The sequence below is a fragment of the Apium graveolens genome, chromosome 6 (genome assembly GCF_009905375.1).
Source record: "Apium graveolens cultivar Ventura chromosome 6, ASM990537v1, whole genome shotgun sequence".
NCBI classification, from domain to species: domain Eukaryota; kingdom Viridiplantae; phylum Streptophyta; class Magnoliopsida; order Apiales; family Apiaceae; genus Apium; species Apium graveolens.
This window is the reverse complement of record NC_133652.1, coordinates 301,281,685-301,353,773: the sequence shown is the minus strand read 5'-3', so window position 1 is coordinate 301,353,773 and position 72,089 is coordinate 301,281,685. Positions and strand designations below refer to the sequence as shown.

Here is a 72,089-nt window from a genome sequence, read left to right as displayed (position 1 = left end):
TGTTTCATGTGTCGGTTTTGAGGGGCTACAAATATCATCCATTACATGTAGTTCAGTATCCATTACATAAGATTAAAGAGGATCTTTCTTGTGAGGAGGAAGCTGAGGCTATCTTAGCTCGAGAGGAGCGAGTTTTGAGGAAGAACACCATTCCGTTTGTGAAAGTTTTGTGGAAAAATCATTCGGAAAGAGAGGCTACTTGGGAATTAGAAGAATCTATTCGTGAGAAATATCCGCATTTGTTCGATTCAGGTACGAGTTTTAGTTTCGTTCGATTCCGGGGACGGAATCCTTTTTAAGGGGGTATATATGTAATATCCGTATTTTTATTTTAATTATTATCTATTTAATATTTGTATTAGTTAGAAATAGATTAGAATTAGTAATAATAGTAATTTTTAATACAATTTGATTTGGAATAGAATTAGTAATTATATTATTAATTAGATTAGGGATAAGATTCTATTAATTGTGGGCGTGTGGGCCTATAAATATATATATATACAAGTTATGTCCTATTCTATGTCTTTTTAATTGGAGCCGCTCTTAGAGGCTAGGGTTTGAGAAGACAAGAAGATCTTAGAAGTTTATTCTTGTGTTATTCGATTGATCAAGGTACGAGAATCGATCTTTTCTTCTTCATAATCATATCATGTTCATCTTCTTATTTGTTTGTGCTGAAATTCGTATGTGATAAAATCAGCATCTCGTATCTGTTGTAAAATCCATAACTTATTCGTTTGTACACAGAATTCATTGATTCTTGATTTTCTGGAAAGCTTGTTTCGATACCTACAACTTCCATGTTTACATATTTTGTGGAATCAGCCTCTAACTATGTGCAAATATCCATTCTTTGTGACCCTTCAGATTTATGACGTGAACAGTTTTTCATACCTTCTAAAATTCGTTATAAATCGATCTTATGTCGGAAAATTACTCATGATATCAATCTGGAAAGCTTATGAAATTCTCTTTCATTATATGGTATACCCATTATATATTTAAATCTTTTAAATTGCCTAAATTGCCTTACAAATATTCTGGTCTGTTTATACTTATCAGCATAGTTGTTTCATGTTCAAAAATTCATATCTTCTTCATTATTCGTCATAAAATTATGATCTTTATAAATTATGAAACCTCTGAGAATTCTCTTTCATTGTCTAGTTATAGTCGAAGTGAGATCAGATTGTCTTTATTGTCTAAATTTGCCTTCTTTGTAATCTGTTCCTGAATAATTTCTGCTGTGATACCTGAACTTCAAAAATTCATAACTAATTCGTTATCAGTGCGTTTTTGATGAATCTTATCATTTTGGAATCCTTGTTAAATCTACTTTATTTCTCCAGTTGACCATTATTTCAAATCCTTAACTTATCTGCTGTTAAAATTCGAATTAGTATAAGTTGTTCACTTTCAATCGTATTTCAACAATCCGATTTAATGGTCCATCAGATGAGGTACGGATTTCGTCCCCTTTCTTTCAGTGCTACTCCTTTTATTATTAAATATATCTGATTCTTTCCCTTCATATATGTAATATCCGTATTTTTATTTTAATTATTATCTATTTAATATTTGTATTAGTTAGAAATAGATTAGAATTAGTAATAATAGTAATTTTTAATACAATTTGATTTGGAATAGAATTAGTAATTATATTATTAATTAGATTAGGGATAGGATTCTATTAATTGTGGGCGTGTGGGCCTATAAATATATATATATACAAGTTATGTCCTATTCTATGTCTTTTTAATTGGAGCCGCTCTTAGAGGCTAGGGTTTGAGAAGACAAGAAGATCTTAGAAGTTTATTCTTGTGTTATTCGATTGATCAAGGTACGAGAATCGATCTTTTCTTCTTCATAATCATATCATGTTCATCTTCTTATTTGTTTGTGCTGAAATTCGTATGTGATAAAATCAGCATCTCGTATCTGTTGTAAAATCCATAACTTATTCGTTTGTACACGGAATTCATTGATTCTTAATTTTCTGGAAAGCTTGTTTCGATACCTACAACTTCCATGTTTACATATTTTGTGGAATCAGCCTCTAACTATGTGCAAATATCCATTCTTTGTGACCCTTCAGATTTATGACGTGAACAGTTTTTCATACCTTCTAAAATTCGTTATAAATCGATCTTATGTCGGAAAATTACTCATGATATCAATCTGGAAAGCTTATGAAATTCTCTTTCATTATATGGTATACCCATTATATATTTAAATCTTTTAAATTGCCTAAATTGCCTTACAAATATTCTGGTCTGTTTATACTTATCAGCATAGTTGTTTCATGTTCAAAAATTCATATCTTCTTCATTATTCGTCATAAAATTATGATCTTTATAAATTATGAAACCTCTGAGAATTCTCTTTCATTGTCTAGTTATAGTCGAAGTGAGATCAGATTGTCTTTATTGTCTAAATTTGCCTTCTTTGTAATCTGTTCCTGAATAATTTCTGCTGTGATACCTGAACTTCAAAAATTCATAACTAATTCGTTATCAGTGCGTTTTTGATGAATCTTATCATTTTGGAATCCTTGTTAAATCTACTTTATTTCTCCAGTTGACCATTATTTCAAATCCTTAACTTATCTGCTGTTAAAATTCGAATTAGTATAAGTTGTTCACTTTCAATCGTATTTCAACAATCCGATTTAATGGTCCATCAGATGAGGTACGGATTTCGTCCCCTTTCTTTCAGTGCTACTCCTTTTATTATTAAATATATCTGATTCTTTCCCTTCATATTTTTATTCATTCCGTTCTTATTCGTTTGATCTCTGAAAATTATTTTAAATCTGTTCTGGAAGTTTTAAATATTTAATCTTGCGAGCTTTAAAATTTTGTTTGTTAAATATCTGTTTAGAATATTTGAAATATCTGCTGCAAGTGATTCTTAAAATTGTGAAAATTTTTTTATTTGAACCCTTAGAGTGAAATAGGGTATACCGAGTTAACCAGCTGTAGGGGTACTACAGCCATGTCATTGCGGCACCATTGGCATGACACTTCCATGGCAGTGTGATTGGTCATGGCGTATCCTTTTGATAGCTCAGGAGGAGAGCTTTGGCCATTGTGATATTTGTTTCAGGATACGTGGGTGCACCCAGAGTTTGATTTGTGATTTGATTCGACAGTGACGTTGTATATGCCGTACTCGTTAACTGGTTTGTTGCACACATTAGGTACCCTATGATGTGTGTATTTGTTATTTGTTTTGCTCTCGGTATGAAATATCTTAGCCCTCGTTGTTTCAGCCTGTTTTATTTAAACTTGCTGTTTTATATTAAACTGTCAAATGTTCATCTTGTTTTATGTTTTATAAATTTATTCCAATCCGTACTGGGCATTTGGCTCATGCCGTATTTTTCTTCTGGCAGGTACTTAGGGGGACTTTTGGGGTTGTGTGATGGAGAGCTACCCTTTATTTCGTTTTTAGGATTTCAGACTTCTATCATTATTTAGACTTAATTTCTTATTAGAGATTTCAGCATTTATATTTTTGGTTTAGATATTTTGAAGATTTAATATTATTTTTTTTGAGATTTTAGACTGTTTAATTATTGTTAGAAATATATTAGTGCTCTGTTTGCAGGTTTTGGATTTTAAGTAATATTTCCCTTCTATTTTAAGAAGGGGGTGTTACATACCCTCTTTTCTTCCTCGAAAACTTCCTTACGAACTACTACAACTTCTTCCTCGGCTTTATCCAATGTTCTCTTATGAGTACGCGAATGCGTATGCATACACCCTCGCTAGAGTACCTGAAACAATGCAAGCAAACAAATAAGTAACAATGTCCGAGTCAATGAACTTTAACGACCATTGATGGAAAGCACATAAACTATAAATTAACACTACAGTCCCCGGCAGCGGCGCCAAAAACTTGTTAGTCGCTAAACACGCGCTAATAATACACGCAAGTATACGAGTTCGCAAGTAGTATGGAATCTTTTCTAGTTCATTCCCACAGAGACTGTATTGGTTAACTAATTAATTCACGCACTTAAGCAACAATGTATGGTTATTATTCAATGCTAAGACGATAACAATTTGAGGTTGTTTATAACTAAGAATTAACTAACAATTATAACTAAGAGAATAAAATTGGTTAAATAAATATATAAGACAAACATGAGATTCTAACTTCATTAAATACTTCATTCAATAGCCTTATTGTTCTTAACCTTAGCATACAATGGTGATGACACTAATCAGACAACACGAAACTGATAAACGCCAACTTTCGTTGCACGAGTACCATACTACCAGACATCCACAAAAGAGATAGAAGCTGAATAGACACCAATTATATTGAGACCCTATATGTCTATAGAATTTGACAACATAACGGTTTAATGCGTAAGTTATCAATCGTGATTACATAGGACAAGTAAGATGGTTAAAATTACCTACGAATCATGCATAATAAAGACATGAACCTATGCTAGCATGGCAAGTTCTGAATCCTTAAATTCACTTTCGCTTCATTAATAATTAACAGGCTATCTTATAAGTTCGCGATGCTCATAAGACGAATACGCACAACCAATACTAGGATATCAATCAATCACCACATACTAAGGCATCAAAACAATTTAACTAAAGAAATTCATAAATAAATCCACTAGAACCCCATGATAACGATTAGCCCATAATCGGACTCATCATCAACGTGGGTTCTGATGAAAGCATGGTATAACAAACGTAGTCTTTATAACGAATAAATAAAACGAAGTACAAAACACGATTAAGGTTCACAAGTAAGAAAACGAGCATTGTAACACCCCCAAATCCGGGGTCGGGGATCCGGGTTGTCACGAGTTCCTTTTCCCTTAATAACACCCAATCTTAATAATTACTCAACTACTCTGTACTGTGACCCCACAATAAACACACACACCACACGTTATACTCTCAGAGATGAACATCCAAAAATAACCACAAGTCATTTTATTCCACCATTATCTGCTAATACACCTTAAAAGGGTTCTGAATAAATTTAAATTTTTTTGCCATTATTACAATTCATAAATATACATAAATCTGGTACATCAAAAGTTGAAGCCTAGTCTATTGGTAGTTCCCTACCTCAGCTACAGTGACTTCAATGCCTATAGGAAGCTGCGGAACGCTTCCTATCCGCTCGCGAATTGGGAGCTTGGTCCTGTTCATCTTGTCTATCTGATGTTGTGTGATGAAAGAAGAAAGCAAGGGTGAGCAGCAAGCCCACCAAAATAACATGTATAATGATTGACAATATATGAGCCTTCTCATAGTACTCATGAAAATCTTGGTCAAAAGAAATGAACCAAGTTGATATCTTAATGCGATGAAGTCACAAAATATTCAGTATATATCTATACATATATACTTTTCAAAATATTGGAAGTCCTCTTCCATGCATAATATACACAAAGTTCCAGTTTATAATTGTATAAAAAATATCGTTACAAGGTGATCTCATATATCTAACCTTGTCTCAACGTTTTTCTGAAAATCTTTGTCATTTATAAGGCCATCATTAACTAGATATAAGTTTAAAAGATGAAGTTACAAGATACCCCAATATACTTATATCTTTCCAAAATAATACTTGAACTACCACCGTTCAAGTTATAATCAGTTTCAAAAGTTCATCACATAGATGAGACTACAAGACAAGATTTGAATAGATTCAATCTTTGAATATCATTATAAATAGTGAAGTTACGAGATACTTCAATAAGTCCCGATATATACATATATTCATATATATCTCCCATACATTTCCTGAAAACCTCCGTCATGTAAAGTATGAACAGAGTTTGAACATCCAATAAATTTTGGAAAGGAAAAGAATTTTGGCATAAACCCGATATCTTGCTGATCAGGCAAAGATACCAATAAGTAACCTTTTCTACTAGTAGATGGATGAATCCCCCACCGGTCATCACCCTGGTCGTATTAGGACCTTATGCTGGACCGCCACCCGGCCTCTTACGCGTTGATGGACTGCCACCCAGCCACTTACACTTTGATAGACCGTACCCCGGCCTGTCGCTTATGCCGACTCAATTAGATGGGCTTACTTCCCGAACATTGGGCAAGTAATCAATTCATTCAACAAAACAGCAACCTTGTTGCGAATATAAAATACACCACAGAGCCGGATCCCTTAGATTTTTGAGCGAGTATTCAAGTCCCCTTAAAATGGAAGATCTTGAATTTGAAAACAAGTTTTGGGATCCGCTATACCTTTTTAAATTCATTTTGAAGACTCGAAAACATTTTTAAGAATGTTTGGAGTAATGCTGATTTAATAAAATAAATCAGTCTCAATATAAAAGAAATATCTGAATATTATTATTTAAATAATATTCCCATAAAGAATAATGGAGGTGGAAGTTGGAAAACTTATACTCGAATGAATAGCAAAGAATCAAAGATATACTTATACGAAAGTAATATCTTTATTTGAATAATCACAAATAAGTTTGATTATCGAACATTATTCTTTTATAAAATAAAGAATATTATTCAGTAATAAGTGGAGTCATAATACCTCGAATGAATATTATAAATAATATTCATTAAATAAAAATCAAGGAGTCATAAGCCCTCGAATGAATATTCGAAATCATATTCAATAATAAAATAAAGGAGTCATACCTCCCCAAATGAATATTCAAAATAATATTCGATAATAAAATAAAGGAGTCATAAGTCCTCAAAAGAATATTCAAGTAATATTCAAATGATAAAACAAACTGAGTCATAAGCCCTCGAATGAATATTCGAAATAGGATTCAATTAATAAATAAAAGTTATCGAATAAACCTTATTCGATTAATAGTTTGGAAAACTATAACCATATATATATATATAAGTATATATATATATATATATTTATATACATATATACAAAATCTACTCGGGATCCTCGACTCCCGGTTTAGAAATATGTTCACCTTTTATCCCCTATACTAAGGGTATACGCAACTACTTGCTTATTTCTAGCATAGGTATTATGCAACTATAAGCATTGAAATCCACGGATAGATAACCAGATTACGAAACAGACATGCATATATACCATATCAGCATGCTCCAATATATCGCAAAATTTGTTAATAACAATCATGCACTATCACAAGATAATGCATATACATATATTTACATCACAACAACAGTATAACGGGTAGAAAACTTGCCTGAGCGACTGGGGGTTACGAATGGCTCGGGACGAGTCTGGTAACCTATAAGCAACAAGTAAGTTGGAATTAAACCAAAGTCACTTGTAAATCTATACTTTAACTAACTTAGACTCTAACGCTTATTCTGCGCTTACTGATTCTCTTAAGTCACTCGAGTACCCTCGGCTCCACCATTTTTAATAGTTTAACCTTTACGAGTTTTAAGGCGATTCTTTCGCGAGTGTCTTATCAACTGCCTAACACACTCTACATAAATGTTTCATGCTCCAATTAGTCATTTAAGGTCCTTAACCAAGGTTTCAAAGTAAGGCGAGGGGTAAAGGTTCGTTCGCGAAACGCCGTTACATGAAACGGTCGTTTCTCCTAAACCGTGCATCGGAATCGAACGAACTACATATCAAAACGAAGCTCGTAACATGAGCTATCTAGATATGGAAATGGTCATAATCTATCAGGGGGTTCTCGGGTCCTAATGTTATGCACAAAAACAGTCTAAAGAAAATCGGACGTTACGACGGCTATGTTTACGTGATTTCCCAAATTTAAACCATGCAAAACCAACCACAATTCAGCCCCAAATCAATCATACAACCAACATCCATCCAAAACACACTCCAACAGCCCCATCAAATCAATGTCACCAATTCATACTTATTTCTCAATCATGAACTAAAAGCTTTACTTATGTTCTTTAACCAATTATCAAGATTTACAACTCCAACAATACCACAAAACCAACTAATCTCTACAACTCAACCAAACTTCAAACAATCAAGCATCATGCTTCACATATGCTATATCAATCATATTCAATCCTAATTACTCAAAACTAAAGCTAGGGTTTGTAGTTTATACCTTCCTTGGAGAGTGGAGAATCAAGAGAATGGCTTGGAATCACCCTTAAAGTCCTTATCCAAGCTTAATCTAAACAAAACTTCAAGAACACAAATTTTAGTTCTTGAAAAACACTATTCACCATCTTCTTTCATGATTTGTAGAAAAATATTGGCTTGGAATTAGAAGCTTAAACTTATAGGAAGTATGTAACTATCCATGGGGAAGCTTAGATAATTACCTTGCTAAATAGTAAGTGGTGGAGCTTGGATCTTCAAATTTTAAAAAAGAAGCCGAGAGCATGGAGAAGAAGAAGAGAGATTTTTGTGTTTTGCCTTGTTTTGCTTTTGGTTGGTTGATTTTTGTTGTTGGTTTTAGTAAATTACCTAGTTGCCCTTGATTTTGTGTGGTTAAAAAGTCACCACATTTCCTTCCCTCTTATGTCATGCTTGCATCACTTTGTGATGTCATCACCCCTCCTTTGTCCTCTTTCTATTGGTTGGATGACATCATCCCCACTAATCCCTTTGATTAGCTTTTAATTGTTTGCCTAATGACCGCTGATCTGTTATACGGTTCGCTTACCTTTCGTTTTCGTTTATCGTTCGAGGGATCATACCCGGGATCTTATTACTTAGGTTCCCTTAACCTTTCTCAATACATTATATTCCTTTTTATGATCCTCTACTATAATCCTTTAATTTAAATCTTTTTTATCCTGTTACCTTTTTCTCAATTATCTCCGTATCCAGTGGATTTCCGGGAAGAATCCAAGTGTTCGGAAATTGGATTCTGACGATCTTTACATACACTTATATACCACATAGAGTACTAATAATATCTCAGAATATCCATATCAGAACCCCTACATAGTGTGGCATGAAAAGTTTTCTCATTCAGCAAAAACACTATTCATAAGGGTTTCAAAAAAAATTTCCAAAAATTGGGGTTATTACAGTCTCCCCTCCTTAAAAGGATTCCGTCCCGGAATCAAATAGAAAACAAATGGGGATACTTTCTTAGCATTACACTTTCTAACTCTCGAGTAAATTTTCCCATATTGTGGTCCTGTCACCAAACTCTGCCTAATTTGATAATCCTTCCCCTAAGCACTTGTTCATTTTCACTCTATAACCCTTCCTGGTTGCTCCATATAGGTTACGTCTGGTTGTATGTCTATGCGCTCATACGCCCCTAATCATCTGGCATCCGAATTACACTTCCTTAACATTGATACGTGAAACACGTTATGACTTGCTACATGTCCTGGGGTAAGGCTAGCTCATATGCTAACTTCCCAATGCTTCTTAATATATCCAAGGATCCGACAAATTGTGGACTTAGCTTTCCTTTCTTTCCGAATCTCATCAATCCTTTCCAAGGGTTTCCAAGGGGATACCTTTAACAACACTAGGTCCCCTACTTCCTATTCTTTGTCCTTTCATGTCAAATCAACATACTTCTTATGTCCATCTTGGGTTACTACCAGCCGTCCTCTGATTAGATCTATTATATCCTTGATCCTTTGGACTACTGCGGGTCCGAGCATCTTGCGCTCTACAACTTCATCCTAACATAAGGGAGATCGACATTGTCTTCCCTCAAGGATCTCATAAGGCAATATCTCAATACTGACATATGATCTATTGTTGTAAGAAAACTCAATCCGCGTTATGTGATCATTCCAATTTCTTTCAAGTCTATTGCACAGACTCTCATTATAGCTTCTAGCATTATAGCTTTTGCTTCTTAATACCCATTCTTTTCCAGTTCGTAATCGCTACTACCTTCCGTTCCTAATATTATACTGGTTATACTTTTGCTCGCTAGCGTTCTATAACCTCTTAATAACCACGTCAACCTTAGTATTACGAATATGTTTCCATTCCGAATACTACCACAACTTTACTACTCCTTTTTCAGCTGCTTCTATCTTTGGAAGCTTGATCAATCATATAGAAGTAAAGGAATTTGTTGAGAGATCACTATGATCATGAACACTTGTTATATCGCATAGTTAGTACAGAAGGTGGCCAGCCTTTAGTACTTAACAAGCAATTAAACAATAGATGGTATCCTATTAGGCTTCTATCACACAGATAGATAGTCATTCGGCAATACCTCCCCTTCTGGAAGGGTTATTCTTCTCAGCTTATATGAAATAAAAAGAAGAGAAAAGAACGAATTGAAGAGAATTGTATATATATAAAAATATACTGCCACAAAATATCTGGCTTGGAACCTACCTCTGAACTATAGAGGTTTGTCATAGGAGAACAAAACATATATGTATTTATATCAACATCACATATTATAGCATCGTATTTCACATGCCTAAATATTTTTGCCATTCCGTCCATCATTCTATGGACCCACACTCTTCCTCGAGCTTATACACAATCACCTTTGAAACTCCCTCGACATCGAAAATCGAATCTGGGATCTCATTCTATATATCCCGTTACTAGGATTCTATGCTCGCACCGCAACCTTCCTCATATAGTAATACGACTCTCTTTTCATAAGAGGGAAATAAATATTCAATAGGTAGATACTCTACTTAATTAGTCTATCAATGATAACTTATACACTACCACGACCCGATTAGTGGTACTCAATCTCAACAACCATTCAAGTACAACTCTCACGGTTGTAATCAGCTCATTACTCGCAAAATCATTGCTGCATTACTATGGTCCACCACTGACCTACTGTCGCCATTCACGTTCCATGAAATCTTAATATCTAACCATACGGAGTCCATACCTGTCGTATCAAATTCTTCTAAGGAGTTAACACAATCACCAATCATAATTCATGAAGAACAATCCAAACTCTGACATACTTTCATGACATGAAGTAGATAAAATTGCAGAAGAGTTTCAGTCAAAGCAACGATAGCAGGTTAATACCATTCTTAATCGTATGCCTTCAATTGAAGACTTAACTCAAAGGTTCGTTTAGTCCTTTTTGAAATATGGTCCTGGATTATTCTCAAGATAGGACCTTCTAAGATAGATAGCCCATTCATGGCGATTACATGAATTAAACCTTTACCAACTACTATTACGGTTGGTTATTGCACAGTCATCAGAAGGAATGTCAATCTTCCAAACCATAATACAACCTTTACGGCTTCAACCATCATCACTGTATTCCTTTGGCACAAGCGCCTATAATTATCCTCTTACCTTTAAAGTGTCAGCCACCTCTTTGGCCTTTCCTGATAGTAAAATTTCCCTATAGTCAATGTCATTTAACCACCTTCAACTAAATTTTCTACCTCATTTCAATCACAGCTTATGTGAAGATGTTTTCCTTAAAATCTGATAAGTAAAAAAAAATCACCATTTTTCCATAAGTTATTGCCTCAGTCTTTAGAGGTTAATCACTGTCATGACTGACTCTCAATCATAATTAGAACATCTTTTATCTTAAGTCCTAATTGCCCTGGACAATTTCGACCATTACTGGTTCGATCCATACTTTCTCGTGGTTTAACACGTGCCCCACTTGGCATCATTATAATTACGTCATATTTCCTTTATCAACATTTCTATTCTTGAGAATTTTGAATATTACCCTTTTTCCTTGTAAAACCTCTAAGGTTATCCTCCAATCGTTCCTCCTGTATTTCCTAGATACAGGGCATATCAAAATACCATTTACTAATACTAGAACCATTGTCCATATACTTCTAAAAATTTCTCCACTGATCCTTAAAGGTTGTTGTTACCTTAACCCCTTTTCAAATCATACTATCAAAACTCATACTGTCCCTATTAAGGGTGACGTGCCAACCTTTATGCATTCCCCTAGGATTCATTTTAAGTTACCGATGTTCTATCCTTAATTCCACCTTTAAAAGGTACCTGCATCTTTCGATGGATAAATCAAGTCATATATCCCTGATAAGGGTGTCTTATTCAATCATTCCCACCTCGATTGTACATGTCTAATTTCACAATAACATCTGTATTCAAAATGGGGTCAATCAATATGGCCTCCAAAAGATAACAACGGTTATCCGCTTGTCTTGCCTAATTTGGTAGCGATAACAAGGATGTTCTGGAAGATATTGGTCGTGTTCAACGTGAACTTCTTCTTAATAATTCTTCATTTACTTTTGTTGTTTATCTCATCGGTCATCTCAATGTTGAGATATCTCTCATACCTGGTGTCTCCCTTCCTGGGTATCAAGCCACCGGTCTTACACTTCACATTCTTGAAGGTCACTTCCTTCATCCAATTTTCCTAATTTCTTACTTCCTTGTCTACTCAGTCTATCCGCATCTCAATATTTATCCTTCGAACTATCTCAAGGTTTCCTCAAATTCCTCCCAACTTACAGGGGGTAAACTATATGTATCTCTTATGCCTTCAACCATCAACTTTAACTCATGGTGAATCACCCTCATCCTGACGAATGCATACTTTTCTATGTCTATTGCTACGAGTCTTTAGGGTTTCCTCATACCCAACTCCCTTATCATACCTCAAACTCTATTGCCCTTGTATTCCTTTCCACTTCAGTTTCTTTTTATTTTCCTTTCTCTTATCATTATTTCATGAACCAACACAACATAAGCATTGATTTCAAACATCCCGTCATTCTGGATTCGTGTCCTTAGAACGAATCTTGACAACTTTTACAACTTAGCTTCATATTTCATCATACTCGTCCGCCTTTGTTCTGGCTCTAAAGCTTTTACACTCTCTCCATAACCTTGGGAATTACTTTCCCGAAAACAATTGGCTGAACTTTAATCAGTTTATTATAATCTCTTGCTCCGTGCCTTCCTTGGCCTTTCACCAGCGGGTAGTCTCTCTCTTAGGAGGGTAAGTGACAAAACAGTCTTTTGTGATTCGTCAATCATTTAGAATCTCAAATGATTCCTATATTTCCATTAGCCAGGCTCTTGCCTCGACTGGGTCAACCTGTTCCTTGGAACTCTGAGAGCTTAGCGATTTAAAGGTCATGAAAGAATTTCCTACCGCATTGTTTCCTCAAGGTGGTGGTTGGGGATAATAGTTTAAGTTCTTTTTAGACAGGTCCATGAATTGCCGTATAGGAGTACCGTCTCAGGTCTCCTTTTCTTACTCGACTTTCCGTTTCCTTAGTATGAAATGTTTCATCCTTCTCCCATACTTGGGGTTATCTTATACGTTAAAATCCTCATTTTCCACTACATTATGTTATGGGTTCCTTCTATCTTGATGGCGTTCTCCCTGACTATCACATTCAGGGTTTGCCCTTAATCTTATTCCTTGAACTATGACTTTCATCTAAGATCTCATCTTTAAGCTCTTGAACATTTGGAATCCAAATTCTATAGGAATACCTCATTATTCCCTTATCATCTTTCTCGGTATTAATCTCATATCTATTTGTTGGCTCTCTGCCTTCATTCATCACTTTTTCTGTCACAATATGCTCTTTTCCAATAATTCGGTCTCTATTGCAATCTCAAACAGCTTTTCGGTACCGGCTCCGGTTACCTTCACTACTATTTCCATTTTCTCAAAATCTCTTATCAACTCTCCCAAAGACATTATCATCTTGAGTCTCTCCTTTTTACAAAGGGCATCAGCCACCAAATTGGCTTTCTCCGAATGATAAGGAATCTCCCACTCATAATTCTTGATTAGCTCTAACCGCCTCCTCTGGCGTATGTTGAGCTCTTTCTACAGGAAAATGTACTAGAGTACTTGTGACTTAGGTAAATCTCGCACTTCTCTTCATACAAATATTTCCTCCAATCTTTAGGGCAAAACTATTGCCACAAGCCCAAGCTCATGGGTGGGGATATCGAATTTTATATTCCCTTAATTGTCTTGACGCAGACGCGATTATCTTGCTGTGCTATATAAGAAGCACCCTAATTCCTTATGCGAAGCGTCACTTACAAATCACAAAATCTCCTTTTTCCATCCGGCAACGCCAACATAGGGGCCGTCACCAACCTTTGCTTCAGTTCTTAAAAGCTGTTCTCGCATTTCTCTATCTATTCGATCTTCTCAGTCTTATGAGTAAGCCGCGTTAAAGGGGCTACTATATTTACAAACTTGAACGAACCTCCGGTAGTGACCGACCAATCCTACCTCTGATAGTCGACCTAACCATGGTCATCAATTCATCAGTGGTCCTTTTTTCATTCTTGTCAGGATCCTCCATGGGATCCTCCTCAGCAACTATCCCTTCTAGGACAACATCCTCAACCGCTATATCCTCAATATGAACATCATCCGATCCCGCGTTAGGACGCTCTATCGGATCCACAATCTGATCTCTAATAAGTAATAAACATCATCGCATTGTTGCTCCTCAACCTCAAGGTTCGGAATCCCGCTACCATATACGATAACGAACTACGCTACTATCACGATATTTATAAGGGTTCCCATAAGGGTTTTAACTGTCAGTACTACGTTAGGTAGCCCGACTATGAACTTGGCAAGAGTTCTTATTATCTTAGTGAACTTATTATCTTAACGTCACATCATCTCTGAGGTTTATAACGCTTGGCTCTGATACCACTTCTGTAACACCCCCAAATCCGGGGTCGGGGATCCGGGTTGTCACGAGTTCCTTTTCCCTTAATAACACCCAATCTTAATAATTACTCAACTACTCTGTACTGTGACCCCACAATAAACACACACACCACACGTTATAGTCTCAGAGATGAACATCCAAAAATAACCACAAGTCATTTTATTCCACCATTATCTGCTAATACACCTTAAAAGGGTTCTGAATAAATTTACATTTCTTTGCCATTATTATAATTCATAAATATACATAAATCTGGTACATCAAAAGTTGAAGCCTAGTCTATTGGTAGTTCCCTACCTCAGCTACAGTGACTTCAATGCCTATAGGAAGCTGCGGAACGCTTCCTATCCGCTCGCGAATTGGGAGCTTGGTCCTGTTCATCTTGTCTATCTGATGTTGTGTGATGAAAGAAGAAAGCAAGGGTGAGCAGCAAGCCCACCAAAATAACATGTATAATGATTAACAATATATGAGCCTTCTCATAGTACTCATGAAAATCTTGGTCAAAAGAAATGAACCAAGTTGATATCTTAATGCGATGAAGTCGCAAAATATTCAGTATATATCTATACATATATACTTTTCAAAATATTGGAAGTCCTCTTCCATGCATAATATACACAAAGTTCCAGTTTATAATTGTATAAAAAATATCGTTGCAAGGTGATCTCATATATCTAACCTTGTCTCAACGTTTTTCTGAAAATCTTTGTCATTTATAAGGCCATCATTAACTAGATATAAGTTTAAAAGATGAAGTTACAAGATACCCCAATATACTTATATCTTTCCAAAATAATACTTGAACTACCACCGTTCAAGTTATAATCAGTTTCAAAAGTTCATCACATAGATGAGACTACAAGACAAGATTTGAATAGATTCAATCTTTGAATATCATTATAAATAGTGAAGTTACGAGATACTTCAATAAGTCCCGATATATACATATATTCATATATATCTCCCATACATTTCCTGAAAACCTCCGTCATGTAAAGTATGAACAGAGTTTGAACATCCAATAAATTTTGGAAAGGAAAAGAATTTTGGCATAAACCCGATATCTTGCTGATCAGGCAAAGATACCAATAAGTAACCTTTTCTACTAGTAGATGGATGAATCCCCCACCGGTCATCACCCTGGTCGTATTAGGACCTTATGCTGGACCGCCACCCGGCCTCTTACGCGTTGATGGACTGCCACCCAGCCACTTACACTTTGATAGACCGTACCCCGGCCTGTCGCTTATGCCGACTCAATTAGATGGGCTTACTTCCCGAACATTGGGCAAGTAATCAATTCATTCAACAAAACAGCAACCTTGTTACGAATATAAAATACACCACAGAGCCGGATCCCTTAGATTTTTGAGCGAGTATTCAAGTCCCCTTAAAATGGAAGATCTTGAATTTGAAAACAAGTTTTGGGATCCGCTATACCTTTTTAAATTCATTTTGAAGACTCGAAAACATTTTTAAGAATGTTTGGAGTAATGCTGATTTAATAAAATAAATCAGTCTCAATATAAAAGAAATATCTGAATATTATTATTTAAATAATATTCCCATAAAGAATAATGGAGGTGGAAGTTGGAAAACTTATACTCGAATGAATAGCAAATAATCAAAGATATACTTATACGAAAGTAATATCTTTATTTGAATAATCACAAATAAGTTTGATTATCGAACATTATTCTTTTATAAAATAAAGAATATTATTCAGTAATAAGTGGAGTCATAATACCTCGAATGAATATTATAAATAATATTCATTAAAAAAAAATCAAGGAGTCATAAGCCCTCGAATGATTATTCGAAATCATATTCAATAATAAAATAAAGGAGTCATACCTCCCCAAATGAATATTCAAAATAATATTCGATAATAAAATAAAGGAGTCATAAGTCCTCAAAAGAATATTCAAGTAATATTCAAATGATAAAACAAACTGAGTCATAAGCCCTCGAATGAATATTCGAAATAGGATTCAATTAATAAATAAAAGTTATCGAATAAACCTTATTCAATTAATAGTTTGGAAAACTATAACCATATATATATATATAAGTATATATATATATATTTATATACATATATACAAAATCTACTCGGGATCCTCGACTCCCGGTTTAGAAATATGTTCACCTTTTATCCCCTATACTAAGGGTATACGCAACTACTTGCTTATTTCTAGCATAGGTATTATGCAACTATAAGCATTGAAATCCACAGATAGATAACCAGATTACGAAACAGACATGCATATATACCATATCAGCATGCTCCAATATATCGCAAAATTTGTTAATAACAATCATGCACTATCACAAGATAATGCATATACATATATTTACATCACAACAACAGTATAACGGGTAGAAAACTTGCCTGAACGACTGGGGGTTACGAATGGCTCGGGACGAGTCTGGTAACCTATAAGCAACAAGTAAGTTGGAATTAAACCAAAGTCACTTGTAAATCTATACTTTAACTAACTTAGACTCTAACGCTTATTCTGCGCTTACTGATTCTCTTAAGTCACTCGAGTACCCTCGGCTCCACCATTTTTAATAGTTTAACCTTTACGAGTTTTAAGGCGATTCTTTCGCGAGTGTCTTATCAACTGCCTAACACACTCTACATAAATGTTTCATGCTCCAATTAGTCATTTAAGGGCCTTAACCAAGGTTTCAAATTAAGGCGAGGGGTAAAGGTTCGTTCGCGAAACGCCGTTACATGAAACGGTCGTTTCTCCTAAACCGTGCATCGGAATCGAACGAACTACATATCAAAACGAAGCTCGTAACATGAGCTATCTAGACATGGCAATGGTCATAATCTAGCAGGGGGTTCTCGGGTCCTAATGTTATGCACAAAAATAGTCTAAAGAAAATCGGACGTTACGACGGCTATGTTTACGTGATTTCCCAAATTTAAACCATGCAAAACCAACCACAATTTAACCCCAAATCAATCATACAACCAACATCCATCCAAAACACACTCCAACAGCCCCATCAAATCAATGTCACCAATTCATACTTATTTCTCAATTATGAACTAAAAGCTTTACTTATGTTCTTTAACCAATTATCAAGATTTACAACTCCAACAATACCACAAAACCAACTAATCTCTACAACTCAACCAAACTTCAAACAATCAAGCATCATGCTTCACATATGCTATATCAATCATATTCAATCCTAATTACTCAAAACTAAAGCTAGGGTTTGTAGTTTATACCTTCCTTGGAGAGTGGAGAATCAAGAGAATGGCTTGGAATCACCCTTAAAGTCCTTATCCAAGCTTAATCTAAACAAAACTTCAAGAACACAAATTTTAGTTCTTGAAAAATACTATTCACCATCTTCTTTCATGATTTATAGAAAAAGATTGGCTTGGAATTAGAAGCTTAAACTTATAGGAAGTATGTAACTATCCATGGGGAAGCTTAGATAATTACCTTGCTAAATAGTAAGTGGTGGAGCTTGGATCTTCAAATTTTAAGAAAGAAGCCGAGAGCATGGAGAAGAAGAAGAGAGATTTTTGTGTTTTTCCTTGTTTTGCTTTTGGTTGGTTGATTTTTGTTGTTGGTTTTAGTAAATTACCTAGTTGCCCTTGATTTTGTGTGGTTAAAAAGTCACCACATTTCCTTCCCTCTTATGTCATGCTTGCATCACTTTGTGATGTCATCACCCCTCCTTTGTCCTCTTTCTATTGGTTGGATGACATCATCCCCACTAATCCCTTTGATTAGCTTTTAATTGTTTGCCTAATGACCGCTGATCTGTTATACGGTTCGCTTAACTTTCGTTTTCGTTTATCGTTTGAGGGATCATACCCGGGATCTTATTACTTAGGTTCCCTTAACCTTTCTCAATACATTATATTCCTTTTTATGATCCTCTACTATAATCCTTTAATTTAAATACTTTTTATCCTGTTACCTTTTTCTCAATTCTCTCAGTATCCAGTGGATTTCCGGGAAGAATCCAAGTGTTCGGAAATTGGATTCTGACGATCTTTACATACACTTATATACCACATAGAGTACTAATAATATCTCAGAATATCCATATCAGAACCCCTACATAGTGTGGCATGAAAAGTTTTCTCATTCAGCAAAAACACTATTCATAAGGGTTTCAAAAAAAATTTCCAAAAATTGGGGTTATTACAAGCATCCAAATACAACTTAAAACAAAGGTTCACAAGTAAAAACAAGGTATTCTCCGTCTTCGTTGAATCGTGTTAAACGGTCTTCTTATGTCTCTCCTTGATATGTCTCTGGCTTGATATAGCTTGATTATTTTTATTAAAAATGACCTAGAGATGTTTATATAGCAGTCCCATGCAGTGTAGAATTCTTTCTCTCAGAAACCAAGTAGAAACAGGAATCTGTCATCCCGACACGGCGCGGTCGCGCGCTTGATCAGCGCGGGCACGCTGGCTTTCTGTACTTCAAGCGCGGCCGCACGCTTGATCAGCGCGGCCGCGCTGGGCTTCTGCCATAATTTATTTTCTTCATTTTTCTTGCAGCTTCGAGCCGGTTTTCAACGAGCTTTTATTCCAACACCACATTGACACCAAATTAGCACCAAAACAATGCTAATTCACCTGATTACCTAGATAATGCCTGAAATGCAAAAATACTCGAAAACACGTTAAAACACTCAACAACTTGAGTACAAACGCATCAATTCAAAGCTTATTAGAGCGTTTTAAAGGGTCATAAATGCTACTCAACACCACACACTCTATGGGGCAAGTTGCCTTTGTTCTTCCGGGTCAGGCTTTCATATCCTTTCAACCAAAACAGGTTTCAACCTATCTTCCAGCGTAACTTGCGCAACACTCTTTTTGTTTCCTGCCGGAATGTGCTTTCTGTTGCTGCATCCGGCTAGTGATTCTGAGAAATACTAGGAGTTATAGGTCTAGTTTTGTCGGGCGATTAAATCCGTCTCCGATTTACTCACTAAAGTCTTCCGACCTAAGCTTTCGATTGGGGCTAGCTACGTGACCGCACTCTATTCTTTCGTGTAATCCCTTGCCAGACCCAGCGAATAAAAGCAAGAAAGGGCTTGCCTTTCAACAAGCTTACTTCTCGGAGGCAGGATTTGAACCTACAATCCTCAGATCATGAGTCTGATGAGTTAACCATTCCTCTACTCCGATGGACAAGTTATACGAATAGAATCAGAGAGGAAAAGAGCTTGAGAATTTATTTCTTTCTTGTGATATTTTCTTTTTGCACCTTAGCCTGCATTAGCTACACTTGCTGTAGGGCTACAATAGCTACTTTAGGGCTCTAGAGGCATTGAGTGAATGTGAATCAACCGTAAAACTGCTCTTGCGGAAGGCCATTTGTGTACCTAATTAGGAAATGTCGTTGTAGCACTCTTTACCAGGAAACCAACCAAGTACCGCATTCGTGGAATCGAATCTCGTAGTAAGTATGCATATCAAAGGTATACCATCGATAAAAGAAATAGCGTATAGAATGCAATGATTTTAGGTAGTTTCCTCCCTTAGTACTTGCATTATGCTAGTTTACCGCGTATATGATGTTGTCTACGGATCATCTAGGTCTTTGATCCACTTAAAAGGTTCTGAAAGAGACTCGACTGGAAGGAGAGTAGAGTTCTACTCACTTGCTTTTAGGAATAGCACTTCTTCGCCCAATACTACTTCTGAGAACCATTCTTCAACTAGTTATGGCAATGATAGCTCTAACCATTCTTCAACTAGCTCTGGTGATAATGATAGTTGCTCTAGCAACAACAATGATACAAGTGCACGGGAAAGCAATGGCAACAACTATGATACAAAGACTTCTTATAATGCACCTTATAGCACTTCTTCGCCTACCTCTAGCTCTGGAACCAAGACTACTTCTGATAACGATAGCTGCTCTAGCTCTGGCAATGAGAGCTCTAGTGGCAACAACACTTCTTCTACTACTTCTGATGCCCGAGAATGGGTGCAAGAACGGATCAAAGACCTAGATGATCCATGACTGAGATAAATATTGTTGAGTCTGAGGTCCATGGCAATGGCAAAGCTTGAGAAACGAGAAGCTACTAGAAGAGCTCACTATTTACAAGAAGTTGTCCGCCTCCAGAGAAGAGAGGACAACTTTTTTCTCAAGATACACAAGTTTCTCAGTCAAGAAAGTAGGGAACATATCTTCATTCTTTACATGTAGTCTGCGTTTTGAAGCATTCTTTCCCATTCATAGGCGTTAGGGGTTCTTTCTTCCTTAGACCCACCATCTATCTGCTTAGCCCCCTCGGTGAAAGAAAGGGAAATAATTCTGAATATTAGCTCTTCTGGAGCACTCTCTTAGCTTAGCTATCTACTAGGGAATCTTATCTAAAACCTACGATAATTGACTTCTCTCTTTTCCTTGAGATGCTTCCCGTGCGCTTCAAGGGTTCTCGAGTCCGGGAAAGAGGAAGGACAGAGAGGATACCATCTCCATCTAAGAAGGACAGGGAGGAGACCGCCTCTAAGACGAATCTCCTAGATGAGAAAACTACCCGAGGGCTCGAAGTGAATGAAGAATGATTGAGATGATAGCATAGCTAGGATGAACTTGAAAAGATCACAACGCATTCTTTCAAAGAGAAGAAGCAATTCTAGCAAAGAGAAGAAAGAAGCCATTCATTCGTAAACCTACAACTTACTTACTACTATCTTCTTATAAGACAGACTGGGAGACATAAGGGAGGCTCTATTCAACCATTCTTAAAAAGACTAGCTGCCATATAAGAAGAAAGAAGAGACTGCCTATTGCTTTGAAAGCGGCTTGGAAGGAAGGGAAGGAAAGACTCCATAACCAAAAGGCAAAGGCATTGGTCCTACCAAGCGTCCTACTAGGAATCTAGGAAGATAGAATAGCCTTCTATCTCATTCATTTCCTTTCTTCTATCTCACTCATTTCATTTCTTCTATCTCATTCATTTCCTTTATAGTTATAGGGGGTGGGTAACATTAATGTCTAAACATAGGATATCCGCTAAAGAAAGTTGTCATTGAGGGACCCTGCTTTGAGACTCTATTACCTATAAGATATGAGGAAGTTCATGGAAAAGGAAAACAGAGTCCTTAGGTACAGGATCAGAGGAGTCAAAGAGGAGATGCCCTACCGGGAATGTGGCGGGCTAGAATTATCATATAAAAAGCTAAGCTATGTCGTTCACCGGATCAAAAGATGGGCCTATTCGACGCTTGAACTCTCGTTGATGATGAATATGGTGATTTTAAGCCTTCTAGTTAGTGGAGTCTGTTACACCAGTTTGACTAATCATTACATGATATATAGACGGACTAGGGACGGCCTTTAACTGAATAAGAAGAAGAGGGAATGATATTGGCTCGCCCATGGAGTGGTAAGGAAAAGATAGGATGCCAGTGACTACTACGGAACGAGTTGGTGGAGTGTAGTTTACTTTACTTTAGCCTTTGGTGGAAAGTCACTCGACTGACGTTCAAGCTTCATTGCTACGGCTTTTGTTGATGCATATAAAAGAGTGATTACCTGGTCGAGTATCTTGCCATACCCCCGAAAGACTAACTAGCTACAGCTACTGCATATATTGATTGTATACCTTCCCGGGTGACTCACTTGCTTAGAGCTTCCAAGCATAGTATACCTTCCCGAGTGACTCACTTGCTTAGAGCTTCCAAGCATAGCTCAGATTTTGAAAAGTGATTTGCTGAAGCTTAATTTACAGCTCTTCTTTAACTCTTCTTTATTCTCAATCGGCGAAGCCTCACTCTTCTTATTAGTCTTGTTATCTCTATTCTTTCTTCTCTTATGCACCTTTTCTTACTTGCCTACGATCTTATAGAAAGAGTAGATAAACTATATAGAGTTGCTAGCTAGATTCTAGAACACTTTCTTACTTGCCTACGGTTTTGATAGAAAAGAAGAAGAAAGAATAAGATTTATTAATATGCATGGCTGCCTATAGAACATGTTGCCTCCGACCTATGTCTCACGACTGCAAATAGAACCTGTAGCTTCATGCCCCAAACGGCTACTAATAGAATAGGGTTGTGCCTACGCCTCTACCTACGCACGATGCCACCTGTGCCTATGCCTTTGCGTCTGATGCCACGAAATCTGTTGTAAAGTCAGTCTTACTAGGAACGGCACACATGCTCTATGTTAGATTGAATTGAATACCGATAACATGAGAAAAGAATTGCCCAGAGTTTATCACGTTCAAGCTATCAAGCTAGTCGAAGTTCCAGCTAGTCGAATCCTACTGCCCTTATGGGAGCAGATTCGATAACAGGATTCTTGCAAAGAGAAAGCGCTGGCCGATTTGCTCTTTCTTCCTCTACCGACATAGAAAAGAAAACTAGGATCTGAAGTCATGTCTCCTTCAATGCTCGGTTCATTAACTAGCCCTGCCTATACCTTAACCTTAACCTTAACCTAAGAGCCTTTTGTGTACATGTTCAGCCGCCCAATCAGCATTTCCACCTCTCCAACTCTAGAAAGCTATATCTCAACTTAACCCACTATCAAACTCATCCGCTTATACATTCTTGGTGTCATACTCACTCGTAAATTCTTGGTGTCATAATTTTTCTATTTTCAGGTGTGATCGGTCTAATCCTTGGAATAATTAGTTCTCTTTGAAATAATTAGGATTTTCTCTTTGAACTCGTCTTGGAATGGGCATTATGGCAAAGAACAAGAAGAAGACAAAATGAGAAATTTGTCCAATAGTCACAAATGGTGCCTCCACAGGTTGACATCTGATCCAACCTAGTAGTAAGCGATCCGCCAAAAACAACAAATATATTATATGGTAAATCGGGCAAAATTTTGCACTACGTACATACATACTTTGATTTAAAAAGGGTAAAGCCAACGACATATAAAATCTGGTTCTATTGCGGCTACACCTCCAGCTTTGTCAGGTATACTATGAAGAATGGCATGGATCGGTAGGAAATACCATTCCGGCATAATATGAGGCGGGGTGGGCATCGGATTAGCAGGTATATAATTGTCGGGATGCCCCAAAACATTAGGAGCATAAAAAATGAAAATGGAAGAAAAGATAGCAAAAACTACCCAACCTACTAGATCCTTTACATATTAATAAGGGTAAGAAGCAATTTTATCCGTATATGAATTTATACATAATGGATTATTTGATCCATATTGATGCAATGCGCCCAGATGAAGAATACTGGCGCCAACTAAAAGAAAGGGGAGTAAATAATGAAGACTAAAAAAATGATTTAAGGTGGCATTGCCCACGGAGAAATCGCCCCAAAGCCAAGTAACTATGGTATCTCCTACTAGAGGTATGGCGCTAGCTAAGCTTGTAATTACTGTAGCTCCCCAAAAGCTCATCTGACCCCAAGGTGGTACGTATCCTATAAAAGCTGTCACAATCATTAATAGGAAGATTACAACTCCGCTACACCGAACAAATTCCCTAGGACTGCTATAACTCCCATAATATAGACTACGAAATATATGAAAGTGAACCACAATGAGAAACATACTTGCCCCATTAGCATGCATATAACGGAGAAACCAGCCCCCTTGAACATCTCTCATAATGTGTTCTACGCTGTTGAAAGCTAGATCCACATGAGGTGTGTAATGCATAGCTAAAAAAATGCCAGTCACTATCTGAATGACTAAACAAATACCAACTAACGGACCGAACCCCACCCAATAATTAAGATTGCTCGAGGTTGGATAATTTATCAAATATTGATTAAGTATGGAGAATATAGGTTGTTTAAGAAGAGAGAATCGTTGGTTCCTTATAGTCATTTCATTATCTTTTCTATTGTGTATCCTGACAACTCTTAAAGTAAAGAAAGCACACCGCTTGCTTATTCCGCTTAAGCGGCCCGATGCGCTTTTCCTTATAATATAATTAAGAATAGAATTAATTGGAAGAGAGTAAGTGAGGCCTTTTCTCACAAACTAATGGGATGGGAATAAGGCTTTTTTCATTCAACGCAGTTACAACCTTAAGGCAACTTGTTCTACTTGTTCTATTACGATATTTCGAGTATTAATCTAAGGTAAGCCATAAAGGGGGCGTAGCGATTGCTTACTTAGTGCTTGTGCTAAGGAAATCGACACACATGAATGAATTTCATTCAATACTTCCCATTTTGTATTTATAGTAGGCTCGACCAGTCATCGAGACCCCATCTTAGCAGGTCCATCCCTTTTCTTAAGCCCAGTCACACAGACCTATACTTAGCAATTTGTAAGAAGATCCGAACGAAGACAATTAAATCAAGCGGCGAAGCGAGCTAAAAAGGGTGCCCTGAGTCGAGGCTCCTCCCTTTCATCTGGAAATCGAATTCTTGGTAGATCGAGTGGCAAAACATATATGTAAAGATGTACTTCCTATGGACTATGGGGAAGCGAGAAAAATGTTCTAAGCATATAGCTTAAAATTAGTTTGAATATGGGACACCAAGAGTTCAGGCAGGTGTCTAGTCTTTTTTATCTCCCAAAGGAAATCCCATGCATTAAGATAACAGGTTGGATCATCATAAAACACAGGAAATGGGTGCTCAATCAATGGAATGTTTGCTTTTAGATCTCTTCAAGTGCTTATATAAGAAAATCTCAGGTTGAGGTTGAAACTAGGGATCAACCTGTGGACATGTTGCGCTTTCACGGGTCACAAGCAAGCCGGTAAGCGGATAGATTGGATGTGGATGGATACCTAGTTTGTCCCTCAAAACTGCTCTTGCTTCCTTCTGTTGTGCGTCTGGAGTCCCATTCTTGCGATAAAATGCTCTATTTTAGCCGATTTGGTAAAAGACTTTTTAGATTCATCAATTGCACTCCTGTGAGATGAGAACTTGTCAAATTGTATGTGTAGTTCTATGTGGCAATCTGGTTGAACTTTCGTACTCTATGCCTACTACTTGTAACTTGTAAGGGAACATAGCAGACCTGAACTCGTCTGTACGGATCCTCTTCTTCTAGGAGGAGTGGTGATTGAACCATTTCTTCGCGCTACCCACTCTTCTCTTTCATAAAGGTATATGAATCTGACTTCATAGGTAGAGGGGGCCTATTTGGATCGTAAAGTCTAGTTAAGGCTTACTCTTTAGGCATATTACAAAGAAAAGTGTTCTAAGGCACCAAGGAAGTATTCAATGTCCGCCCCCTCGGCCCTGACGTATCTAAGACATAGTTCGTGGCATACGATCGAAGAAAGCTTGGCGGAAAGCTCGGACACCAACCTCAAAAGGCGGTGTTGACCCTGTTACAGTACAGGGGAGATCTGTTTAGCCAAAACGAGAAGATCTTCTATAGTCTAGTTAGGGGGTGGATTTTTTTTATTCCTCAATGGGTGCTGCTTTTGACTGCTATCTCGTATCGATCTAGTATTGCGGCTTACGCTAGATTGACTCCTTGAATACGAATAAACGTGAGAGCCAACCCCCATTTTGTCTATATAAAACCTAACCTTAAATTTGATCTTGAGTTGGTTCAAAGTTGAGGACTCAGAGCAAATTAACTCCAGGTTTGGTTCCGCAGCTTCTATAAAGTAAGATCTTCACAATTTGGTTGACTCTATTCATAAGATATAGGAACACACAAGCACAGGCGGGAGGTCTTTCAGAGCCTTCTGACAAGGGATTGGCTAAGATTTGATATTTGCTTTTGTCTCTCCCATTTCTGTGACCAAAATCACTTTGACTTATTCGACTAGACAGGGAAGGTCTGTCCCTTCTCCACTGGAAGTAGATGATCACGTAGGGCGAATGAATCAAAGAAAGAGAAACTTCTCCATCCCCGAAAGCGGAGTGACTTCTTGAATCTTTGAATAGAGAGCCCCATTAACCAGATAAGCTGGAGGAGACAAGCTACCTCACAGAAAGGATGACCAAGCTCAAAAATACTAGGAGGTTTTTGGTTCTGGGGTTGGAGATTAAGTAAAATCCAAGTTGGATTAGCTTGGATAGGGATTTCGAACTCTAATCAAGGCAAGGCATAATGCCAATCCGAGAATCCTTTATCAAAAGCCTTTTTTTGGGCATAACAAGCCCTGCCAACCGTTGACTGGCATCTCAATAGACTCTAGCGAGGAACCCGATTTGGCTTCAATTGAGCCAAGTTTTCGATTTCAATTAGGCTAGCAAGCCTAAGACGTCGTCATGCCTTTTTCTTAGTGCTCATAGGACCTTCCCACAGGGATATCGCTATGTAAGTTCCTGCCCATTCACCAGTTGATCTGATTCACGAGTTAAAGTTAATACGATGGACGAGTGGATAAGGAGAAGTTCGGGACAGATCCAGGAAAAACATGGAGAGAGCAGAGGACATACATATTTGTTTGTATCACCATAAAATGCACCTAGGAAAGACGATAGTCGACTGAATGAACGAGAAAGGGCACTCTCATTTGCCCAGTCGATAGAAAGAGAGCAGGGCTATCTAGTAGGCTCTTTGGCGAATGCACGGCTTGCTAAAGACTAGGGGCATCGAATTGCATGTGTTAAGCATATAGTTGAAGTAGCATGATGTAAGCTTCTTAGCGCTTATGCGACTACCTATAAGCTTCACCCTCCTTCTAAGAGAAGAAAGTAAGCAAGACTTTATATGCTACGACCTTTATTCAACATCAGAGACTTTTATGTTATTAACATTTACTCCAACTCATTAATGCCATTTTTCATACCATGCAAGGAATTTCGACTGAGAATGACACCTTATTCGCTCTGCTACAACGAACGAAATAACAGACCATTGAGGGCGGCTCAAACCATCCAAATTTGCTTTTGCCCGGGCCCACTTTCTTTTTTATTGCCTTATTGATGCAAAGTGGTGGAAACAGGTAATGAGACTGGGAAGTCAGTGCATTTAGAGTTCACTTCTTTCTTGTGCTTTGTTGCCGGTCGAGAAAGGTGCCAGTGGAACTACTATCTATGATTTACCCTTCATTGCTTGTCTTGACTTGAAAGAAAGTATCTTGAAGAAAGATTCCCGAGATGGTAGAGTCTTCTGCTCTCTTTCTACACCTCTCATTATTAGACCTCGAATTAGACTCAGGTGACTCAGACTTAGACTAAATTCCCAGGACATTTCTATTTAAAAGAAAAAAGAAAATGGAATGCAACTCTTACCAGCTGGTTCAACGGTGAGACGTGAAAACACCCGATCCCATTCCGACCTCGATATGTGAAATCGTCTTGCGCCATATGTACTAAGATTGTTCGGAGACATGGTCCAAGCCCGATGAAGAAATGAAGCCAACATTGACTGACTTTCATGGTTAAGATTCGACAAAAAAGAAAGAACAAAGATTAAGTTAGTGTTAAGTGAGTGAAAGATAGCTTTATGACGAGAGGAGGGGAAGAGTCTATCAAATTGTGACTCTAAAATAAATAAAAGAAAAAAGCGTGACGAGAATTCTAGAATTAGATAAAGAATTTTATTATTAGATACATACATTATGTTAGAAGGTGCAAAATCAATAGGTGCCAGAGCTGCTACAATTGCTTTGGCGGGAGCTGCTATTGCAATTGGAAACGTTTTCAGTTCTTTGATTCATTCTGTAGCACGCAATCCATCATCGGCAAAATAATTATTTGGTTATGCCATTTTAGGCTTTGCGCTGACAGAGGCTATTGCATTGTTTGCTATAATGATGGCTTTTCAGATCTTATCTGTATTCCAAATTAAAAATAGAGTCTATATATCGAATATTGTAAGCTTATAGATTGATAGAACTACATAGGGTCCGAGACCATTTTGCCTTTTTGTGTTGAAAAATTATAAAAGCGCCATCCTTGCACAATTATTTTTAAAAATAAGAAGAATTTGGTTATCGAATATGAATCGAACATCTTCCTCCTACTCACAAATTTCATGTAACCGCCATCATGCTACATAACTTTTTGAGTGAAAATTAAAAAAATTATTAGATAAGCCACTCCATCTCCTTTTATCAAATTCTATTTTTTTAAATTTAACTTTTGAGTAAATAAAATGTTGGTTTATATAATTTATGTGACTCCGTTTTTTTAGTTTTTGTAGTTTTATTCTAAAATTTCAAAAACCACTTTGTTATTTAACCAAAAAATGTATTGAAATTGTGTTGGTACCAAGAATCGAACCCGTGACTAAATTTCATTTTAAAACCATTGTGCTATATAAATTTTGATTCTATTAGAAAATTATATTTTCTCATTTTAAATTTTAACTTTTTAGTAAATAAAATGATAGTTTATACAATTATATATCTGCAATTAAAAATTGTAATTAGACGCACACGTGCGCGCGCACACATATATCAATTATTTATCAATTATGTTGTAATTGTTATGATATATATATATATATATACACATCATAAAATTAAATATTTTTATTAATGTGAGAGGGTTTATTATATAAGTTTTCACCACTTAAGTTATCTATATGTATGAAAAGAAAAAAAAAGACAATACAATGATCACCTTTATATCATCTCAATTTTATTGCATATTTATTTATTTAAATTTTTTATGAAATGTAATTAAATTTATAAAGACATATATTCATTATTACGTAATTGATGTATGAATCTAAAATAAAATTAAAATAATCATTTATCACATTCAAAAATTATTTTTTTATAGGCACAATTTCGTTCGAAATAATATTTTGATATAAATACAGGCCCGTGACGGCTTGTAAGCTAGTTAATAATAAAAAAGAAAAAATTATCATGAGTTTCCCGCCAAATTGAACGTGGGAAATATTACCGCCATTTATCATCAAATAAATAAAGACACGAGGGAGAAAGCAGAAAGTCAGAAACAAAGAACCAACAAAACGACATCGTTGAATGTGTGTATTTCTAGGGTTCCTGAAGGGCGAAAAGATTGAATGATTGATTAATCACTTTACAAGCACAAATCTCATTAAACCCTGGTAAATTGTTTTTTCATTTCGTTTATTTGGCGTTTACGAACCAATGCTGTGATAGAATTAGGGTTTTGTATGAACCCTAATACTTGTTTTGTGTTGTTTACGATTATTTTGTTATCGAGTTGCGTTGTTAAGTGCTTTGAATAGTTTGTTACATGACCGTTGAGTTTGTTAGAAATATTGTTGGATAAGTAGTTGTTATCGAGTTGGGTGATAACTGTTTTATGACTGTTGAGTTTGTTAGGAATATTGTTGGATAAGTAGCTGTTATCGAGTTGCGGTGATTACTGTTGAGTTTGTTAGGAATGCTGTTTGTAAAATACTTGTATCTGCGGTGATAACTGTTTTAAATGTGGAATATTGTTGGATAAGTAGTTGTTATTGAGTTGCGGTGATTACTGTTTTATGGCCGTTGAGTTTGTTAGGAATGCTGTTTGTAAAATACTTGTTATCGAGTTGATAACTGTTTCTAAATGTGGAATATTGTTGGATAAGTAGTTGTTATTGAGTTGCGGTGATAATTGTTTCATGACTGTTGAGTTTTTTAGGAATGCTGTTGGTAAAATACTTGTTATCTGCGGTGATAATTGTTTCTGAATGTGGAATATTGTTGGATAAGTAGTTGTTATTGAGTTGCGGTGATAATTGTTTCATGACTGTTGAGTTTTTTAGGAATGCTGTTGGTAGAATACTTGTTATCGAGTTGCGGTAATAAGTGTTTCTGCCTGTGATTTTGTAAGGAATATTGTTGGGGAAGTAGGTGTTTATATTTTTTAGGCGTCAGATAAAGATGAGGAAAAGGTAATGAGCATTTTTGTCGAAATAAAGCATCAGATCCGGTAATAAATGTACTAACACTACTCATAATGTAACCCTTGTTAATTGGGTTTCAGATTTGTAATGGCGATGTTTCGAATATTGATTACATTACATGTTTTGCCATTTCCATATCCAATAACCAAACACTATGGCTTGACTAGTGTTAGTTATTTTATTGGTAGGTTGTTAATTGCTATGTCATTTGAAATGAATGCAGTATGGTAGCTTTGTTAATTAACCAAGAAAGCACGAATTTACTTTTTGAAAACAATAGAATTTGTAGAGTGCAGTAATAGCTTTGTTCGTATGATGTCGATTCATTCTACAATTCAGTATATTTTGACATTGAAATATTGAGTATCTGAACTTAATGAACTTAACTGTTCAGAGTTAGAACTATTAATTTTATTTCTAAAATCTGTCGATGTTGGTGTGGTGTTGCCTGCGCATTCAATTTACATGCTGAAAAAACCTAGAGAAGAGAAGGAATAAGAAGTGTGAGTTTTTTTGAATGTGGCTAGATTATTTAATAGAACATATGGGCTTAAAATATTGTCGTGCTATTTGGTTCAGTTGGCGTTTGTCGTATGTGGCAGGGGAATTTAATAGAATTAACAGCCGAGAAGAAACAATAGACGGTATTCATGAATCCTCATCAGTTTACCTGTATTTATTAAACACATTTGACTCTGTTAATAGCCGTTTGGTATAAATTGATATGGAAAAAGAGAGAATGAGTGAGTTTACTTTCAGAAATCACTGACAGAGTACAAGTACCGGCAGAGGACCAAGAAACCACTTGACTCCATTCCCCTCTGCGTCTTTTGTTTTTTCGGCTCCCTTCTGCCTCATTTAGTCATTTTCCATTATATTTATCCCAACAAATACTTGCTCCCATTTTCTTTCTCCCTTTTGCTCCACCCTTTGCAGGGGAAAGAACAATATCACAAACTGATTATTATTTGTTCTGTCTCGTGGTTTACAGGTGACTATTATATGTTATAGATAAATTAAAATGGTTGAACAGAGAAACAGCAATGTAGCTCCAGGTGCTTATAGCATCAATGCAGATAACTTCAAGACTCGGTTGAAAATATTGTATTCTCACTGGACAGAAAACTGTAATGATCTATGGGGTTCTTCTGAAGTTATTACTGTAGCAACTCCTCCACAATCAGAAGACCTGCGCTATCTTAAGTCGTCATCCCTAAATATCTGGTTGGTTGGGTACGAGTTCCCAGATACTATTATGGTATTCATGAAAAAGCAGATACATTTTTTGTGTAGTCCAAAGAAGGCTTCTCTACTCGGAGGTTTAAAAGGACCTGCTAAGGAGGCTCTTGATGTTGATATCATAGTGCATGTGAAAAGCAAAAATGATGATGGAACTGCACTAATGGATGCTGTATTCCGTGCAGTACGCGCTCAGTCGAGAGTGGATGCTCCAGTTGTTGGGCATATAGCAAGAGAGACTCCTGAGGGAAATCTTTTGGAGAAGTGGGCTGAGAAACTAAAGAATGAAAAATTCATGCTTTCTGACATATCAAATGGTTTTTCTGACCTATTTGCTGTGAAGGACGGTGCCGAGATTATGAATGTGAAGAAATCTGCTTATTGGAGTTCATCAGTTATGAAGCTTTTTGTGGTCCCAAAGATGGAAAAAATCATTGATGAGGAGAAAAAAGTTTCTCACTCTTCACTTATGGAAGAGACAGAGAAGGTGATTGCTGAACCTGCAAAAATCAAGGTGAAGCTGAAGGCTGAAAATGTTGATATCTGCTACCCTCCAATTTTTCAGAGTGGTGGGCAATTTGATTTAAAACCGAGTGCATCAAGCACTGATCAGAGCCTCTACTATGATTCTACCAGTGTCATATTGTGCGCAATTGGGACTCGTTACAGTAACTACTGCTCGAATGTTGCACGTACTTTTCTTATAGATGCTAATGCAATGCAGACCAAGGCCTATGAAGTCCTTCTAAAAGCTCAAGAAGCCGCGATTAGTGCTTTGAGGCCCGGTAACAAGGCCAGTGTCGCCTACCAAGCAGCTCTTTCCATAGTTGAGAAAAATTCTCCCGAACTGGTTGCCAACTTGACCAAATCTGCTGGAACAGGAATTGGCCTTGAATTTCGTGAGTCAGCACTCGCTTTAAATGGAAAGAATGACAGGGTGCTTAAAACAGGCATGGTTTTTAATGTTACAATTGGTTTCCAGAATTTGCTAACCAACACCAAAGATCCGAAGACCCAAAAAGTCTCCATGTTGCTTGCTGATACAGTTGTAATTACTGAAAATGGTCCAGAAGTAGTGACTTCTACTAGCAGCAAAGCTGTTAAAGATGTTGCATACACCTTCAAAGAAAGCGAAGAAGAGGAGGAGCTGGAAGAGATAGAAGCAACTGCTGGTGATCCAAATGCTCTTAAGACAACACTCAGGTCGGTTAATCATGAGATGTCAAAGGAAGAGATAAGAAGAAATCATCAAGCAGAACTTGCCCGCCAAAAGAATATTGAAACTGCTAGGAGGCTAACTGCTGGAGGCTCTGGGTCGGTGGATAACCGTGGTGGCACAAGATCCTCTGGTGACTTGGTTGCATATAAGAATGTTAACGATGTACCTCCTCCAAGAGGTCTACTAATTCAAATAGATCAAAGGAATGAAGCTATTTTATTGCCTATTTATGGTTGCATGGTTCCATTTCATGTAGCTACTGTAAAGAGTGTTAGCAGCCAGCAGGATACCAGTCGTAATTGCTATATCCGAATCATATTCAATGTACCGGGTACTCCCTTTAATCAACATGATCAGAACACTTTAAAGTTTCAAAGCTGCACTTTTGTCAAGGAAGTGTCATTCAGGTCAAGGGACCCAAGGCACAGCAGTGAGGTTGTACAAGTAATCAAGGCCCTCCGAAAGCAGGTTGCTTCCCGAGAATCAGAGAGAGCTGAGAGGGCAACTTTAGTTACTCAGGAAAAGCTCCAACTTGCAGGTTCAAAGTTTAAGCCAATAAGGTTGTCTGATCTATGGATTCGTCCAGTGTTTGGTGGTCGTGGAAGAAAGCTGACAGGTACATTAGAAGCACATGTAAATGGATTGCGATATTCAACTTCACGACCTGATGAGCGTGTGGATGTTATGTATGCTAACATAAAGCATGCTTTCTTCCAGCCAGCTGAAAAAGAAATGATAACTCTTGTGCATTTCCATCTGCACAATCACATCATGGTGGGGAATAAGAAAACGAAGGATGTGCAGTTCTATTGTGAAGTGATGGATGTGGTGCAGACAATTGGGAGTGGAAAGAGGTCTGCTTATGATCCTGACGAGATTGAGGAAGAACAGCGAGAGAGGGCTCGTAAAAACAAAATTAACTCAGGCTTTCAGACTTTTGTGAATCGTGTAAACGATCTATGGGGTCAACCTCAGCTTAAAGAGCTGGACTTGGAATTTGATCAGCCACTAAGAGAGCTTGGCTTCCATGGGGTACCATACAAATCCTCTTGCTTTGTGGTTCCAACATCAAGCTGCCTTGTTGAGCTTATAGAGATGCCTTTTGTCACAGTTTCTTTAAGTGAGATTGAAATTGTTAACCTGGAGAGAGTTGGGCTTGGTCAGAAAAACTTTGACATGGCAATTGTTTTCAAGGACTTTAAGCGGGATGTTTTCCGTATTGATTCTATCCCTTCATCATCCCTTGATGGCATCAAAGAGTGGCTTGATACAACAGACATAAAGTATTATGAAAGCAGACTTAATATGAACTGGAAAACCATACTGAAGACGATCACCGATGATCCAGAAAAGTTCATTGAGGAGGGTGGATGGGAATTTCTGAATTTGGAGGCTAGCGATTCAGATTCCGAGAAATCTGTTGAGTCAGACCAAGGATACGAGCCATCTGATGTGCAATCTGATTCAGAATCAGACGACGACGATGATGATGAGAGTGCCTCTTTGGTGGACTCTGAAGATGATGATGAAGAAGAAGTTTCTGAGGAAGGAGATGAAGAGGAGGAAGAAGGAAAAACATGGGAAGAGTTGGAAAAGGAAGCGACCAATGCAGATAGAGAGCACGGAGCTGAATCAGACAGTGAAGAGGACAGGAAAAGAAGGAAATCAAAATCATTTGGGAAGTCACGGGCACCTTCAGGTGGAAACTTCAGTAAGAGGCCCAGAATGAGGTGAACAGGTGAGAGTGGTCTCAGGTCCCCTGTTTCTCCTTCACCTAAACTACTATTACAAAACTATTGACATTAGCACTAGAATGTTAGTTCAATTTAATTTTATTTTTACATTCTTTTAAAAACAGTAGTATTGATGCCATGCTTTACAATAACTATGCACGAAAAATCTCTTTAAAACATGCAACAAACTGACAATTTTAATTTTCACATTCACTACTATTATAAGTTTCTTTTGGAAATTAATTTTCCAAAAAGAGAATCCTGGAGAGATTTAAACTAATAATTTAGACGTATGAGTGTAAGAAATAAGAACTATACACAAAAAAACTACTCCTCTACAGTTGCTAAAAATTATGATGGCCTTTATGTTTTATTAAATGCTCATTGTGATCTTGTTCTATATAGGAACTCCGAAATCATATTAGTATACAAAATATAAATATTGTTTTCAGTCTCATAGCTAAACATTAATTGCTATTGTCATTTACGTTTTTGGTTGTTGTAGACCCATGACCTTTATTTGTTTTGCTAGTACATCAAATCGAGGTGATTTTTTTGTTTAAATCACAATTTTATTCATGCATTGACTCCTGGTTTTTCAAAATAGTCTATTGATTCTGTATTACTGCTATATTGAATTCATTTGTAACTACATGATTCCCAAATTTATGCCCATGCATGTGAGGATGAGACTAATAAACATGCTCATCTGCAGCGAGAGGTGAAACAATTTACTGTGACTGACACATTTATTCTAGTGTGGAAGTTGCGTAATAGTACTATCTGTCTTATAGTACTTGTGTTAAGTTGCGCAATACATTTATTCTAATGTAGCACCGAAGAATTCATGTTAATGCAGATGTTTTTTAAGCTATGGTCTTAACTAACGCAGACTTGTATTCTGATATACTTATCTCTATATTTGCAGTTTCTGATCCTCTCAAATTTAGGATTAACAAGATGGACTTAGACGTGCTTGCAAGCTAAGAGTATTCAGGAAAGGTGGAGTAACATATTTTATTAGGAAGCATCATCCTTATGTCGAGCCTCTGGCTTTTTCTTGTGAAACTTTTGTCAACTGCACTTTTGCACGGCGCAGTTTGTCTGAGTTGTTTAGCGACATTAACTACATTAGTTCTTGAATTTTGGTGTTATGGTTATGATCACTGTCCTGGAGAAGTATACATATTTGCTTTCTTATGGGATTGCTGCTTTATTATGTGATTCTCTTAGCACCTGCTTAGCAGGTTTTAAAACCAGACCCTGTTTGGTATAAAACATGATCTACATTATCTATAAACTGTTTACAATGCTTATGACAATTAGAACATTTGCAAATTTCAGCATGATGTGATTCGGCTCAGGTTTGAATCAATTAGTTAAATTTTCATCTCTCATATTTGGCTCGTTATTTTTACTAATTTGTTGAGTTTTCTATATGAAAATGAATGTATTTATTTGTTCAAAATGAAATAATTTGAGTCATGATCTTTTTATTAGAAAATTAAATTACATCTAAATTTTAAACAATATTAGCATGTAAACTAGAATTTTTTAATACCTTAAAATACATGTAAAAGGATTAAATATCAATTAAAGTTGGACGAAATTATAAATAAGAACTTTCTTATTTGAGTGAAATGTGCATACATCTAAATTCTAAATTTGAAAATTGAATAACCGTTTCCATAGAAATTACCAAAAATACTTTTTTTTAAAAAAAAAAAATTATTTGCGATTTTACTCTCTTATGAAAAATATTTGTAAAAATACGGTGCAATTTGGGTCTGTTTGGGTGATGTCAAATAAGTGGCTTATTGACTTATAAGTCCGTAATTACTTATCTACGAGTGTTTGTCAAACCAACTTATAAGTTGAATAAGTTGAATTTACAACTTATAAGCTGATAAATTGAATGTTAGTGATGACGTACTTTTTCTTAACTTATTTTGATTTTTCGTTTTTTTTTTAATTTTAGTTTTGAAATATATGTTTGTAAATGTTATTTAAATTTAAATTTCACGAATTAAGATAATTATATTTTAAAATTATTTATTTTAGTCCATTTAAGTATAAAAAATTCTGACATATAAGTAAATTATCCAAACACTTATATAACTTGTAAGTGTTTTATCTACTTATCACTTATAAGTTACATATGTGTTTTAAGTTATAAGTTACTTATTTTAAGATTTGCTAAACGGACACAAAATCAAACAAATATGCAATCAGTTAACGGAATTTTTTTGATTGCATTTGAGATTGTACGAGATTTCATGGAGTTGAATAAACTCGTCCAAGATCCCATCTAGTTGAATCGAGTTTCGAGTTTGTATGTAATTAAATTAACTCGTCCAAAATTGCATTTAATTGATTCAAATTTTGAGTTGCACTAAATCGTATTTTTGCAATATTTTTTTTTAAATTATAGTATTTTTGTAAAAACGTTTTTGGCCTTGATTATTATTTTTAAAATGAGCCATTTTTCTATTTAAATTATTTAACTATATATTCTAAACAAAGATTTATTACACTAAAATTTTATAACAAAACTTTTACTACACTAAACATAAATATTTTTATGAGTATATATTTGATTAAAAAAAGGCAATTGTTCTTCTGTACATTGTGCATCTCTCTCTCTCAATCTCTCTAGATCTCTCCCAACCGCCTATATCCGGTAAGCACGGGTCTGATATCTGTTCTCTCTGTCTCTCTCTCTCTCTCTCTGTCTCTCTCTCTCTCTCGATTTTGGTGTAAGTTTTTCTCCATCTCTCCTCTAAATTTCATGTTGTTATATATATATATATCTGGCGGATCTAATTTGATTTTGTGAATTGCTACATCTGTTTAATTAGAATAAAAATCCATTTAATTATCAATTTTAATTTATTAAATTCCCTCTCTAAGGTGTATGTATGTGTGTGTAATGTTGTTAGTAATGTTGTTAGTTCTGGTTCGTTTTGTTTAGGGGTTTAGACTCCGTTTGTTTCCCGGAAAATAACTTGAGTTTTCGTAAATTTACGGAGTAGTTGATGATTTCTGTTAGGGATTAAATTTATGTATATTCCGAATGAAAGTAGCATTTTTTTTAAATTAAGGCTAATTGTGGTTGTTAATGTAATTTATGCAGCATATGATTCATTTTCGATATCTAGATGATGAAAAATATAATATAAGCTTTATGTTTTAATTTTTCGGTGATTATTAGCTTGTGAGAATGTCGTTACGTTAAGATATGCTGTTAGACAATGTAGGTCTATAAGAGGGTCATACTTGCATCCCTGTTTTTGTTTTGACGAAAATGATTTGCAACACATACGAAAAATGAAAGTGTTGAGCTGCTGATGTTGTTCTTAATGATGGGATAGTCCGTTGGGGAAGTAACTGACTTTGTTTTATCAGTTCTAGGATTAACTAGGATTAATTGAATTTGACTTTTCCGGCGCCCCTTTTAATTAATAAATTAGATTTTCAGAATGTCCAATTCCAGGTTTGTTAATGTAGTTTCCGCAATATATGATTCGTTTTCGATATCTAGATGATGAAAATATAAGCAATACATTTTAAATTTGTCTGTGATTATTAGCTTTTGAGAATGTCGTTACGTTAAGATATGCTATTAAACAATGTAGGTCCATCTATAACAGGGTCATACTTGTATTCCTGTTTTATTTTTGAAATTTGTATGACGAAAATGATTTGCTACACATAAGAAAGATGAAAGTTTTGAGCTGCTGATGTTGTTGTTAAATATGGGGATAGTCCGTTGTGTAAGTAACCGACTTTGTTTTATTAGTTTTAGGATTAACTAGGATTAATTGAACTTGACTTTTCCCGCCCCTTTCTTTTTCGGTTACGTTTAAATTTTAGTTTAAAAAATTAGCGTGAAAATGGGTTTTGACTTTGATTACTGGCCTTACAGTTTATAGGAAAAATGGGGTTGTCTTTCACTAAGCTGTTTAGTCGGCTGTTTGCGAAAAAGGAGATGCGTATACTTATGGTAGGTCTCGATGCTGCGGGTAAGACCACTATATTGTATAAGCTCAAATTGGGAGAGATTGTTACTACCATTCCTACAATTGGTATGTTTTCTTTACTTATTGTCATTTGTTTGGTTGTTTCCTTATGAAGAAATACTACTGCTAAAAGGTTATGTTTTTGGTTTGGCAAATTAAATCATTTCGGTCTTTGCATAGGGTTTAATGTGGAGACCGTAGAATACAAAAACATCAGCTTCACTGTCTGGGATGTCGGTGGTCAGGACAAGGTATATTGTGTTTTGTTTTAGCAATATATTGTCATTACTGTAAAAACCCCTTTTGATACATGCAATTGTTGTGATCATTCATTTTCAGTCAACATTTTACCACCAAATAGGCATATATTGAGGAATGTACATTAACATTGTCTAATATAACGCACATTATAAATACAAGTTTTCGACCTATGTATCTACTTCGTATTGTCCTTTCTAAAATTTTATCTATTGTATTTGTCCTTTTAAGTTTAAGTTTCTACGAGTATGCCCAGTGCTACTGCCAAAATGCATACAGCAATTTCTATATTATGGAACCAAAAAGTGATTTTGTTGTTATAATGCAATTGAAGTCCAGTGCATAGTTTTAAAACAGAATCAAATTACCCCAAGTAGAACCAAATTCCATTAATTTATGTTTGAAAAATGTATGCTAGCTTTTAATTGTCCATCTCCCCACTTCCCACTTGCATGCTTATGTGGCACTTATATTTAAACCGAAGTATAGCATGATGCTATATTAAATTCAAGACTTCAAGTTTAGCATTGGAGTGGTGTGTTTTTCGTTTGATGTCAAATTATAGAAATAGCACAACTTGTAGCATTGCATTGGACATGCTCTAGTAAGTGTTAAAGTAGCATGAACAACTTTTGTTAAGTTCTTTTGAACTGTCAAGGTTAAGTTCGGTGTTCCTCTGCTTGATGTATGCTAAAATTCTTTGTAAGGTGTCAAATTGATTTTATTATTCACCACTAAAGTCTCTATTTTTCAATACTTATATATAGTGTTAACATTTCAAGCTACATCATAAATATTGTGGACCACTGGTTAATATGATGATTATTTATGCGTAGACAACAGTTAACTAATTTTTCCTGTTTAAAAGTCTATAGTCAAAATTTGCTTCCCTGACTAAATTTTCCCCTTCATGCGTAATTGTCATCTATGACCTTGCCACTGTTCTATTCTATGAATTTGCATTTATGAAGTGCATATAAGTGGTATGCTTATGAGATTCTTTTTATGTAATCCTTGTGTAGATTCGGCCCTTGTGGCGTCACTATTTCCAAAATACCCAAGGGCTGATCTTTGTGGTTGATAGCAATGATAGGGATCGTGTGGTTGAAGCGAGGGATGAGTTGCACAGGATGCTGAACGAGGTATTTGTACCTTTTAAATTAGAGTTTTTCTGTATAATTTTCATTTTACCTGATCCCCAATCTTTTAACGATAAGGAGGAGGCTAGAACGTGAATATTCACATTAGATAACTAAAAGCCTTTTCCCAAAACTAGGAAAACATAACCTATTTTTTGCAGAACTGATAAAAACATATATATATTCCTAAATCCTAATCAAGGATTGTTTTAGAGGTTATCCCCTATGTATGAATATGCACACTCTTGTAATGGCGAGAAGCATGTGGAAGCTATCTAAAACTTTGGGTGAAAAGCCTGTCCCTTGGTGAGTACATCACATTTTACATCACAGATATCATTGTCATTCGTATCTAACCTGGTTAGGCATCAGCGCAGAGATCATTATCAACTGTATATAACCTGGTTAGACAACCTCATTTGACACAGAGGTCATCATCATTCGTTATCAATTGATGGAAAACATTTTTATTCCAATGTTATCTAACCTGGTTAGGCATTAGCGCAGAGATCACCACAGAGATCATTATAGTTCATATCTAAACCGGTTAGGCATTAGCGCAGAGGTCCTTATCATAACCTGGTTAGGAAATCCCATTCGACACAGAGATCAGCATCATTCATTATCAATTGATGGAAACTTGCCAACTTTTTATTTTTCAATGTTATCCAACCTGGTTAGGCGTTAGTGAAGAGATCATTATCATTTGTTGTTTATGCTGTCTAATGTATCTTTTACAGTAACTGTCTTGCTTATTTTATATAGGATGAGCTAAGAGATGCAGTGCTTCTTGTTTTTGCTAACAAACAAGATTTACCCAATGCCATGAATGCTGCTGAGATAACCGATAAGCTTGGTCTTCACTCGCTCAGGCAGCGCCACTGGTATATCTCTTGCTCTCTTGATTATTCATGCAGTGCAAAGTGCATGATTATAATATTAATACCAAATCAAATCGTCTTGTTCAAATTTTCTAGGTACATCCAGAGTACATGCGCGACGTCTGGGGAAGGGCTGTACGAGGGTCTGGACTGGCTCTCCAACAATATTGCTAACAAGGTATTTAGATATGCTGATTTCATAAAACAAATTGTCATTTACATTGAAGATTTATAATTCGTTCTATCCTCCCATTGCCGCAGAGTTGATGATGTGAGTTTTCATGACTTTTTGAGCTGGATGCAGAACGGATAAGCCCATTTTCTCGGGATTTATGTTTTATGCATGTTATATTATGTGATTTCTGTTTGGTGTTCAGTTTATTGTTTATAGTACTTATTTATACTAGTTTTATCCTTGGCAGTGGTTAGGACGAGCTCTCTGCCTTATAGTCGATGAGTTCCTTTAAACGCTAGTTGTATCAAGGTTATTATTAATGAATGAAGTTATGGACTAACAATACCTTGAATAGATGATGTCGATAAAAAGTCAATATGTTAGCCTCATTATACTCTTGTAGAGGCAGTTTGTGCAGAGCTGCGAAGGGAGTAGCTATAGTGTTCATAATTGCAGCCTATCATTTGGAAAATGGTGTTCTCTTAGGGTTAAATGTTTTGGGAACAAAACCTGGCTTTTCCGATTTAATTTCGCGTTCAATTTATTTGAGGATCATCAAAATCCAAACATATCTGTTTCATATAATTAGAAGAAAATAATTTTAATATCTTCTCTGGCATATGAATTTTATCACATTACAGGATTGCAGAGAAGTTCAAAAATTGTGCCCAATTGATAATATGTTATCCACTGGAGTCATTCATCTACCTTAACATTCACAGTTATGATGCTTATCTTTGAGATATTACTTAAGAGCAACTCCAAAGGCTTCTCTATCCCTCCTCATAAGTCATATTTTGACAAAAATAACACAAAAAACAGCTCCAACACTCCCAAATCCTCCCTACAAATTTAAGATCTTCAAATCTTTCCTCTTTATTGAGGAGCATGGAGAACCTTCTAAGGAATTTTAGGGCAACTTCAACAATAATCCAATCTTTTCTTCAAAAATAATATAAATAAATGAGCTCCTAACAATTTAAGATATAAAAATATTAATTTACTTCAAGAATCATTTTTAAACACACTATCCGTCTACTATTTTATTACTTAAATATCAAATGCGCATAATTATACAAAAGAAGGAGAACCGGAGCAAGTACATGAGAAGCATTTTTTCTATTTTTAAATTGTTGGAGTTAAGTCATGTTAAATGACTAATAATTTTTAAATTTTTATATTATAATAATTTTTTTAGGAGTTAGTGAATTAACTCTTGGAGTTGCTCCAGGGCCACAATTTAAAAAGCATAATTAAATACTCCCTTTTTTCCTCTAGATTATATACATCGGGAGACGGGGGTTCGACACGCATTTTAAGACTCTTTAAAGTATAATTTCGTTTCTTCTGAATAAAAAAATGTTGTTTGAAGTTTAATACAAAAAAAAATTCAAAATTTATTATGAAAATATACTTTATTAACCCTAAAATGCATGCCGATCATTGAAAAAAAAGGTGTATAAATGTCATGATCTAAACAGTTAAGATCATTTGCAGCATAAGCTTATATTGAACCAAATGGAGGCTACACAACTTTGCATCAATAGAACTTACATGGGCTCGTAAATATGAATATAAAAGATTTAACTTAAGTAGCTCAGAAATTAATATAGAGGTTCACTCTGGAAATGAAAAATTGCAGGCCATTTACAACAGAATACTGGAAATGAAGTAAAAACAAGTATCACTAGTAGAAGATCATCTTATTCATTACACCTTTGTCACACCAATATGGCACAATGGCTATATGCATGTATATATCATTTTCGTGTATGATGTATCTTAATTTGAATGAGCCTACTGTCTGATCACTCTATTTGAGCTGAGGACAAAATTCTCTTCTCCAGCAACGGTTGAGTTAAGTCTTCCAGCTGCCCAGCCATTGTTCAGTGGTCGTGCTGGATCCCCTATAACACGAGTGCCATCCACTTGATCTACGAATTCAGGAAGACCCTTAGCCTTCCTTTCCTTCCTCACCTTTCTAGCTTCATCTCTTTCTTTCCTTAGCCAACTCTCAACAGTTCTCTGTATTTTCAATAACCATTAGCAACAGATCAAGTAAATGCAGGAATGTCTTTAAATAAAAACAAGGTCGTCGCAGACATTAGGTCAAATAGGCCTTCACCTAGTGCCCCATACATAAAAATGGGGCACTAGTGTAACCTAACCCTACTAACTATATATAGGTTAAGTTGGATTGAAAAAAAGTTTTGATCACTTTTTAATATTTTTAAATTTTACTTGATTTACGAAACTATGGTTTGGTGATCTCAAAATTAAGTTTCAATGTAAATGACTCAAGTATTTGAATAAATTGTAGGAACATTTGAACAGTAAGAGAATTTGATGGTTGAACTGAACAAATATTTGTTCCTCTTGGTGGAAAAGATAAAGAAGCTGATGGTGACTTGGCTCTACCAAACCAAACATACCCAGGTATCTCGCTCGTAAACAAACGGGGATGGCAGATTTACGCACACAAACACCTAGAATTATTTTTTTTAAAACATTTATGTATTGCAATCGAAATGGCTTGGTTTATGATACTCTTTATTTAAAATATTGATGAATCTTGTTAAAAGATTAACCCAGAATTGTAAGAAACTATGTTTGAATCAAGCATCGAATCCATAAAGTGAAAACTGACCATTAGTGACAATTCACTCTTTTTCTTAACTTCATCCATAGGCATTGCTAACTGCAGCTTCCCATGAGCCACATAAACCTGAAATGGGAATGCCTTGAAATTTATAGAAGAACGTATAACTCGAATGTAAGCTTGAGCACAACTGAGAGAATATTGCTTACAATATGAGATGGCCAATTCTCAAGGCCATCGAATATGTGGGTTGCATATATAATAGTAGCACCACGCTCTTCACAATCCTTTTTAAGAAAGCTTAGAAGGTCAGCCCTTGCAAGCACATCTAGATCAACTGTAATTTCATCAAGAAGAAGAACCTACACAAATAAGGGCAATGGTGTCATAGAGACATCCAGATAGAAATCTTAATAGAAGCACTTCAGTCCAACAAGATGTTACCTTAAATGGCTTTAATAGTCCCATACATATTTGCACTCTTCTTCTCTGGCCATCTGATACCTTGTGTAGTCTCCATGACAAATCGACATCTAAAACCTAACATCCCAAAATAAAGCACCATGAGATAGATGGAGTTTGTACTTTGTTCGATAAGGCAAAAACACCAACTGGATACACATCTTCCAGATGTGAATTAGGTAATACGCATTTATGTACAGCATATTTGGACTAATATGTATAAATTCTCAGTAAAATGCCTAATCTTGAGCGTGTACACTCTCAATACAATTTATCACAATGCAGATATGATTTTTTTTTAAAAAGGTAGTATGAATACGCATCTGTGAAGAAGGTAGGTAATGAAAATAGTTTATATTTATGTGTGTATATATCAATCTCCTACCTACCACTGCTTGAGAATCGAGATCTCCAGGTTACTCACCATGCCCTCACAATTTCAGTTCTTTATACATCCATCTAATATACCAGAATTTGTAACGTTATACCAGCATTTCAACATTAAGAAAGTTTTAATATGATTGAAGTTGTGAAACTCCATTACCCGGCTCTGCTTTGGTACTACAAAACTTGCTTCCCTAAACTTTATCTTCTGGTATCAAACAAGAATCCAATTGCACAATTTGGTGCAGCAGTTCACATCATATAATACAAGTTAGTAATCTGGTACTTAAACATGTTGACTTTACAATAAATTACTTTTAAACTTTACTCATTATGGTGTTGGAAAAAATCAAGAAAAATATTATACAGTCACAAAATTTGAACAGCACAAAGAGTCGTAATAACTTGTTTTGTATGGCAAGTCAAAGCATCATAAAAGCAACCTTATCAAACATGGAAAGAAAAAGTAGTCCGTACTCCATAAATCATTAAAACACCACACAAACAAATTAAATGTGCCAATTTGAAAGCTGTTAAGCATCGTATAATACCTTAATAAGTTCATCTCTTCTTTGCGGATCAACCCCAGATACTCCATAGATCATCTTCTCAGCAGAAATATCCATTTGTATTGGAACGTCAAATCCAGCAAAAGCAACTTCACGTCTCCACTGTAAAAAAAAACATTCGATTAATTAAAGCATTACTAATTCAAATGGCTGCTCAATACTATAAAAAAAATCCATTCAAATTAAATGCACAAATGTACTTAAATTTCAAATTGGTAATCATATGTAAAGAACGCCCAGAACTCAAATCTCACTACTCAATCTCTACAAAGCAATCAGCTGAATATCTACCAAACTCGGCATATCCTCACAGAGTGACGTTGAGTTCCCAAGTAATTCAAAATACTGAACAATAATGAGATAAAACATTCTTTTCTTTTTCATTGTACACATTTTTTCTTGATTTATTTTTCTAACTACCATATTTATATCATGTAATTATAAATAAAGTTTAATTTAATTTACAAACTACACCCCATTCAAGAAAGCTTAGTCTGTATAAGGGCTATAATTTACGGCAATAAGCCAATAGCTACTAGCACACCTAAAAATAATCAATAAACTACTCATAAGTGGTCATAACTGATAGCATTTGCACCTAAGTCGGAGGACACAGATTCGGACAATTTAGAAAACAACTTATAGGTTGGTTAACCAACATGCATGTCAAAAGGTAGCACTGTAGCACCACCGAAAGGGCTACGAGTGCCAGATTTATCAAACAATGTACTATTATATACAACAGGCCAACGTGGGTTTTATCAGTAGGGTCTTAAGTCATCATTTTTCTAACATGTTGGAATTTGTGGTAAGGACGCTTTTGGTTTTCCTGGGTCAAACTAGTTTGCTTTGGCCTCTACTTCTCTCAACTTTCTCATACTTCCACAGAGCAGGGGTCTGATACATGCAACTGATCCGAATTTCATCATTCCAAAAACTATCCTTCTTGTCCCACTTATCGTAAATACTCCCCTCAAGCCATCAGCAGATTACTAGGATAAGGATCTAATTATCATGCTCCGGTAACGCGGTCCTATGTTCTACTAATATTAGGTACCTTAAAATCTGCAGCACGACTTTATGAATCATCAGCTATAGTTTCTTTAGTTTTAGCCCAAGGTATAAAATCGTGCATGATGAAAATAGACCTAAAACTTTTCTAACACATCAGTATGCACTCCTACAAGAAAAACGAAAATTACATCTGATCTACATTTTTGGGAAAACTAATAAAAGTTTTTTAACATTTTCATTAAAGGTGAGAATGAAAATAAATTGCTTAATACAATTTCTATTACATATTATACTTCTTTTCTCGAAATCCAAATATATGATTAATTGTTTCACAACACTTTAATCGAAACCCTTCTTTAAAGTCCTAATAGATTAACTTCATTCACTCGAAAAATATATACGCCAAGTGAACTACTAATAGTTTGTATCGAATTAGATCATCAGCAATTACGGGCTGACAATTTGAAATTCCGTGTCATTCCAAACTTACAAAAGTTAGATAAATAAGCGGAATAAAATGCACGACAGTAAAATGTACCAACACAAATGTATGAATTTTGCAATACTAACATAAATAGTGAAAAATGACCAAGGAATGTGAAATAGTAGATTAGGATCAAATTTACGGACCTCGCCACCGAGATAACACAATTGAGCAGAGGAAATCAAACCCGTGTCATGAAAAGCGGATCGGCCCATAACCCGAACCATATCTTGATCCACCATATGCTTCCCTCCCAATATCTTCAATATAGTAGTTTTTCCTAACATTACATTATTATCACAAAATCAGAATTAACAATAAAATTACCCAAATTGGGAGAGAGAGGGAGAGAGAGAGAGGAAGAGAGAGGGAGAGAGAGAGAGGAAGAGAGAGAGAGGGAGAGAGAGAGAGAGAGAGAGAGGAGAGGGGGAGAGAGAGGGAGAGAGAGAGAGGGAGAGATAGAGAGAGAGGGAGAGATAGAGAGAGATATTGGAGAGATTACCAGCGCCATTAGAGCCGACGAGAAGAACGCGATTGCCGGGGTAGAGAGTGAGAGAGAAATCTTGAATGAGAGGCTTTGAACCGGGTGGTGGGTGGCCGTCGATTCCGGGGTAGGTGAACCGGAGATTGTTGATCACCACTGTCGGTGTTGCCTTCTCTTCGCTGATAGGAATCATCTCTTTTATCAAAATGTGTAGAGAGAGAGATAGAGAGAGACAGAGAGATTGTACTAGCTTTCCTGAGAGAGAGGGAGGGAGATTTGAAGAGAAAGTGTTCGGTTTAGGAAAGTATGGTTACGACTTATATATATAGATACAATATTCGAAAAAATGACGAGAATAACCGATTTTTTAAAAAAATTAATAAAAATGATCGGTATTTTAAAAATTCCCAATTTTAAAAAAAATTCCTGATTAATCTCAGATCAATTTTTAAAAAATATTTGACCGATTTATTTTTTGAAATCCTATTAATATTTATAAATTATTTTTGAATTATATATTTTATAATAAATAGGGTAAATATATTAAATATTATTAAAATATTTAAATATATCCGATTTTTGTTCTGATTAATCCCCGATTAATCCATAATCGGTACCTAAACCGATTAGTACCGATTACCAATTTTTACAACCATGATTTCGATGATTAAATGTTAGTCATGGGTATTTCGTATATGCATTGGGTCCAATTTGTATAAAATACTCCGCTGTTAGTTGGATATTTGATATGACAGTGGGTTATCTTATATAAAATGAATAATTTGCTGAAAGTTGAGTATCCCATCGATCAAAATTGGTTAACTTTTCAGGAAATTGGTCATTTTTATTAATTTATATAAAAATAGGATAAATTTATCATTCACTCACAATATTTTTGGTTTCGGAACCAGAATTTCGAAAATTAAATTAAAAAAAAAATTATACTTTAGTTAGCAAAAGAAACTTCTTTTTATTAAATTTTAAATTTGAGAAAAAAAGGAAAAAATAAAATAAAATAATAATATGAAAAATTTACACTGGTTCTACAATCAAATTTTAAATTAGTTACGAAATTACAATTTAAATAAAATTTTAATTTTGGTTAGCCAACTTGATCCCGTCCCTTAAATTAACGAAAACTAGTGAAGTAGGTGAGTTATGCAAGAAGGGGGGAGTGGGCCTTGTTGGAGGACAAAGCATGAGAGATCGTGTTGCTATTTACATCCACACCCTTTTTCTTTCTTATTTAATTCAACCTCAAGCCATGGCGGTGCCATTTTGTTAGTACTTTGGAATTCAATTAATTTTTACCTTTTTACATTTCTTTTTTATTAAATTGTAGTCCTAAATGGAGGGGTGTAATCGAGCCGAGCCACATACTGTGAGGCTAGGCTCGGCTCGAGCTCGATTAAAATAGTTCGGACTCGAGCTCGATCTAGTCTTTAATTTTAAGTTCGAAACTCGGCTCGTAAAATGTTCGGTAGGTTCGAGTTCGGCTCGAAAACTTGAATTAATTCACTAAATATTAACAAAAAATCGAAATATGAGGTTCGACTGGAGTTCGGCTCGAGTTCGACTCGATACAAATAAATAATATATAATAAATAATAAATATTTACATAAAAATATATTTATAATAAAAAAAATTAAAAATAATAGAGGCTGAATAAAGCTCGCGAACCTTACGAGCCGAATAATTTGAAGCTCGAGCTCGGCTCGGTTAAAAATTTGAAAAGCTCGAGTTCGAACTCGGGTCGATTATTTTCGAGCCGGATTCGAATTTTTTAAGAGCCGGGCTCGACTAGCTCACGAACGGTTTGACTCGTTTACACCCCTACTCCTAATTCAAATTTAGAAACAAGACCTAATTTTTTTTATTAAATTTTAAGATATTTTTTTCAAATTTATCACTGAATATTACCGGAATTCTATGAAAATTGTACTTGTTCATTTGACTTTTAAAAATTAATCTCGTGTTAATATGAAATGTCACAAAATATCGCAAAATTTGAAAATTATTTTGAAATATGTAACACTAACATTACTATTTCTAAAATTCAAGCCGAATACATCAAAAATATAAAAATTCGAAATAGTGGTCGAATTCAATATTTTTTAACCAAATTCCGCAAATTTTGACTGAGATTTATATATTTATATAATTTTTGCATTTCCAACATTTATTAGGACATATTTAGGGATGCTATCCGAGGTAAAACTCCATAAAAACCACAAAATTATATTTTTTTTCATCATCACACAGCATAGTTTCAGTATTTGACATAACATCCCAAAAATGCATGTCAAACAAACAATTCAAGAGCATCAAAGTAACTAACAAAACATGACTCAACAAGGCACTATTACACAAGAAAGAGTTCAAAGAGCAACTTGGATCAGAACATGTAGTCTGGATACTCAAGGAAAGTCTCCGGTAACTCGACCTCAAACTCGGCGCCTCTTCGATTTGTTAAGCTGGAATGCAGAAGACAAGAAGATGAAAATGTCAGAACTCGAATATACATATTAACTGCAAAAGTTTCAAGATGCAGAGCATATACCATTAGGAACGGTTAGAATATAATATGTGATCGTATTAGCGTCTTTAAGGTTTAGAGCGACTAGTTACTCAACATGAACACTTCTTCTTCCACATTTTGATTGAGATATGACGGGAGATGCAAGTTGAAAAGATTCTTACAAGGAAACCAACATAAATTGTTAAATTTAGGTTGCGGAGTGGATCAACCATTCCCCTTACGACATTTTGTCTACAGTAATCACTTTGATTACGCCTTATCAAAATTATTAAACACCAATTCATTATGCTTTATCAGCGATATTGTACGAGTGTAACTAATACATAATAGACCCTACAACAACTTTAGCTCAAATACATTAACAAGCCAAGCTCGAACAAAATTTCTACACATTTAGCTTCAAAGATTACAATCGATTAAGAAAATTATAAATAAGGATACAACTTTTATTATAAATAACACAATAACACGTGTAGATAAAACAGCAAGGATTTTCAACCTAAGATGTAACAAAAGAATAGCAAGCACAAGGTTCATGTGGTACCTGCCAGGAACAAATGTGTAAGAACCTTTAATGGAGCCTTGGGGAGTACTTAGAGGAACGCAATCTTCGTAAACAAATACTTTCTCACCAGGATGTAAGATTGGATTCTAAAAAATTGCCATAAACAACAAAAAGATTGACAAAACAAAAAGTTTAGATAGTTCACCAGCAGAATGACAATAAATAAAACCCTGCCCAAGCGAACTGACATTTTCCAAAGGAAATTACATACTCGCTGTCAAAATTACAGATCCTCGAGATAATTAACCAAAAATTGCAAACACATGCAGCATCGGCAAATTTATAGTTAGCTAATTTTTCTAATGTAATTCGAGATTCGATAAGAATTAACAACAAAGATTTTTAAAGTAGAACTAGTAAATGACACGACTATTTAACAAAAAGTATAAATATTTGTTATTAAAACATACCGTCCCTGCCACAGTATCTACAATAATCTCTGACAGATTATCATTTTCCTGGACTATCCGAAGTTGCTGATACAGTTGACAAGAATTAAACTGCATTCCATTGACAATGCAACCTTCAGGTTTTAGAGACATCCGGATAGAGCAAGCAAAACAATTCTTAAACCTCTCCAAATTTGCCGCGCTCATTTCGGGCATTAATAGAGCAGAAGTACGAACCTGTCATACAGATATCAACTACAAGAATCAGAGTCAATATGGTGAACATATATAAAATACAATTACTATAGTGCTAACGACAAATAATAAAAAAGGGGTTATACTTTAGTTACATACACTTCGATCAAATTCTTTTTAGAATGACAACATTCAACATTCAAAGTTTCAAACTATTTACACTCCATCAAGACTTCAAACAACTAATGTCTTGACAAAGCTCTTCTGATGACTAATACACAAGATGTGAATGTTTGATATACATTACCCAACTCCTGAGGGTGAGTGTAGAAATAATCTGTATGAATTTAGTATCATCTTAATTTAGACTGATATTGTAGTATCCAAGTTAATTTAAATGTCCCAGATTTTTAGGAGTACGACACTTTATATCCCTGATTATTAGGAGTTGAACAACTTATACATGGTTGTTATATGCCAATATATAAGTAATATCTATGTAAATTCGTGTTAAATTGTGTTACCTGAACACCATTTGTTACAGCAGTGTAACACAGGGAGGAAGAATCTTCTGGGAAGAGACAGATGTAACTAGCATTCTCTTCCTTTCTAACATTCACTAAGCCACTTTCTAGGCGGCGGACATGTTCTTCCAACCACAATAGCAGACCATCCTGTTGCTCACAATCTCTGACATCATGGATAGAACGAATCATATTATCTGGTACACAGGGAATCATTTCTCCGGACTGCAAAAAATTCCTGGCACCAACATATAATTTACCATTGCTACAGTTGAGAAAGAAAAATTTTACATTTATAGTTGCAGAAGCTGCAACAACAAGATACTCAGTTCCAACAAGTGAACGAACATGTTGGATAAGATGAGGTCCGGCAACTTTTCCCCGTATGACCTCATCCAAAGGCAACAAGTACACATTTACTAAATAGGAAGACAATGAGTAGCCTCCAATAAGGCCTAATAGACTTCCAGTGTAGCTTTGACTGTATTCAACTACATCCTGACCATCACAAAACCGATAAAGCAATCTTGTGGGAAGGGGTAGTTTCACTTTCAAACATTTCTCCAAATGATCAAGTTTATCTTCAGTCACGCCCTTACGCAGAGTTGTCGCAGCCTCTGGAAAATTCACATTCAACCAGCTTTTAATTTTTCCCCAACATCTTCCAATTCGTAGAACCAGTGGCCAAGGATACATAGCAAAAGATTCACGCCATGCTTGATAAGCTGCCTGAGGGACAGAGACTAGTTTAATTAGATTGATTAAATAACTACAAAAGAGAATGGATGATTGAAACCCTTAAATAGCACAAAACAAATTATATCAGATATATGATGCACATGCCATCTTATCTTAAGAAGGTAACAAATCCTATCATGTAATTAAACATCAACACTTGCCGCTTAATACTATATCACTACAATATCATCAATTTAAACATCATGAAAACAAATTTGCAAGTAGGCAGAAGAATCTAGGCCAGGGATCTTGTTCACAGTGGTTGTCCTTCTGCCTAAGTCTTTCTTCCACACGGCACATTGTTTATCTTTACTCTATGTAGCACAATACATTTTCTGATGGTTCTTGCACCACTACCTTTTTCATAGGCCTTGCAACCAACATAAGGAAAACTTAAAATTTGTTAGCTATAGAGATTGACTCTAGTCGTTGTAGTACTAATTTCTATATAAGATAAATAGATATATAATTCCAATCATGACTTTTTTAGTCTGCGCATTGGGTGTTTTAATCACCATAATTAGACAAGATGAATCCACTGTCACTTAAGTCCTATATTGCCATACTCATTTATTTCTATTAATTACAAAAGTTGAGTTTTGTACCCCATTAGTGCTGCTATATCAGATATACATGTGAATGTCTAACCATTACATAAAAACAAATGACAAAGATGGATAATACACAGAAACAGTAAATTTTAAGTACCTTAAAAGACCGAGTAGGGTTTCCAAAAGGATCTTCAGGGGAATATAATTGAAGCTCTTGGGCACAAAATTGAGACCAAATAGAATCATCAGAAACCCAATCTTGAAAGGAATGGCTCACGCATCCTACTTTTGCTATTTCGTTCGGTCCCAGTTTGGTTAGTATCTTACTGATTTCCAGGCCTCCCAAGATCTCTATACCCATTTCTCCGAGAAACAAAAGCCTGTTATGCGGCGCTTCAACAAAAACCTGATATGGGGTGCTTCAACAGAAACCTCTTGTGCGGCGCTTCAACAAAAACATCTTATGCGGTGCTCCCACCGTAATTTATATATATGAGTACAGAAATTAATAAATCAAAAAAAAAATATTATTTATGCGATTATTAAGAAGATAAATTAAAAATAAATTTTTTAATTCAAACGAATAGACTAGATTTAAAGTTATTAATAATAACTTGACTATTATCATGATGAAAATTTAATAAATTATTCATTTGAGTATCTACATGATTGCAATCATGTTTTATTTAATATGGAAGATCAATTTATTTCTTAAATTTACCTTCCAGGTTCATCTTCCAATATTTTCGAAAATGGTGTCAACTGTATATAAAGATTTCCTCGCTTTTGTGTTACCAAGCTTTCCAAGAAGAGATTACATGGTGCAAACCATAACAAAAAATGTTCAACATTATAAATGTCAGGCCGTCCAGCATAGGTTGTGATGGAAATTTTTTAGAATTAGGGATTTGATTCCAGAGGTTTAATGAGTAAAACTCCCTCAAAAATATTACCTATAACCCATCCCTCCCAAACCTTTCCCCAATCCCGAATCTTAGCACATCCCTCCCCACCCATTCTCAACCCTCAATCTAAACACACACCTCCCTAACCCCAAGTTTGAACACATCCGACAACCCAAGATGTGTACATACATATATTCACAGCCTCAAATTGCAATATATGATATATTTATATACCTATATGTGCATCGATACCCACTCTTACAAAGTAGAATTTGTCTTCTTACCATCTTCCAAACCAGCATAGATCGAAGCCCTCGTTAGTATAATCTACAAACTGGTTCAAACCAAGACTACGTGTGTTAGCAAAGCGGTTTAAACCAAGATATATGGTTTCTTCCTAACGCTGTTTTCGACAAGAGACATAATATGCTGCATAAATATGTACTGTCACCTCTTTTCTTCGCCAACATCTTTATAATTTTTTAAGCTACTTAACTATTTTTCTCTCGTACTGCCACAAAATTTCTACTGGTAAAGTTTCTACTGTCATAAAGGTCAACAATTAAGTAAAATAATGTAAGGAAGATGATCTGAAAGACAAAGGCTAGAACATTTCTCTTATTTCTATGAAAGATATCAAGAGCGTAAGACATTCTCGATTGTGAATACTAAGTATATGTGCAAAGTGTAAAACCCAGCCCAATCCTTCATCCCTATCACCACAACCTAAATATTTGACTCTAGAGAGTAGGTTAGCAGTACTGAGCGTTGATGCTTTCTTTTGATTATTATTTCCTAAAACTGCATCTGCTCCTTGTTCTGCCTCTGCATTTTTCATCATCACCAGCAAATTTAATGTTTTAAAACACGTATTATACTCGAAATTTTAGTAGCAAGTAAAACTAATCAATTGTTTACGTGACACTTCTAGTTGCAGAAGTGATGAGGAAATACCAAAAATATAGAGTTATCATATGTCAATTTCTCTGCAGGCACAGTTAATCGATTAGTTTCGGCTTGCATTGCAAGTTCTTTAGCCCTCGGCTTGAATGGGAAAACTTTACAAAACTAAAATGAGACGGCTACAAGTTTTCTCAACTCATCAAGCTATCTCATTTTTCACAGATAAACCATTAGACTGAAGCTTTGCAGATTCACGATTAGAATGCAGCTTCCGTTCTCGCTTCAAATTTCACTCATTCAGTACACTATTTGAGACGGGAAAATTATATTTACGACGCAATTTTAAGTAAGATTCAGGACACCAAAATAGAGTTAAATCTCTTACTACAGGCTACAGCCATCCTAAAGCAGCAGGATGCTGGGGCAACTCACGAAATTTTCACCACAAAGCTTTGGGTAGTTAAATAAGTAACTCTGTGATCAGTGATCAAGAAATTTTCTCAGTGGAAGCTATTGCAAAATATTCTACTTATTGAGGAGCATTACAACGTAAAATCAAGACTGAACACACTAAAGAGGTACGAAGGACTCACATGCAACCACGAGTCATTTGTATCATAGTAGATAATTGTTGACCACCAGCTGGACTATTAACTGCATGTTCTATGGAAGAATCTTTGAACTCCAAGAGTAAGGTCATGCTAGTAAAACTATTATTCCCACCACTTCCCTTGCAACCATCAGAGTAGCCACAGTGAAACAAATTATCAATGAAACTATTATACTGCTTTATGTCACAATTTTCAGCTCTCCAGCTATCTATATAAATAATGAAAAACAAATTAGACAAATCAATGACTTTGATCTGGTACTTTAGCTGTCCAGCGTCCACGCGGCATCGTATTAATAGTGTAAGAAAGAAAATTTAAAGATGGATAATGAGTAAAACTCAAATTACCTGGATAGATGAAGGAGTTAAAAGCCCATTCTCACTGGCAGGGAATTAGTATTCTCACATTTTTTATCAAAATTTGGGCAAACCTGTTATTGAAACTACATGAATTTAAGACAACATATGAATAATACGGGATGGGCATCACTAAAATTCTTGCAAGCTTATGATCTTGACTCTTACTTGGGTCCTTTCTACACGTCTTGTCCATAAACTATTCAGCGAATTGATCCTTAGCTTATAACCTCTTTGTTGCCTTTTCCTCAGTTGATCAGTAGTCATCCCGTGCACTAGTGTTCAAATATAATAGGAATCGAATTGAAGTTGTGCAGAATGGTGGGTTTAAGAATATTGCAGACACATTATAATATCTGAATTTGTGCAAAAGTTTCAAAGAGAAGCCTAAGAAATGTAAGTATAAACAAACGGCAACATATGCTAATACCTTATTATTTCCATTGAATCAACTATGTACCATTCATATAATTTTAAACTGATTATGATAAAATGTATCATCAAACAATACATGCAGTATACCTATCAAGAAGTCTTTTAGACTATATTAGACCCATCATTTTCTTTACCATATATAGGCACACTGTTGTGAAGAAGGGAACACAAAAGACAATGAGTAGACATACCAATATACACACGTCGAAAGATTTGTGCCAGGGAAGGTTTGAGCAGATCAGCAATTGCGAAATTTTCATGATAGTGTTTCTTACAGTACTCATTAAAAGGGTTAAGTATCAAATTGGCAATTATATAATTAGCAAAATATCAAATTAACCACCGATTAATTCAGTGTCTCAAATTGGTCATTTTTCACAAAACAATTGGAGATAAAATGCCCAAAATGGCACAATATGAATTTAGGGCCCAAAATAACAATCCTACACGCAACATCGTGTGTGTTTATGTTTATGCTACATCAAGAAGCGTCATGTCTTCCATTTATCTTTTTATTATTTGAGCATCTCATTGTATATCATTTTGGAGGCCGGAAACACCGCTTAATCTTACGTTTTCGACATTCTTTTTTATTCAATATTTTTAAAATCTAAGAGTGTACCCAAATTTAACAAATTTTAATTTTTTAGGGTTCAACAATCCCCCGTGGGTTTCAGAAATATTAAAATATTGAATAAAAGACAAATCTTATTTAATATTAAATAAGATATGTCTTTTATTAAAAAAGACATATTAAATCTTATTTAACAATTTTTAACATTTTAGGAATTAACAATCTCCTTTTGGATTTTAGAAAAATTAAAAAAGAAATTAATAAAAGGTACACCGATTAGGGCAACCCTAGAGCCTAAACACTAATTTAATCGCGGCCCTAAACCCTAGGGACAGACTCTAATTTAAATTTTGGATCCTAATTTAACAGTTTTTAATATTTTAGGGTTCAAAATTTTCCCATTTGAGTTTTAAAATTATTAAAAATTGAATCAAAAACACATTGATTTAACCGAAAATCGATTGAACCGAAAATAAAATAAAATTTGTGCAAAACGCTACTTAATGTAACGTTTAACATGAAAAAAAAAATAAAAAAACAAAAACACTAGTTGAACTAGCGTTAAGGGTAGACAAAAGGGAAAAAACATAAGAAAAAGAAAAACGCTAAGTGACCTAGCATTTTGCCCAATACGTTATTCCATTTGTGTTTAAAGTGCTATTTTTAGGTCATTATTTTTGGATGTGCCATTTTGGACCAGGCCACCGCCCCTTAAAAGTGGTCAATTTAACATCCCACCGACTTAAAAATGGTCAATTTGAGATCCCAAATTTAATCGGTGGTAAATTCAAGAATTTGCTAATTATACGGTGCTAGTCTCGTTTAGTTTTCGATATCAAACAAAGAAGTCCTTAAGAGCAGCTCCAACAGTTCGGTCCAAATTTGGACCAAAATTCGGTCCAATTGGACCGAGCCTCTCTTCAACTCCAACAATTTGATCCAAATTTCGGTCCAAATTATAAAATGATTTTTTTACTATTTTAAGCTTTTATAATAAAAAACATTTCATTCTCGTATGATATTAAATTTTATCTTAATATTTGCTTGTAACTATTATTAATTAAATGTATTATTTTAAATATAAATTAATAACAAGTAATGTAATTCTAATTAAACTTTAAATATATATTTAGAAATAGTAAACACATTTTAATATCCAAAATGAATTCAAATATTAGTTAATTACATTTGTAAATATCCAAAATCAAAATTATATGTAATAAACTATATAAGAAAAGTTAAAAACTATTATTTTAATCTTATCCAATGAATAGTGTCAGTCCAAATTTAGACCGGCGCTATTCATCGGTCCAAATTTGGACCGAAATTTAGGCCTATGTTGGGAAATCGGTCCAAATTTGGACCTGCAGGCCGCTGTTGGAGTTGATCTAATAGGTGCAAGATCATAAAAACATATACAGAATCAAATTACAAAATGCAAGTTGCAAAGGAGTTTGGTTTTCTATTACCTTGATTCAAAGCAATGCTAATGTTCGGCTTTGGGGCCAATAATACCAGACTAGCATTACTTGAATATTATCTCTTCCTGCTGGGAACCATCCTTCTTTTTTTAAAAAAGTGTAGAGAAAGAGAGGGAGGGAGGGGGAGAGAGTGAGGGATGGGGAGAGAGAGAGAGATTGGGGTTGTGTAGCTTGGCGCGGAGAGAGAGAGAGAGAGAGAGATTGGGGTTGTGTAGCTTGGCGCGGAGAGAGGGAGGGAGATTTGAAGAGAAGGGATTGTATAGTATAGTTTAGTTTAGGGAAGTACAGTAATGAGTTCAGATTATGAGGAAGTAAATTAATACGCATATATACCTCATATTTATTTGGGTAAAATTTCACATGGTTGGGTCCACGTGTTGGCAGCCAACAGGAAAAGACTTCCGCAATATTTCAAGTGGAAGACTTCCGTAATGAAATAATGCGGAATACATCCGCAATGTTTCAAAGCGGAAGTCTTCCGCCTTGAAACATTGCGGAAAAATTTTGTTTTTTTTTAATTATTTAATAATATGTGCTTTAAATGTGTTTCTGATTTAATTATATTTATAATTTAAAACAAAAATAATATTTATATTTTAAAACAAAAATAATATTTATATTTTAAAACAATTATGTTATTTTTTAAAAATAAAGTACTTAATAAAATTTAAGAAAGAGATTTATATTGAATTAAACATTGAATAAAATTTAAAATAAAAAAAGAACCACTTCCCTTACTTACCATCATATTAGTTCGAGGGACGTATAACATGTTAATACATATCAATGCATTATTTAAGAAGAGAGTACCATATCAATGCATTATTTAAGAAGTTTATCAAGGAGTACCTGGCGTAAGCGTTTCTGGGAGACATGAAGTGGGTCCTCGGAAGACTGTGCATCACTAGTCTCAGCCTGCGGTAACATTTACAACATTTCAATACATTATCAATTGTAAACAAGTTTATTGTGAAATTTCTGACAAATAAATAATACTACCTCGCGTGCACGTTTATGAGATACAGTGCCATGATCAGGTCTTTTAAAGGAGGGTCTATCAACCAAATGACCCCTCCACTCGGTCATGACTCGATCATATCGAGTCAAAAAATCAGGAACCGCCTCATAAAATCAGTCTCCAACATCATGACTGTGTAACACCTGAGCCAACCTCATAGCACTCTCCATTTAAAATATAAAAAAATGATAAATAATTAGGCATTTTATTCCTAAAAATGCAAGATTTAATCAATCAAAGGGGTAAAATGCATTAATTCTTTTTTTAAGTCCTAAATATGAAATAATTAGGCATTTTATTCCTAAAAATGCAAGATTTAACCAATTCAAGGGGTAAAATGCATTAATTCTTTTTTTAAGTCCTAAATATGAAATTATTAGGCATTTTATTCCTAAAAATGCAAGATTTAATCAATTTAAGGGGTAAAATTGCAAGAGTTAAGGAAGAGTTATAAAATATACCGCATCAACCATATTCTGCTGGTTATACCAATCACGAGGCCGTATCTTAGTGGCATGCTCAGCTACAAACGGTGCTATCTTCAATTTACTCACCCTCCTATACCAGTACATATACTCTGTCATCGGTACATAAGCCCCTTCTGTAATAATAGGCATACCCGTGTCAACAAAAAAATCTCACTCCAATATAAACTGTCTCAACAAAACAGTATGGTTATCCCGTTGCATACGGGACAACCTCTCCACACGTAGAAAACCGTGATCCACCGGCTCCTCAGGAATATGTTGCAGCATACCGAACTGTCTCAGAACCCTGTCCGGCATGACATACTCCACCATCTCAAAATGAATCATCGGTATGCGACCGAGTGCCGTATGCAACATATCCATCATGTCAGTATCATAATCATCGGCACTATAATCAATCCTCCTATAAAACCTCCGATATGGCTGCCATGTCAACCAACTCATCTGAAAGCTATCAAAATCTCCCCGATAACCTCCTGTGTGATGGTGAGGGTTACTCCTCCTGTTAGCTACCGGTCTAGCCCACGCTGTAGCCCTCGGCAACACAAACCTCGTACGCGGTGCAATCTCCGGACGGCCAGGCAATACCCTCTCCCAAGCCCACAACATCAACAACATAGCACACCCGTTCAGACTGCCTGAAGACTTATGCACAGCCTTCGACAAACATCTATACAAGTAGCTCAGAACAGCAGCCCCCCAAGCATAATCGATAATATGATCAGTGTCTTGTATAAGTTGTAGATATCGGGGGTGCACCACATCCCGAGATGAGGTAGAAAATAATATACCTCCAATCAGAAACAGAAGATATGCCCGGGTGTAAACTATAGGATCCTGCTGAAGAAACTCTGGACTCTGCTCCCCCTCTGGCCTAGAACCATATCTCGTGCATAACTTGTGAAGAGTCACCCCGCCTCGACCATACATCTCAGCCCGCTCCTTCTCAGTCATCCTCAAATCCTCCCAGTTGGTCACCCAATACGGTTTCGGATTATCAAGCTCCATATGGGTAACAGCACGACCAGTAATAGGCAGCCCCAAGTTCATGTAAACATCCTCCAATGTAATGGTCATCTCACCGAATGTGAAGTGAAATGAGTTAGTCTCTGGCCTTCACCACTCCACCAGTGCAGTGATCAAGCGAATATCATTCTGCGGAACAACCAAGGAGTTAACAAACACCCCGAAACCCCAGCCTGTAAGCAAATGTATCTGCTCCTCATCCAATACCCAGTTACCCATGTTAGCAGTCAACTGTCTAACATCAAGCGTCTCCCTCTCACCCCCATGCCATATAAGAGTACTAATATGATCATCCTGCATGGTCAGCAATGATCGATCTATAGGCCCGCATTCCATATTCATTTTATCTGCAATTTTCAAAACAAGAATTATTTCAGTTTGATATTATAATGCACAAATAAGGGCAGAATAACAAGCAACTAAACAAATAACTGCACAATCGACAAGCGAAACCAATTTATGGGTTCCAATTTATATAGAAATTCAAAACTTCTTATCAGCAATCTATCTACTCATCAGCATGGAAACATACAATTAAAACTAAAAAAGTGAAAAGACGACAAGCGAAACCAATATAGGTCGAGATTCACTATAAGCATTTCCATTTCCAGATTCCGCATTAGACTGTGCAAACTAATATTAATTAAATGCACTACACTGCACAAGCTCAAATGCTTTGATCCAAAATGCAATTCTTATCAACGTACTTATAAGCACCAAAACATCCAACTAAAAATAAATTAACGAAAACACAATCATAACCTTAAATTTATTACTAAACCTTCCATTTTCAGGAACTACATTTCACCGCGCAATTCACTACAATTAACTAAACTTAAAAACTTTTCCCCCTATATAAATTTAACCTAATCATTCGAATGAAATTCACAACTCAAAATTAAACCTAAACTAATTTCTCAACTAATTTATTTGACCTAATTAATCCTAACCATAATTGTTATAAAATCCAAAATTCAACTCAAATTCGAATTAAATCACCACAAATAATGAAGAACATAAAATTTGAACTAAAAAGAATCAAATCAACATATAATTCGAACTAAAAAGCATAACATCAACATTTAATTCGAAATAATCCTAACCCTAATTGTTAAATAAACCTAAATTCGAATTAAATCACCAAAAAAATCAAGAACACAAAATTCGAACTAATAATCATCAAGTCAACATATAATTCGAAACAAATTTAAAAAAAATCAAGTACATCATGTGTGTGTATAATCAAGAACAATCTTGTGTGTGTATGTGTTTATAGTCGTATATATACATACATCTCGTGTGTGTATACGATGTGTGTGTGTGTGTATACGGTGTGTGTGTATACGGTGAGAAAAACAAACCTCAGAAAATCGAGGAGGGAGAAGAATAATCAATCGCCTGAAAATAACCTTGAAATCGCCTGAAATCGGTGTGGCTGTGTGTGTTTTTAGTGTTTTAATCGAATGAAAACTGTTAACAGTCGCTGGTTGTGTTTATCAGTTAATGACTTCCGCAATGATTCATTGCGGAAGTATTAAGGGCAAAAGGGTAATTTCGATTTATCCGCAATAATTCATTGCGGAAGCCTCTTACCTTCCGCAATGATTCATTGCGGAAGTCAGGAGCCCTTACGCAATGAATCATTGCGGAAATACCCCAACCAACCATGGTTGGGGAAGGGCACCCTATTTATTTTATATATAATTTAAATTTTATTAAAAAATTAAACTCAGATAAAATATGATAGTGGATATGAGCACTCACGTATCTGCTTAAATTAGGTCTCGTATGTGCTCAAATTAGGTCTCATGTTACTTATATAAAATAATACTACCTGAATTTCCGGATATGATCCATGGCTCAAATTCAATTCGATCTAATATATAAAATATATTTTAATTTATTATATTTATAAGTAAATAATTATTTTATAATTCTTAATATCTCATATGAGTTTTAATTTCTTCCAAAGTATGACTTATATTGTTATTATTTTTATATTATAATATTTATCTTATACTAATAATCATCTAAATAGCTAAAATAAAAATTAATACTTAATGTTAGTGGATCATATTTAACTCATATCCGATGGATCATAAATTACCCGGTTAAAAAATAAAAATATGGTACCGGTTTATATTGGGTTCAGATCCGGTTCTTATATACTTGAAATTAGTTTGTATCTAAATAATATGACCCCAGATCCAAATCTGGACACAATAAAAATGTTAGATATATTTGATAATGTCATGGCTAATATGTTTTATGTTTAGATTTCAGATCTTATTTGAACAGAACAAATCAGTACTTAACTGATCAGTACTTATACTGGACGTCAGAACTTAAGGGATATCAGTACTTATGTTATCAGGAGATAAGCATCAGGAGATAGATATCAGAACTTAAGTGCTGAAGGACGATCAGATAAGGACAGTAGCTGATTAAAGTTAAGAAGATCAAGATAAACATAAGAAGAGATATGCATGAAGAAGGAATTCCGTAAAGAATGGAATACTTGGAAGGAAAGATATCTGATTGATATATATTAGGAAGCAGAATTATATTCCATATCAATTAGCGATTATCTTGTAACTGTGTAATATATAAACACAGACATAGGGTTTACACTATAAGTGTTATAATTATCGAGAATATTATTTACTGTAACCCTAGCAGCTCTCGTGATATTTTGTTCATCACTGAGAGATAACAGTTCCAGATTGTAACAGAGTTTATTGTTTCAATAAAGTTTGTTTTCTGTTACATAAGTTCTTGAAGTTTGATTTGATTGTAATAAACACTGTATTCACCCCCTCTACAGTGAAAGTGTGACCTAACAAGTGGTATCAGAGCCTTCTGTTAACACACATACAGTTAAAGATCCAAACACAATCATGTCTGACACAGAAACTCCAACTAAGCCTACCAAAACTGAGGAATCGTCAAAGACATCAACTCAGAGTCGATATGAGACTATCAGAGTTCCCATATTGAGACCATCTGAATATCCCATATGGAAGGTAAGGATGACCATGTTTCTGGAAGCAACAGATCCAGAATACCTTGATAGAATCAAGGAAGGGCCTCACAAACCTACCAAGCTCGCTGTTGTAGTTGCAGGTGAAGCAGCAAAGACCGTACCAAAGGAAAAGAGTGATTACACTGCTGAAGATATAGCATCTATTGCTAAGGATGCCAAGGTACGACACTTATTGCATAGTGCCATTGATAATGTAATGTCAAACAGGGTAATCAACTGCAAGACTGCTAAGGAGATATGGGATGCACTGGAGACAAGGTGTCAAGGAACTGAAACAGTTAAGAAGAACAGAAAGACAATACTCACTCAAGAGTATGAACACTTTGACTCTAGGACTAATGAGTCATTGACTGATGTATATGATAGATTTGTCAAACTCTTGAATGACTTGTCATTGGTTAATAAGGAGTATGATCTTGAAGATACAAACCTTAAATTCCTGTTAGCTCTTCCTGAATGTTGGGATTTGAAGGCAACAACAATAAGAGACAACTACAATCTTGATGAAACAACTCTTGATGAAATCTATGGAATGCTCAAGACTCATGAACTTGAGATGGAACAAAGAAGCAAGAGGAAAGGAGGAAAGTCAAGGACGGTTGCTCTCAAGGCTGAAGAGGAATCCCCCAAACCACCTTCCTCAAAGAAAGACAAGGGTAAAGCTCTTATCATAAAGTCTGATACTGAGTCATCAAGTTCTGAGAGTGATGATGACTCAGATTCTGAAAGCTTGCCTGAAACTGATGCTGATGAGGAGATGATGAAGCTGTGTGCTCTTATGGTGAAGGGAATCACAAAGATTGCATACAGGAAGTTCAGGAAGGGAAAGAAGTTTTCCAGGAAAGGCATAAGTTCTGATAAGAAGAATTTCAGAAGATCTGAAGCAAGAGGAGGAAAGTTTGACAGAGGAGATTACGCTAATGTTAAATGTTATAATTGTGGTGAAAAAGGCCACATATCTCCTGATTGCAAGAAGACCAAGAGTGACAAAGGCAAAGCTCTTGTCACAAAGCAGAAAAGCTGGACAGACACCTCAGACTCTGAAAGTGAGGAGAACTATGCATTGATGGCAAATGCTGATAAACAAAGTTCTGAGAGCAGTTCTGAAGCTGCTGAAACAAAGGTACCTCAGACTACTTATGCTTTTCATACTGATGATATTAATGAGTTGAGAAGATATCTTAAAACCATGTTTGTTAGTTATAGAGATCAAACTTTAACATGTGAAAGATTAACTTCTGAAAATCTTGCTTTTAGGAAAAGAAATGATTTCTTAGAAAAAGAGTTAGTCATGTTCCATCAAACTCAGAAGGATAGAGATGATGCTTTTTATGTTAGGGATGAAGTGCTAAAAATGAATGAATCTCTAAAAACTGAGTTAGAAAAGGAGAGAGAGATTATCAGAACTTGGACTAACTCTGGCAAAACAACTCAAAATTTGCTAAGCAGTGGAAACTGGAAAGAGGGCTTAGGTTATGGAGAAAATAAAAATGAAAAAGGAACTGTAGAAATTAAGCCTGTTGATAAGCAAAAGCCGAAGTTAAAACCTGTTAAGTTTGTAACTGAAAAATCTGAAAATGAGAAATCAGAAGTTAAAAAGGAATTAGCTTCTGACAAACTAAAACAGGAAAAGACAGCTGAAGTTAACATAGGCTTAATGACGAAGAAGCAGCTTAAGCATAAGCTAAAAGATGTTAAGAATGCAAACAAGGTAAAATCACCTAGGAAAAACAGGAATGGAAAGGAAGGTGTGAATAAAAGCAATAACTATAAATCTGTTCCTGATGCTCCTAGGAAAGCGTGTCATAACTGTGGAAGTTCTAACCATCTGGCTTCTTTTTGCAGGATGAATAAGAATATTAACTCCTTATCTACAAAATCAGGAGTTAAGAGTCAGTCTGTTAGATACAAACCACAAGATCCTTGTTTTTATTGTGGTAGTTTATGGCATTCCATTTATACTTGTAAGGAATATCATAGTTTGTACTATGATTATTATCAAATAAAACCTTTTTTGAAGAAAGTTTCTGTTGTTCCTTCTAGTGTAAGTTCTGATTCAAAGTCTGGTAGTATAAGTTCTGATAAGAAAACTGTTAACATAAAATCTGATGCTAAATCCGCTGCAAATGTTAACAAACCTAAAAAGGCCAAAGGATCCAAGCAAGTCTGGGTCCTTAAAACTAATAATTAGTGGTCTTTTTGATTGCAGGGCAACAGGAAAAATATTTTAGTTCTGGACAGTGGATGTTCAGGACATATGACTGGAAATAAGGCCCTGCTATCAGACTTTGTGGAGAAAGCTGGCCCAAGTGTTTCTTATGGAGATGGCAACATTGGAAAAACTTTGGGATATGGCAATATCAATCTTGGGAATGTCATCATTAAAGATGTAGCTCTGGTCTCAGGACTTAAACACAACTTACTGAGTATAAGTCAAATCTGTGACAGAGGTTATCATGTTGATTTCTTTGCAGAACATTGTGAAATAGTTAGTAAATCTAAAGAAAAAATTGTTCTGAAGGGATTCAGGCGTGGTAACATTTATGAAGCTAAGCTTTCAACAAGTTCTGATGGTTCTGCAATCTGTTTAGTGAGTAGAGCCTCAACTGAAGAAAGCTGGAATTGGCACAAGAAACTCTCTCATTTAAACTTCAACAAGATAAATGAACTGATCAAGAAAGATCGTGTGAGAGGACTGCCAAAATCAGTGTTTGTTCCTGATGGTCTTTGTGACTCATGTTAGAAGGCTAAACAAAGAAAATCTTCATTCAAGAGCAAGACTGAATCATCAATTCTTGAGCCTTATTATCTACTTCATGTTGATCTATTTGGTCCAGTGAATGTCATGTCTATTGCAAAGAAAAAATATGCGTTGGTCATAGTAGATGAGTTCACCAGATACACATGGGTGTATTTCTTACACACAAAAAGTGAAACTGCATCTATCCTGATTGATCATGTCAAACATCTGGATAAATTGATCAAAGATTCTGTGAAAATTTTGAGGAGTGATAATGGCACTGAATTCAAGAATCTGATAATGGAAGAGTTCTGCAAAAATCATGGAATAAAGCAGGAATTTTCTGCTCCTGGAACTCCACAGCAAAATGGAGTTGTTGAAAGGAAGAATAGAACTCTCATTGAAGCTGCACGAACAATGCTTGAAGAAGCAAAGCTTCCAACCTATTTCTGGGCTGAAGCTGTGCAGACTGCTTGTTTTACTCAAAATGCAACACTCATTAACAAGCATGGAAAAACACCATATGAGATGGTGAAGAACAAGAAGCCAAATCTCAAATACTTTCATGTATTTGGATGTAAGTGTTTTGTTCTCAAGACTCATCCTGAACAGCTATCCAAGTTTGATCTAAAAGCTGATGAGGGAATCTTTGTTGGATATCCACTTTCTACAAAAGCCTTCAGAGTCTATAATTTGAGAACAAAAGTGGTCATGGAATCTATCAATGTCTCTTTTGATGACAAGAAGATCACTGGACTTGAAGATTGCATTGATCATGATCAGCTGAGATTTGAAAATGAAGATTCATATTCTGATACCTCAAGTCCTGATAGTCTAAGTCCTGATACTGTAAATTCTGATGGATTAAACTCTGATGTTATTGAAACTGTGGTGACTACGTCAAAGGAAGATGCACCAATGCAGGGGGAGCATACTCAAGATATTATCACATCTCAAGAAGCATCAGAACATACATCTGGCTCTTCAAATTCTGATTCGTCAAGTTCTGATAAGCCAAGTACTGACAGTACTGAAAATCTAAATACTGAAGGATCCAACTCAGAGAGCATAGTTTCAGGGGGAGCATCAGAAAATGAAACCGAAGACAGCATGAATCATGGGGGAGCATCCAGTTCTAGAGAAAATCTTCCATCTGCAAGGAAGTGGACAAAATCACATACACCTGATTTGATAATTGGAAATCCTGAGGCAGGTGTCAGAACTAGAACAGGTACTTCGACTGAATGTCTTTACAATTCTTTTCTCTCTCAGTCTGAGCCAAAGAAAGTGGAAGAAGCTCTTCAAGATGCTGATTGGGTGCAAGCAATGCAGGAAGAGTTGAATGAATTTGAAAGAAACAAAGTCTGGACCTTAGTGCCAAGACCTAAGAATAGATCGGTTGTTGGTACAAAGTGGGTATTCAGAAACAAAACTGACAGTGATGGCATAATTGTAAGGAACAAGGCAAGGCTGGTTGCAAAAGGATATTCTCAACAGGAGGGAGTTGACTATGATGAAACATTTGTGCCAGTTGCTAGGTTAGAAGCCATAAGGATATTCATGGCTTATGCTGCTCACAAAAAGTTTACTGTCTTTCAAATGGATGTGAAAAGTGCTTTTCTCAATGGAGAATTGGAAGAGGAAGTATATGTTGAACAACCTCCAGGCTTTGTAGATTCCAAACATCCAGATTATGTCTACAGGCTTGATAAAGCACTTTATGGACTTAAGCAAGCTCCTAGAGCATGGTATGAGACTTTAGCTCAGTTTCTTCTGGAAAGTGGATTCAACAGAGGAACTATTGACAAAACACTGTTCTATCTCAACCATGGCAAGGACTTACTTTTGATCCAGATTTATGTTGATGATATTATTTTTGGGTCTCCAAATGACAAACTTTGCAAAAAGTTTGCCAAACTAATGCAGTCAAGATATCAGATGAGTATGATGGGAGAACTTAGTTATTTTCTGGGCCTTCAAGTCAAGCAGAGTGAAGAAGGAACTTTTATTTGTCAATCTAAGTATACCAGAAACTTGCTGAAGAAATTTGGAATGCAAGACTGTTCAAGTGCATCCACTCCCATGGCCACTGCAACAAAACTGGATAAGGATACTGGTAATTCAGTAGATATCACTGATTACAGAGGTATGATTGGCTCACTTCTCTATCTAACTGCTAGTAGACCAGATATCATGTTTGCTACCTATCTTTGTGCAAGATTTCAAGCAGATCCAAGAGAACCTCACTTAACAGCTGTAAAAAGAATCTTTAAGTATCTTAAAGGAACAGCTGATCTAGGATTATGGTATCCTAGAGAATCAGATTTTAAATTAATAGGTTACTCAGATGCAGATTTTGCAGGTTGCAAAATTGACAGGAAAAGCACAAGTGGTAGCTGCCAATTTCTTGGAGGCAGGTTGGTTTCTTGGTATAGCAAGAAACAAAAGTCAATTTCCACATCAACTGCAGAAGTAGAGTATATTGCTGCAGGAAGCTGCTGTGCACAGATTCTTTGGATGAAGAATCAGTTACTGGATTATGGGTTAACATATTTCAAAATCCCTATTTACTGTGATAATCAAAGTGCTATTGCTATGACAGGTAATCCAGTTCAACACTCTATGACAAAGCACATCAGCATCAGGTACCATTTCATCAGGGAACATGTGGATGAAGGTACAGTGGAATTGCATTTTGTTCCCACAGATCAACAAGTAGCAGATATCTTCACAAAACCACTATGTGAAGCTACCTTTACAAAATTGGTAAATGAACTTGGAATGATTTCAGGTTCTTTCTCTAAATCTGCTTAAACTTGTTCTATGTTATCAGACTTTATGATCAGTATTTACAGAATTAATCTCTTTGTATATTCTGTGCATTAATTGATAAATGTTTTTAAGTACTGACTGTTGTCTGATACATATCTCTTAACTCTAATAAGTGATATATCTGTTTAAGTAATCATTCGATCCTATGAGGATAATTGTGCTAGATACTGACCTACTAGTCTTCAATAAACAAATGATCCCATGAAAGAAGTAATTATTTCTGTGGAAATCTTATGACACAAGCAAATTCTGATACTTGAGCTTAGTTTAGTTTACTTTATTCATCTTATTACTAAGTCCAAAATTAGAATAATGCTACTCATCTGTTTAAGTTCTGATTCTAGTAAAACTGCTGAATGTACGAAGTGCTGATAAACCTCACTTATCAAAAGAAGAAAAAAAAATCAAAGAATAATATCAGGTACTCCTTTGAGATCTAGAGTAAAAATGTGAATGGGACGACGCAAGTGCATAGCTGGTATTAAGTAAATATGCATTAGAAAAGCAAAATATTTTTCTTGGTGACTGTTCACACTCTATGATTACTGGAGAAATACTCTGATAATAGCATAAATTCTGATAAGCAGTCGTGACTCACTTACACTGAGAAGCCACTGTAAAAGAGAATTTTAAAGATGCATAAAATTAGCACAAAAACAGTTGAGGTGGACTCATGCATGAACTCATTTATCAGTAGGTTTCAGGATAATGACAGCTCTTTAGCAAAATTTTAATTATGACTTATTTCTAAGATGTACTGAAGTAAATCAGACTTTACTCTTTATTAGTTATTTAGCTTAATGCACACACAAATCACTCCATATGAATGATGAAATTTTTGTGGTGGTCTATGTTCTTTTAGACAAACAGTCACTGTGTCCCTTTGCACAAATTCTGAGGACACGTTCTAGTTATATGGTCTGATGATTAAGTCCTGAAGACTATAACTCAGAACTTGTATGAAAACTTACTAAGATAGATATTCCTTGTTCGAGTTAAGACATTATGTTCTGATGACTGTTAAGTTCTGGTATAGGTCTAAGTTCTGATTTTTCAGTCTAACCCTTTACTTGACTTATCTGTGAGTAAAATTTGGTAACAGTCTCAGATTAATTTCGAAATGTTGAAGTGGAAGATTAATAGTCTATGGTTAAAACATAATGGCACTCGTCCTTGAACAGTTCACTCTTCTTACAAGTGCACATTCCTTTTCCAATGACTATTATTCTTTTTCAAGTCTAGGGAGACGAGGTAGACTTAACTCTATCTGTCAGCATTAAATATCTTCGCGTCTCCTGGCATTCTCTTGCCTATATAATCAGCCACTTCACTTTAGCCCTTTCATCAATTTTTCTCACAATCTTAACTTCATATTCTTTTTCAAAAGCATCATGGTTCGATACAACATGTTTTTGAATTACCAAAATTTTCATATGGAGCTAAGCTGCGCCGACTGGCAGCAGGAGTGGCATGTAACTGCCATTCCTGAAGAGATATGGGGCTCTGTCCCACAGGCGGTGCTGAACCAACTTCTGTTCTTCGAGATGGACTACCAGCTTCATCTTGATCGATTGGAGGCGGAACGGCGGGAAGCTATCCGTCAGCAAGAGCGAATCATTCGACTCGCTATCTTGTTTGTCGAAGATAGGAAGAGGAAGATGACTTAATCTCGTCTTCTTCCTGTTCTTCTTCATCCTCAGCTTTGTCAGGCTTCTTAGCTAGGACTAAGGCTGTTGATGTTAGATTTAGAAGCTTAGGACAAGAATGTAAAAGTTCTGATGTAATTTCAATTTCATCAATGTATTATTTTGATATATTAATGGAATTTGTCTTAAGTCTTATGATCTTGTCTCTGAGAAATTTTGATATGCATTGATAAATCCTGATAAATATTCTGATGATCGTATAAATTGTGTCTGATTTTAAGTTCTGATACTGTTTTATCAGTACTTACTTAACTGATTGATTTTACTCATTCTCACACACAGTTTTTTTTCTCGGAATATTAATATTGCAGAGTAAAATATTTGAATTAGTGGGAACAGTTTCAATTTTAAATTAAAACTGATTCACCTTGATTAATGGAATCTAGGTAAGTGAAACGGTTTGTTTTTCCTTGAAAAACTGCAAGTGGGTGGTAATTATTCCTTATTTACCGTGCCCATTAATTTTTGCTTTCTCTATGTAAAACAGGTGTCAAGGTATTTCCCACTACTTTTAAATGCATGTCTGCCATGTGTCCTCAACGGTTACTTTTTGTGTATAAGTAAAAGAGAGCAAAGATTGTCAAATCTTTTATTTACAATTATATTTTATCTCTCTCTTTACTTTTAAACTCTCTCATCTTCTGACGATTTTCTTTTCAGAGGCATTTTCTCAAACACATTACAGGTTACCGTTTTCTTATCAAAACATAATGGCACCCAAGGACATTTTCTTTGATGGAGCAAAGTTTGTTCCTAATAACTTCTCTGCGATACTACACACTACAGAGGCACCCTCTGAATTTCATTTTATTCAAGACTTTCTCACAAGTTCTGATAATGGGTTTGCTCTAACTGAGCCTACATCAATTTCTGGGGTTCAAGTACTGGAGTTTTGGAGGAGTGGAGTATATGACAATGGTGGTGCTCACGGGTCCCCAAGTTTAATATTTTCATCAAGGGAAAATGAGTATGTTGTGACTCTGTCTACGGTTAGACAGGCATTACAGCTTCCCGAGGACTGTGTTTATTCTACTGTTGATGACTCAGTTCTTCAAAATATGATGGTTAGTCTGGGATATGAAGGGACATTGACCAAGCTTGGACAGTTGAAGAGATCCTTCATACGGAGGGAATGGAGTTTCTTCTTTGATTGCATTACCAAAGCTTTCGCCAACAAATGTACAAATTTTGATGCAATTCCCATATTCAGCCAACAAATCGGGTATGCACTTCTAAATCACACTGATTTTGATTATGCACGTGCAGTTTTGGGTTCTATTGGGGATAGGATGACAGAAGATCGCAATACTGTATATTTTGCAAGATTTTGTCAGCTTATTTATAATTTTTGTTATAATTCCCCCCAAAATTTTGGTGATCTCATTCCATCTTTCAGAATAGCTAAGAGAGCTTTTACTGATTTATTATCTTCTGATAATAAAAAGGCTGTGTTAA

At 35.5% G+C, this 72,089-nt stretch overlaps 4 protein-coding genes and 1 pseudogene across 5 annotated transcripts; 2 read left to right on the top strand and 3 right to left on the bottom strand.

Moving 5' to 3' along the window:
- Positions 1-29,410: 29,410 nt before the first annotated feature.
- LOC141668554 (FACT complex subunit SPT16-like) lies at positions 29,411-35,895 on the top strand. Its single transcript, XM_074475482.1, has 3 exons — positions 29,411-29,545; positions 31,347-34,551; positions 35,475-35,895. The coding sequence occupies exon 2, from the start codon at positions 31,377-31,379 to the stop codon at positions 34,545-34,547; it is 3,171 nt and encodes a 1,056-aa protein (XP_074331583.1). The 5' UTR covers positions 29,411-29,545; positions 31,347-31,376; the 3' UTR covers positions 34,548-34,551; positions 35,475-35,895.
- A 1,225-nt stretch (positions 35,896-37,120) lies between these two features.
- On the top strand, positions 37,121-41,370 carry LOC141668553 (ADP-ribosylation factor 1). Of its 2 annotated transcripts, none has more exons than XM_074475480.1 (7): positions 37,121-37,226; positions 38,472-38,631; positions 38,746-38,816; positions 39,846-39,965; positions 40,728-40,846; positions 40,940-41,021; positions 41,105-41,370. In XM_074475480.1, the coding sequence occupies exons 2-7, from the start codon at positions 38,484-38,486 to the stop codon at positions 41,108-41,110; spliced, it is 546 nt and encodes a 181-aa protein (XP_074331581.1). In that variant the 5' UTR covers positions 37,121-37,226; positions 38,472-38,483; the 3' UTR covers positions 41,111-41,370. The 2 variants fall into 2 exon arrangements, with proteins under 2 accessions (XP_074331581.1, XP_074331582.1); XM_074475481.1 differs by having other exon boundaries at positions 37,175-37,302.
- Positions 41,371-42,575: 1,205 nt separating this feature from the next.
- On the bottom strand, positions 42,576-47,312 carry LOC141663595 (ABC transporter I family member 20). The gene is made up of 7 exons (XM_074469378.1): positions 47,033-47,312; positions 46,677-46,810; positions 45,015-45,134; positions 44,062-44,157; positions 43,827-43,979; positions 43,666-43,743; positions 42,576-43,043 (listed from the first exon to the last, which is right to left on the bottom strand). Exons 1-7 carry the CDS (start codon positions 47,205-47,207, stop codon positions 42,816-42,818), a joined length of 984 nt encoding a protein of 327 aa, XP_074325479.1. The 5' UTR covers positions 47,208-47,312; the 3' UTR covers positions 42,576-42,815.
- Positions 47,313-49,227: 1,915 nt separating this feature from the next.
- LOC141668550 (F-box protein SKIP16-like) lies at positions 49,228-52,883 on the bottom strand. The gene is made up of 5 exons (XM_074475477.1): positions 52,674-52,883; positions 51,228-51,956; positions 50,530-50,745; positions 50,099-50,205; positions 49,228-49,489 (listed from the first exon to the last, which is right to left on the bottom strand). Exons 1-5 carry the CDS (start codon positions 52,875-52,877, stop codon positions 49,411-49,413), a joined length of 1,335 nt encoding a protein of 444 aa, XP_074331578.1. The 5' UTR covers positions 52,878-52,883; the 3' UTR covers positions 49,228-49,410.
- A 38-nt stretch (positions 52,884-52,921) lies between these two features.
- On the bottom strand, positions 52,922-55,223 carry LOC141666317 (common plant regulatory factor 1-like; annotated as a pseudogene).
- Between the last annotated feature and the right edge of the window lie 16,866 nt (positions 55,224-72,089).

Bases quoted from the DNA above. Each gene is read 5' to 3' on its own strand.
- LOC141668554 (XM_074475482.1), top strand. From the start codon at position 31,377: ATGGTTGAACAGAGAAACAGCAATGTAGCTCCAGGTGCTTATAGCATC.
- LOC141668553 (XM_074475480.1), top strand. From the start codon at position 38,484: ATGGGGTTGTCTTTCACTAAGCTGTTTAGTCGGCTGTTTGCGAAAAAG. The intron at 38,632-38,745 runs GTATGTTTTCTT...GTCTTTGCATAG, and splicing joins TACTACCATTCCTACAATTG to GGTTTAATGTGGAGACCGTA. The intron at 38,817-39,845 runs GTATATTGTGTT...ATCCTTGTGTAG, and splicing joins ATGTCGGTGGTCAGGACAAG to ATTCGGCCCTTGTGGCGTCA.
- LOC141663595 (XM_074469378.1), bottom strand. From the start codon at position 47,207: ATGATTCCTATCAGCGAAGAGAAGGCAACACCGACAGTGGTGATCAAC. The intron at 46,811-47,032 runs GTAATCTCTCCA...ATGTAATGTTAG, and splicing joins CGTCGGCTCTAATGGCGCTG to GAAAAACTACTATATTGAAG. The intron at 43,980-44,061 runs GTAACATCTTGT...TTATTTGTGTAG, and splicing joins GACTATTAAAGCCATTTAAG to GTTCTTCTTCTTGATGAAAT.
- LOC141668550 (XM_074475477.1), bottom strand. From the start codon at position 52,877: ATGGGTATAGAGATCTTGGGAGGCCTGGAAATCAGTAAGATACTAACC. The intron at 50,746-51,227 runs GTAACACAATTT...TCTGTATGACAG, and splicing joins CTGTAACAAATGGTGTTCAG to GTTCGTACTTCTGCTCTATT. The intron at 50,206-50,529 runs GTATGTTTTAAT...GCAATTTTTTAG, and splicing joins TAGATACTGTGGCAGGGACG to AATCCAATCTTACATCCTGG.